Source organism: Falco cherrug, chromosome 8 (genome assembly GCF_023634085.1).
Source record: "Falco cherrug isolate bFalChe1 chromosome 8, bFalChe1.pri, whole genome shotgun sequence".
Lineage (NCBI taxonomy): Eukaryota > Metazoa > Chordata > Aves > Falconiformes > Falconidae > Falco > Falco cherrug.
Window position 1 is genome coordinate 26,630,226 of NC_073704.1, and position 72,089 is coordinate 26,702,314.

Below are 72,089 nucleotides of genomic sequence, written 5' to 3' on the forward strand. Positions count from 1 at the left end.
TACTGGCTTTTTACCATGGGGTTTTAGATTTTATTACACTGCTGAGAAAATACACATCAGCTATACTTCACCACCTCTCAGCCAGCTGACAACTATACACCCAACATGGACTCTTAAGAAGGCACACATGCTTCTGTTCCTCCCACTTATCTCCAGTCTCCTAACAAAGGTGCAAAATTAGGAGAGCATCTTTTGAGCTTCCCTCCATAGTCAGCTGAGGAAGGTTCATCACAGCTAAGACCTGAAGCACTCTCTGAGGGACCTTGCCTTTACAGTGCAGCCAGCAGCACAAGGGCAGTGATTGCCACCTTGTACTCGGCACTGGTGAGGCTGCACCTCAAATACTGTGTTCAGTTTTGGGCCCCTCACTACAAGAGGGACATAGAGGTGCTGGAGTGTGTCCAGAGAAGGACAACAAAGCTGGTGAAGGGTCTGGAGCACAAGTCCTATGAGGAGCATCTGAGGGAAGTGGGGTTGTTTAGCCTGGAGAAAAGGAGTCTTGGAGGAAACCTTATTGCTCTCTACAGCTACCTGTAAGGAGGTTGTAGCAAGGTGTGTGTCAGTCTCTTCTCCCAAGTAACAAGTGATAGGACAAGAAGAAACAACCTCAAGTTGCACCAGGAGAGGTTTAGGTTGGATATTAGGAAAAAATGATTCACTGAAAGGGTTGTCAAGCATTGGAACAGGCTGCCCAGGGATGTAGTTGAGTCACCATCCCTGGAGGCATTTAAAAGACGAGTATATTTAGTGCTTAGGGATATGGTTTTGTGGTGCACCTGACAGTGTTAGGTTAATGGTTGGACTCAATGATCTTAAAGGTCCTTTCCAACCTGAATGATTCTATGATTCTGTCCGTAGACTACAGAGCAGGGTTTTGAGTGCTCAAAATTAGGTGGGATATGTCTGAATATTGAAGCAGAAGTCTGGAACAGAATGGAGAGCTCAGGCTCAAGAGGTTTACTTGAATTTTAAGGTCTGTAATCCAGCAGCAGACCATTTAAGAGCCTTATCCTGCAGTAAGGGTGTCTTATCCTGGGTGTGTAATCCCTACTGGTTTGCACTGCTCTGCTGGACTGTCTGGAGGGATTATATCAGTTCATAGGGTGAAGACCTTACAGAGAATGGAAGTTATCATTAGGCAACGGTCAGAGTGAAAACACTGTGAGTGCTCCAGATCTCAAGGCAGTAATTTATGAAATCTCAGGAGAAAGACTACCAAGACTACTTTGTTTTTGATATGTCCATGTTAAGCTAATCAAGCATTGCCTTCTCACTGTATACTATGAAAACAAGAAAGGTGGATCTGAGGAGGAAAAGTGATGAGTGACTGGTCCCTTCTAAGCCTAGAACTTAGAAACCCAGACTGAAGTTCTTGTGCTATTACAATTTTCACATGCAATGGTGGACAGCCTCCTTAGAAGTAGATCCACATATTTTTAGATAAATCAGCCATCAAGTGGAACTTGTGTCATCCTGGGCTCCTCTTAGAAGCAGGTGGTCTCAAGGAGAATAAAAAACTAGATCCCCAATGAACTGCCTTAAGGTTCCTATTAGAAATGCCAAAACCAGGAGTGATCTTAAATCGTGCCTCCTGCTCTGAGTATAAAGAAAATACCAGGATTCCCAGCTTTCCTTTCTTTCCTGGATATAAGCAGATGTGCCGCTTTTAACTCAAATTGAAACCAGCCTCTGCAGAAATATTGCTATTTTGTTAAAATGGTAGAATTGGAGGAGAATCCGTATACACTTGAAAAAAAAAAAATCACTGACCTGAGACAGAATATTTTATTTCTGAATTGGCCCAAAACATTCTGAGTTAGATGAGTTCAATAATGAATTACTTTCCAGTAACAGTGCGGAGTTACAGTTCAGGACATTTTCTCAGTACATGGGACACTCTTTGTTACCCTATAATGCAGTGCAGATGTTTCTCTTTTTTGCCTAGTGCAAGGATGATTACCTGTACGGGTTTTTGGAGTAATTAGACAAGAAATAACTCACACAATTTAGAATGGAGACTGCAAAGAGCAAACTTCCAAACTACATATCCCAGAAGGCTGTAACACGGGGGAAAGCACAGTTTGAACACTGAAGTGACTTGAAACAGAGCATTTTGGGGTCATTTTAACATCCACAAGAAAACATTTTGATTTCAGGGATGTTGAAATGTTTTGTTTTGTTTGAAAATGTCAGGCAAAATGCTTTGACTTTGCCAGAAAATAAAGTTTGTTTGGGTTTTTCTTTACCCAAATTTCCACCCAGAGAATAAGTTTTGACATTTCAGCTCTTTGTTCCAATGTGGGATAAAAACAAACATTGAAATGTCAGGATTTGCTGCAGGATGAGAATTCTGAATTTTGCCTAATTTTTAGTGTAATGCCTTGGTTCCAGCATTTACATTTTGCTTTGAAGTATGGGCAGATGTTCAGATGGTGGGAGGAATTTTGTAAGAGAGGATCATATGTTCAAAAGAGCATAGAAACCTGCATGTTCCAGTCCCTGTGATGTTTTAGATCATTACAAGACTGAAATTAACAGGTAATCGATGTAAATAAACTCAAAGAAGGTGATAGCACAATACAACATAGAAGTTCTTGTCTTTGACTTAGTTTTCCCTCCTTCTGTAAGCAGGTTAGCTTAATTAATGAAAATCAGGAACAACTGGAAACCCTTGTCTTGAAGTCATTGGGAGTGTTGCCTGAGTGAGGTCTGGTGAAGGGGAAAAAAAGCCCAAATCAACCTTGGACAGCTTGGCCCAATGCAAGATTTGGAGACATTTCAGCAAGTATGGCAAATGTGGTCACATGCCCTTTTGTCTGTAAGCAATTAAGCAATATAAATCTGGATTACTATCACGATTCACTCTGTACAAACGTCCTTAGAGGGATTTGGTGCTGCAGGCATTGACCAATACATTGGCGGGAATGAGTTACAAGAGAATTATGTGTGGATATTGCTTTATGGGGAATGGGCACAACAACAATAGGATTTATGGTTTTACTGTCTTCACGGATTTCTTAAAAAGCCACCTTTTATATGACCAAACACAGACTTCAAACTAAAAAAATAAAGAAATACATGAGCTGGACATTGTTTTCAGTTAACTCTGGATAATTCAAGCGTTCCAATGGCAAAACCCCAACATCTGCTTTGGAACCTTTCTTACACATGAACACCCAAAGGTGGTAGCATGTCCCAGCTCCGAAGGCCAGGCTATGTTTAGGTGCAGAAAAGCACAGGGTTGATGAATGCAAGAGCATCCTTCTTCAGTCAGCCCAGAACCCTACCTACAAGAATCCTAAGGTAAACATCTAGTTTAGGACTCCAGGAAATGTAGCATGTACAGAGAAACTCTTCCCTGTCTCCTCCAGACATCCAGCTGTTAGCAGGGGGAAGCTCTGATCAGGTCATCACACTTGGAAGCCACCAGTGGACATGTCATTCATGAATTATCCCCACCCTGTTTGGCCACAGGGACAGAACTCTCTGGATCAGCAGGTTCATGGCCCAGGGCCCTCGAGAGTTGTTGACTTTTTATTGAACAAGAAGTGGTAGCTCTCACCTTCTGTTCTAAATTTATTGTGTTACTGGGTTAACAGATCTGAAAAGATCTGAGCAATCTAATCTAGAAATTTCTAATATGTACAGTCAAAAGTGTTCAAACTAGCACAGACATTACAAGGTGGTTCTGAAAGATGGACTGAGGTATTTTCAACATCCCAGATGGATTTGGTTTTTTTAAACTCTTCAACAGAGAAGTCCCAAAGGAGATAATTTTAAGTGCACAGGGAACATGCAGTTCTTTGAGTAATTTGTGGAGGGTGTATTTCACAGTGCAATGAAGTTGACAGACAAGGTATGAGTGCTAAAAGCCATGTGAAGGCTGCTAGAATTACACTCTTATTATTTATTTCCCAATATCTCTGAGATATGGGATAAAGTGGGTTCAATGTTGTACATTCACATTAGGAAAAACAAATTTTTTTCAAAAAAAAGAATTTTGTCTTCTTGTAATGCATACGATTTTTGCAACCAGACACTGATTTCCTGAAGGAATAGATGATTGATCCCAGCTGGGCATGGAAAAATGCCAGCATTCCTTCACCTCCACAGTACTGTGCTTTGCCCCCAGCAGATACCCATGGCTTGGACTGATATATCACTCTGGCTTTAAGGTGTTCTTGTAAAGAAAGTCATCAAGACAGTTTTCTAGCTAAAAGAGAGTGAGCCCACTTGCACTCAAGGACCAAGATGAAGATGAGGGGGACTTCCAGAAACAAAGAAACCTGCCTTTCCACTCCCTGCCTTGTCCAGCTAACATTCTAAAACCAGTCCCTTTACTACAGCAATTTAACCGTATGGGGAATGGACCACCATTTCATAAATGCCATTGCATTTCTCAGGCGTGGCTTGACAAGCCAACTCACTGTCAGGAAACCGTCTCCAAGTGTTCATTATTTTGCATTAATGCCACTCTCACTCTGGGACAAAATCACAATGTTCTCAGGCCTCGCAACCCCTGAAGAGAGAAACTGGTGCCCATTCTACTCTGGGTCCCACTCCTGCTCTGAACCCTGGGCTGTCTCACAGATACCTCCAGCCTGCCTGCAGAGTGCCTCCACAGGCATGATGAGTCCTGTTCTATCCAGATGGAAGATTTGACCATGCTGAGTTCTACCTGCCTGGAAGGATGCTCTCCAGCTATGCAAGAGGCCATGGTCAAAGGTTTAGCATGTGGGCAGGAGGCAAGCACAGTCTTGAGGCCAGCATTAACAGACAGTAAAGACTTATCAAGAAAATCAAGTAGAAAACTCAGACAATGCCTCTGAAGATATTGAGTTAGGACTCAAGCTAGTTGGGCATCTCAGTGCCAAAAATAATGTGTTACAGAGCCTGGACAGTCCCTTCCCATTAACCTAAGAGAAACTGTCTGTGAAACACAGCTGAGCCAATGCCTTGCATATAAAGAGAAAATCATTTATACAAGATGTCAATCCTTTGACTAACAGCGAAATTTACTTTCCCCCTTCCCTCTGGAACAGAAACGACTTCCAAAGATGCAAAATTGTTTTTAAGGATTTGCATATCTCAAAGGCAACAATTAGAAGTCTGGATTAGACTTTACCTTTCTCTTTCCATAAGAGGTGGCAAAGCTGACTTTGAAGGATTTTGCTGTTTGCTCTTCTGGACATCTTCTAGCACCCATTGCTTCAACTTGGCACAACCTTGTTTAACACCCATCACAACACTGCATCTCCCAATGAGCCTCGTATAGCTCCTGTGAGACTAAACTGCAAGCTGTAGGTATCATCACAGCAAGCCTGTTGCTATGATGACTGAGGATCCATGGCATTGAGATGGCTGGATTCCAAGCTGATGTTGGAAGCTGGTGAAGAGCAATCAACCCATTTTCCATTAAAAAGTAAACACTGGACAATCTTACATCAACAGAACTAACCACCACAAGGGGAAAGAAAACAACAAAAGGAATAAAAATAATAATTAAAAAAATCTACTCCATTCCCACTGCTTTTTCTTCAACTAGAATGACTGAATATTCCCAGCTTCCTCACAAGGGAAATGATTTTATATGCTAATGTTGGAGGAGAGGTCTGGAGACTGCCTCAGTGAATGGAGTCATAAAGGTAGCATGGAAAAAAAAAGGAAAACAGTGGTGAAAGAATAGTGATAATAAAACATACCTTGAAAATAGAAACAGAGAACTAGTGAAAGGTATTAGCAGCAGAAATGCAACATGACTAACCAGAAAGGTATAAAGGGAAACTGTTGTCCCTTTTTTTTGCCTTATGTCACCCACTAGGCTGTCTTCATGAAGCAGAGAGGAACAGCGGACAAGGTACTGTATTCAGACTCCACTGATGAAGGTCCTACTCCTGACTTTACTACTTACTGTGTAGCCCCAGGCAAGTTCCTCCCCTTTCCTGGGAGGCATCTTTCCTCCTACTTTTTGCCTGTCTTCTCTACTGTAACTGTGACCTCTGAGGCAGGGAAGGAGACAACATTCCTTGGTTGAGAATATCCTGGGAGTGGCTCACTTCAACAGAAGTCCTCTGAGCAGCCAGAATGTTTGCTGGTGGAAACACTCCTGTCTCCCCAACCTCATCAGCATCTTGCCAGAAAGCAGCTGAGCTCTTGGCAACTCTGCATGCTCAAGGCATCCTCAGTGCCACCAGGAAACTGCTCTGAAGTGGGGGATTTCCCTGAATGACAGGGATTCCACACATTTTCCTGGGATCCAAGACAGTAGGCTGGAATTGCCAGAATCCAGGGCACTTGGCTGGTTTGTGTTTTTTTTCCTGTTCTTTTCTTTTGGTCTTGTTTTTCCACTTCAGAAAACAGTCAAAGCTCTTTTCATTTCTCCTATCCCTCTCCCCTCTAAAAAGAAATAAGGAAAATCGATCAGTAGACTCCAGTGCATGGGAAATCATGCCTGCCCTTTTCTTACAAAATTAGAAAACTACTTATTTTCTTATTGTTCAGGAAGTCATTCCTGCTCAGGGCTGTGGGTTAGGATGCTTATGTGCCTCCTTAAGCTTTAAAACATGAACATAAGAACAGCAACATCAAGGTCAGATCACAAGTCCAGTTGTACTGGCATCCATGACCAGCAGATGTCAAGGGACATCAAAGACACTGCAGACATGTTGTGAACCTTCCTCAGAACACCATTACTGCCTCCAGTCGTCTGTAGCTTCTGGTGAGTCAGAGTTGGTATTTCAGAAAAAGTATTTTCTTTCTAAAATCTCTCTAGTCATGTTTTGAACCCAGTTAAACAACCTGTGGCAGTGATGATGGCTTAGCCATGCTGATAGTGAAGAAATACCCATTTTCATTAGTACTGAACAACCTATTTTCACTGGCATTGACTTTGAAGGCTGAGTTTAGGATTCTAGACTCCACTTATCATCTATGGAGATACACCCTCAGGCAGCAATTCATCTCATCTTGGACTACAGGTCTCAGACACAGCTGAAAGGCTGAAGGCACCGATTTCTCTCCCCGCCTTTCACCTCCTCCCTCTCCCCTGTAAAGGCAGCCTAGGGTGAGTAGCTCAGCTTTCAAAAACTAGATTTTAGACATTCAGGCTGATGTAATGCCTACTACTTTTCCCTACAAGTATCCAGTATCTGTGACAGCTTTACCAGCCATCACAGGACAAGAGGGAACAAAACAGACCAAGAATGCACCAGATTTTCACAACTGCTTTGTTACTCTGCTGGCTGACAACAACAGGTATCTGTGGAAAACAGGAGGTGTAATGAATGTTGTCTCAAGTTCAGCTGCAAGATGCAGCTCAGGAAATCCCTGAACTACCACGTGTGGCAGCTGGGAGGAGATCCCAAGGGACAGATCACTCAGACAGACTTTGTTTCTTACTCTCTTTTTCTTTCCACTCTCTGAGACAGGATACAGGATCATGGATTGTAGGTCTGACTCTGTGACAGTTACCTTTTTATTTCTTCTCATAGTTCACCTAGGAACTAGTGGGATACAAATAAACATTAATAATGACAGGTATGGAGAAGCAGAAATATTCACCAAGGCAAGAGGTGTTCCATTCAAGTCCTTATTATCAGACACTGAGGACAGAGAATTGCATAGAAGCAAGGGTCTTAAACCCCACTTCAGCATTTAAATCACTTTATCATCTTATGTTCACCACAAGGAGGGAAACGGAGACTTTTTCCCGTCTCCATTCTCAGCCACCACAAATCCTACATCCCTCAGGTCAATAAGGATTGCACCCTGTATTTCACCATGCTAGGACTGGGGTGCTAGTCAGAACAGCACAGAGGAATCTGCACAGTGCAGGCATATCCAACAGAAGTGGATACACACATTTGCATCTTATGAATAACCAGCTTGAGTCAAAGAGATTCAGCCATAAATGCAACATAATACATTGCTTTCCTCCCTCTTGCCTGCTTTACTCTAGCTGTGTTCTCTTAGGAGTACATTTTTTTGCAGAGCCAAGCAGTTACTGACACAGGAGGAAAGCTCTGAACATTCAACAAAGGTAACATAGATGAGCAATATTAAAAAGGTTTAATGATATAGATTCATGACACAGAAGACCTATTTTCTGCATTAAAATTCTGGTAAATTAAGTTTTTACAACAATTCTCTCTAGCCAGGTTTTGGAACTTTCACAGCCAGAAACAAGAGGATTATGAACCAGGGTCCAAAATCAAGTGGAAGTGCTATCTCTGAATGATCTTTCCTTTCTCCCCAGCAGCTGCTTGAACTTCCACTGCACCACTTTAGAAAGACTTATTGCTTGAGATAGCCCTCAGATTCTCCCTTTTTGACCCTTCCATCATCTCCATTGCTAACAAAGTCTTCACCTCGTAAGCACATAGAACTTAATTTGATTTTCCCCTTGTGGGATTTACATCTTTGATGTAATCCTGTTAATATCAAAGGCGTTATGGCAAGGACTCATCTGGGATCTTGTGTACAGCAATTGTGTTCCAGACTGCAGGAACTCACATTCCTCCACCACACCCAAATCTGCACTGGATTATCAATACTCTGATAAGCAACTCAATGGTATTTAGACTGGTTAGGGAATTTCTCCACTCCTTATTTTCTTCCTCTGTTTTCCATGGGCTACTTTACTTCCACTTTGATTTTTCACTTTTTGGGGCATGACATTCCTGACAATTCCTAGATCTCCGGATTCTTGCCTCCTCCTCCCATTGCTGCTAACACACAACTCTGTCTGGAGCCAGATTTAATTACACCACAAGAAAGATGAACCACAGTGAAGTTACATCAAGGGTGTGACTTCAAGCCACAAGAGCCAGGAAACAGAAGGCTGGGGGAAAAAAAAGAAAAAAAGAAAAAAAAAAAAAAAAAGAAAGATTAAGAACAAACTTTGTCCTAACCCTGTGGTGTCCCACCTCTAGCACAGCTATGATGTTCAAGCACAGTTTACACTATAGGGAGTTGATGAAGAAAAAGCTTGGAAGAAGGAAGAGCCCAGAGAGGATCTGTCGAAATGCTTTGGCCCTGTAGCTTTATTGCGTGTGTGTTTGATGCTGTGCCAAGCTTTATGACACTTACATCAAGGTTGTTCCCTGCAGTGATGCACCATCGAAGCTAAATCACCTACCCATAATGGAATTTAGAATGATTTCACTGTGCCTTGGTTGAGAACATGTTATCATTAACTTCCCTTTTTTATTACCCCAAATGCCTTTCCAGCTCACAGCGTACTGTGCTTCAGGAACTTTTTTGCTGCCATGATTGTACGTCATTGTGTAAGCTCAGCAGTGAATACAATGGAGACCTGGTCTACCCCAAGGCCTCCAGGCACTGATGTCATAGAAATAATAAAGCATAATCATAAGGAAGAAAATGGCATGTAGCTCTGCTGTGTGGAGTATGGAAATTGATATGGGTGACTGACACTGATGCAATTCACTCTTACTGAATGGAAGCAAAGGGCCCAGAAAAGGACTTCTGCATAGCATCAGCAGAGTTATGTCAGCTTCAATATGACCTTTCTCTAGTTGGAGGATCCATCCTAGCTATTTTAATACAATGGAGTCTGAGGCTGTGCTTTCTGAGGTTTGGGGCCTGTTTTTTTCTTCCATTGGTTACTTGCAAAAAATGCTTTATTTTACTAAAAGGAAAACAAATAGAGGACACAGTGTGTCTGAGAACTTGGATGCTGGGTAACAGACTGGCAGGGCAGGGATCTGTTCCTAGATCTATTTCTCACCTCTTTGTCCCCCAGCTTCCCCCTTCATGAACAAAAATTGGGTAGAAAAGTTTACAAGCTCTGCACCTCTGTGGGGAATTCTGAGCTTTAAAGGATGTAGCTGGTTTGGAATAGTAAATACTCAAGTGCTCAGTTAGAAATTGTGCTGTGCAAAATGCAAAGGGCTAGTTAACTTTCTATTGATTTTTAATGGAGCTTTTTGGTTTGGTTCTCAGATTGAATTGGATCTCTGTGTCTGTAAATTATCCCACTGAGAGTTAAAACATGTAGTCATTGATCATGTCTCATTTCATGTAGGTTAGAATGTTTCTCCCACCTGGGAAAGTGCTGTTAACCCAAACCGCAGGCTTGCAGTTTTCTGGGACAAGAAGTTCTGTAGCTGGAAGGACATTTTGGCGGGGGGTTCAGTGTTGTGATTGGGTAAGCTCAAAACCGGAGATAGGGAATTTCTTTCTGTAATGAACTCTTTAGTGGAGTTTCCTGGTTAATTGCATCCCAGGTGAGTTAAATGGCAGGCTGATTAAAAACAGAGGGGAACAGGGAGGTGAGGCCAGGCAACTAGGGCATCTATAAAAGCAGGCAGAGTTAGACAGCAAGCTTTCTTTTCAGTCGGGCTCATCTGGCAGCTGGCTGGAGTTAGCAGGAGATGAGAAAGACTTTGTTAGTGGTGTATACCACCTACTTTTTAGACACAGCTCAGTGGGGAACTTTCTTTGTTGGGTATGGGAGGGGTTTGGCTTTTGCTAGTCCTCACTTTGCAGATGGAGTCAAGCTCTTCAAAGAACAAAGTTAGTCTTCATATTATCTACCCTTCGGCATTTCTGCATGACTCATTGGTGTACTTAGTTGAATAGAGAACAGTTATCGAGTCAACCACAGGATTTTGCAAACCACCTTAGCATCGTTGTAGGTATCTGAAACACACCTACTCTTTCTGCAGGTATAAGGGAAGAAAATGCTAGAAATAGGTAAGTGATCTCCTGTGGCTTTACTTACTGTCCTGTGCAGTGAATCAAGGGAAAACCATTGAAGCTGATCAATATGCTACTTTATGCCTCCTCTTGTATTTTGAATGACAGACACTGGAAAAAGATGGCAATATGATCTGATCTAGAGGATCTGCTTGTGAGGAGAAACTGACAAAAAGTGGGAAATTGAATGTGCTGCTTGTTCCTTGAGTCTGTAGACAGATGTACACACAAGCAGCTTTTACAGCAATCAGGAGTAAGTGATGAGTTTTCTACCATTACAATTTTTTTGCCAAGCACAACAAGCTTTTGAGAAAGCATGAATCTTTCAGCAAGTAACAGAAACATTTACAGTTAGGACTATGCATCAGGGAAAAATGAGATATTATGGAAGACATGACCCTTGAGACTAATCACACTGAGAATCAAGGAAGCTAGTTTCTTTTTCTGCTTCTTTCCCTGACCTCCTGGAGGACTCTGCAGAAGACTTTTCCTTTCTGAACTTGTTTCCCATTTGCTTGGAACTCTCAGCAGGAGGACCTCTGTGTGTACAGCACCCCCAACCACTAGCCTTCTCATTTTCACTGTAGTCTCTAAAAGCCCCCCAAAATTAGACAGTCTTCACATTCTCCCTTCTCCTTGAGGCTGGAAATCAGTGTCTCTCTTGGACGAGCTGATGGTGTCTTCCTCTGAAGCACCTATTCCATCTACTGTCCCTGTTGTCTCCCTCAGTGCAGGCAAGACTAAGGCTATCCTCAGAGAAAGTAAAAGCCTTTCCTCCAGAAAAAAGGTCACAGACCTGGGAAAATCGCATGGTTTCAAGAAGAGGAGGGGTCCCTAAAGACTGCTCCAGGAGAGTACCTGAAACACAGCGTGAGCTGCCTGCTGTGTTCCAGCTGGAGGAGGAAGGCAGCAGGTCACTGAGAATGTCCACTCCTTGAGCCTCCTGGTGCCACCACCCATGAACCCATCTCCCTCTCTCTGCACACCTTGCATCTATCAATAGGGCCAGCTTGTCAGATCCAAAGCTTGATCTGTTAGGCACTAAGTTATCTAGGTTTCTGTGGAACTCTGTAAACCACCAGATTATCATCTACTCTTTCTGTCTTGGCTATGGAGCTGTCTTCATGCAGAGAATTTGTCTGTGCTGAGGAGAAATTCTAAAAGCAACAGTGGGCATAAAACACAACAAAAGTGTTTTAAAAGTTGTGGTGCCAGATCCTGGGCTGTGTCTGTAACAGGGATTAAGTGTGTGTTTGAGCCCATGGACTTATTGATTGTGCACACTGTTTGCCCAGAAGAAGGCACAAGCCAAGGTATGAAGTGGTCTTGAGGAGAAAGTTCAAATGCGAGCTCATGTGCTCCTATCATGAGTAGTCTAAGCAAAGCTGTGCATGCTACAGCTCTGCATGGCAGCAGATGGGCAGAGCACCTGGTGCAGCCTGCAAGGGGCATGGAGGAGTCAGGATCAAGTGCCCTGATGATGATGTAGCAATACAGAGACGGCAGAACAGACCTGTGTTTGGGGGCTGAATCTCCTGCTGCTTCTGGAAACAATGCCTCAGCAAAGGCAACTGGGAGAGACTGCATAAATTAGGCATTGGGCTGGTTTCCCTTCCCATACTACACATTTTTGGTGGCCTTAAAATACCTTTAGAAAGTGCAGGATAATGGTATGGAGTCAAGAGTATTTTTCTACTGCTGGAAATGTTGCTGTTCCTGCACTGAGCTGCCCTCATTCTCCACTTTCTTCTCCCCTCTGAGATGGAAATGTACAAGTAAGAGTATGTATTATTTGCAGTCTTGCATACAGGCCAGATCTTCTCATGGTTGAATTACCAGCCAGCCACTCAGCCTGTCTCAAAGAAATGCTCTCTCTTGTGAAACTTTCCAAGCTGGTTTAATCCACCTTGGGTGGCAAACTCCATGTGTTCTTCCCCTGCTGGCACACACTTTGCATTCACCAGAGCCTAAATTAGCTCTGGGTAATTCCAGCAATGCCTCGGTCTGTGGAACGGATTCTCCAGCTGAATGCATTGTGCTGCATGCTCCCCCTCTACCTGGGCAGTCTCTCAGTTCATGGGCTGGGGAGCAAAGGGCCAAGAAGGAAAGGGGGAGCAAGCCAGTTCTTTGGAAATACTAGCATACCCTCTCTCTCCAAGGCAGGAGACTCAGTGGTTTGCACTGTAGATGCCTCAACTGCTGTATCATAGGAGGCCATCACAGCTGGGGATTCCTGGCAGGATCAAACAGATCTGTGCTCTTTCCTTCTGTGCAAGGGTGTCTTTTTTTTTTTTCCTATGTTCTACCCTATCTCCAAAGTGTCACCTACACTTATAGGTCTCTTCTGGGATGGTTTGCAGTTGTATTCTTCTTTCCATCTATAGGGTCAGGGATACTCTTATGACAGGGTTCACCAGAGGGTGCTATTACACATAGCCTTTTACATTTTTCCTAGCCTGGAAGGAGAGTGTAGTCTTTTAGGGGGACACTGAAATTCTGCCAGTTTTAAGATGCCAGTTCCTCTTCTGAGTGGGAAGCTGCAAAAAGTAGCAGCTTTCTCCTCTTCTTCCTCTCTATTTGTTTGTGTGTGTGTGTGTCATTTTGGGGTTTTTGTTTGTTTGGGGATTTTGTTTTGCTATAACTGTCCAACAGGAATCGATTCTTGTTGCAGTTTTCCTCCTCACACTCAAATTCTTAATGTTTTGGGGGGAGTTTACTGACTGTCTCTGTTCCAGGACTGTTGTAAAGAGCAAAATTAATTGGTTTTGCACTCCTAAGCTGCATGCCATGAGCTGGGTTTCTCCTGTGGTAGAAAACATCTGCATTTGCTATGGCTCCATAGAAAGTGGGATGCTCTATTTTCCCTTCACCACCACCATGAAGACCTCTGCAGTTTTGCTTCAGCCCAGAGGACCAGGTTCATTCCTAGTCAGCTGAGAGAGTTAGTGACAGGTTGAAAAAACTGTCCTTGCTGCAGCATGGGGACAAGCTGCCTGAAGCAGGACAGGCTTTGCCTTCCCTGAGAAGAGGAAGACGGTGGCAAGGATGAGGCTGAGAGACTGCTGCTCCAGTCAGGCAGGGCAATTTGACAAGCACAGAAAGAAGCATGTTGCAAACAGCTCTCAGGCTTGCAACAGAGACCTGTTTGTTTCCCCTGCTTAATTTGGGAACCATGCATCCAAGCACAGTTGGTATGTCTCCATGCGTAAGCCTATACTGCAGCCTATTGATTTCCTTCACCCTTGGCAAGAATATCACAGCGGATTTTGGCTTTGCCTGTAATCTCTTGAGCGGATGAGACTAGAAATTCAAATGAGAGCTTAACTCACTGCTTGTCTGCGCTGCCCGCATGATGGCTGCTCCTTTGGCTCTGGTCTGGAGCAAGTCAGCTGTCTGTTCGGGCAAGAAAACATGGGTACAGGGCAAGAATGACTGGTTCCCATCTGCGCTCTGCATCTACAGACAGCATGGATTCAACTGGTTCCAGGGACTTGGCTCTGCAAACCAGATCCGGAACATAAGCACATCTCCCAGAGGCCGCATAGGTACAGGCTCTGTTATTTTTGATATATATCTGGTTTTAATCTTGAAGCAAGCCCCTGGATGCAGCCACCTGGCTCCCCAACTGTACTGTGTGTTGCCTAGCAATATGAACAGAAGATACTGGATCCATTTCTTCCCCTCTCTGTGCAAGAACCAACCAGAGAAAAGATGAGTTTATGGTGAGGAACTAACCATAAATTCTTGGAATGGCCTTTTTATCACCATATGGCTTTAGTGGGAGCAGTGGCCACCCTTGCAGTAGAAGGTTTGGTGCTGCAGTCTATGGCTTCTGCAAAGAGCTATTTTTTGATTACACAAACTTCATTTGCAATGTGGTTTCCTCTAAGCTTTTTAACTTGGAAGTGCTGTCAGTCATCTTGGATTTTCCTGCCCTGACTGAAACTAACCACAACAAATGAAATAACAGGCAAATATATATTTGCATAGAGGTAAGAAATCTTCTCCAAGTCACAGATATGAAGTCACCAGTAAATTCCATTCCATGATTAATATCCTAACCAAAAGAGATTTTTCCAAATAATTGCTTCATAACTTGATAGTCCACAGAAGCCATTGCCCTGAGCCGTCAGTAACAGAAGGCAAGCAGTAATCATAGCAGTGGTGGGATGTTTATCAGCTTCTCTGTGATTTTATTTATCTCATAGAAGAATAATGATTAAAATAAAGGCAAGACTTGCAATAATAATACCAGCTGACACATACGTTTCTAGCTTATTCTAACTGGGAAGTGATGCCTTTTTTTAGTATTGCCATACAGTGCCTTCTGTACTTGGAATTGCCTCCAAATAATAGGCCTGAATTAACCCTTCCTGTACTGATGGATTTCAAATATCTTTCTGTTCATGTCAAGACCTTACAAGAAATGTCAAGCTTCTCAGCTACTGCACAGAGCTTAAGGTCTCTGAAACAGTTGTCAGGATGTCTGTTTGATTTCAGTGGATGAAGAGCTAGTGCTCCAGCACTCAATGCATGGGGCCTGAATCACCACTGCTGGAGTGAGATGGGGAAGGAGGAAGTTTGCCTCTTTCATGTGAGTCACCTTACGGTGCTGTCAGGCTCTGAAATGAAACCATGACAATCACATGCCTCCAGGAAATGGACTGGAAAAGGCTGCTGTCAGTGAGATTCATTAAATCCCCATTCTCCTACACAGTCTGACCTTTTAAATATTTGTAGGAAGTCAGGGAATTTTATTCCTGAAGGGGTTACAGTGGCTTATTTTAACAGTATTGAAATAAGAACCATTGTCTATAACCTCTTAAGGCATTTGAAAGGTTTCATTCAGTGGTACTTAGTAAATGCTGCACAGACAACAGAACATGCCTCAGAAAGGGAAAAAAAATCTTAATTTGTTCCACTGATAACCATATGGGATAGGGAGCAATACAAAACCTGGATACTCCAACCACTTTTGGAGAGATGAAGTTTCTAGTTCTCCTTGACATGTGTCAATGATTAAATTTGCTGCCTTTAAGAACTGTGTTAATGGAGACCCTAAAGCTGGTATCAGATCTAATACATTCTGTTTTAAGAAATCAGAACAATCTTCATGGATTTGTCACACACAAGTTGGGATCAACCAACCTAATTGCCCTTTGTGATGAAATGACTATGTGAGCAAGAGGAGTGCAGTGGATGTAATATACCTTGATTTGTTAAGGCTTTGGAGACAGTCTGTCAGAGTATTCCTGTTATGAAGCTTAAGAATTATGGGCTAGATGATCAAGCTGTTAGGTAAAAGAATTTTCTGGAGTGCTGAGTTCAGAGAGTAACATCCAATAGCTTGGAGTCCACCAATGGTGGCTGGTAGCTAGAGGAGCACCACCGGGATCTGTACTGTGGTCAATATTTTCATCAATGACCTGGAAGGTGACACAGAGTGAATGCCTGTTATATGTGCAGGTGACGCTAAATTAGAGGGAATGGTTGATGTTTCAAATAATAGAACTTTTCAGTAAGATGTAGAAAATTGAGGGCTGAACTGACAGGAACTTTACAAAACTCAGGAAGGACAAGTACCCATAAAGCAGAATAAGCCCATGCTTTGGTACTACTGGGGAAGCGATGGGCTGAGCAGCAGCCTTCCCCAGAAGGACTTGGGAGTTATGGTGGATGCCAGGCTGATGTGCCAGCAGTGCACTGCAAATAAGGCAAATTGCCTCCTGAGCTGCATTAGAAGGTAACTGGCCAGAAGCTTGAAGGAGGCTGGGGGAAAAGATGCATTGTAGCAAGGCTACAAGAGCTTGGTCTTCACTGTTTTCTGCCTCAGCCCACCTTGGATGCTCAGCCCTCTATCAACTGATACCAGCATCACTCTGGCTTTATTCACGTAGGGATATAAGGCAGTAAGATCAAAGCTACCTTGAGCACCATTCTGTAGGTTCCAGTTACACCTATGGCTGAAGTAGAGACATATTTACGTCTTGATTTGCTTCTGGGAGTTCCTTCCTCTTCCTCTCTCATTCCTCCCCCGCACCTCAGAGCTTGCAGTCAACCTCAGTTAAATGCCAGAAGACACCAGAAATGTGAGACAGCTGCTCAAAGAAATGACCTGAGAAGAAAGAGCCAGGTGATGCATCCCAGGAAATGGATCCTGTCCTAAGAGGAAAATGCATTCATCATTCAGATAACTTCTGCCACAGAAAAGCCATCTGGATAAACAAGGGCAGAGTTACACAACCATTGTGCAGATCCTCATCCCTTTCTGGCCAGTTGTAGAAAGGCAGATGTGTAACACAAAGCTTCATCGGTGGGCAGAGAGAATAGGAGACCATGGGGGAAGAAAGCACAGACTGGGATTTCTGAGGCTAGCAGCAAAGAGAGTGAGCACTGGGCTTCCTTCATCAGATCCCTTACATCACACATGAGACTTGTAACTGGAAGTCGGTCAGAGCAAGGATTATGTGACCAGGAGACATAAGACCAAGAGAAATGGGGAAGCAGGATTCTTAAGAAGTCCACCTGCGGACTCCCATTTTCTCCAACTTCTCCACTGCTAAACAAGCCAAGGCTAGGTATCACTGAAGGACTCACCATCTTCCTACAGCTCAACCCTGCTGCTGCTCAGCTAAAAGCTGCTTTTAACCTGCTGGAGTCATTGGCTGACCACCCTGCATCACCTGTCCTTATGCAGCAGCCCTGTGTCCCCACATCTCTCCTGGCTGCCTCTTACCCTGCTGCCCAGACCTTCAGCATGAGCTGAGGGATTTCCAGATCTCTCCTCATGTCTTGTCTCTCCCACGAGGAAGGAAGCAGTATGGGGTGTTCATCGGCTCTAGGAGGCAAAGGAAGAGTCTACTGGGAGAGTGGGAAACTGAAGTTCAGTAGAAATAATTGCAGCATTGCGATGATTTTCTACAAAGCCAGCATGGAGGAGGAATAAATTTGCACAGAAGATTCACAGGCTGACTAGAGCCTGCAGTCTGTGCAGTATTCCCTTTTATAGCCCAAAATAATAGGAGAAACCTTAACCAAAGAAAGGCACATATCACCTCCCTCCAGTGGAGGAGCAGATGTTTGAGGAAAAGCCATGTTCAGGGCTGATTTTTCAATTTGGAAAGGGTCAACACGGAAATCTGACTGACAGCCTCAAAAAGTAGATGAATCCTATACACCCCAAAGGCCAAGTAAGACCTGAGTACTGCATGGATATCACTGCCCCTTGCTCAAGAGGGAAGACTATGGGACAGGCTGAGAAGTCACAGCAAGCTGTGTGAATTCATAGGTTGGGCTAAATCCCTCATAAATAGTGGAATATTGTCTGACAGGCCACCATGAGAACAGGCTTGGAAGCTAGCTAGAATATGACAAATCTATTGAACAGCTGAGATAACAAGAACACACGCAGAAGAGTTAAGAGCAGAAGGAAATGGGTGTACAGTATGTGCCATAAATTACAAAAGGAGAGTAAGCAGGGTGTGCATGGGAGAATGAGTGCCATGAGCAAAGGTCAGGACCAAACAGTAAAATGAAAAGGTACATGTGTGATGCAGCAGAAGCTGTAACTTAACGAGCTTATGGGAAAATCCACAAGGAGATGAGAAAGGAAATATTTTTTTATTTACTTTCCTCCCCCCCCCCCGCCAAATACTGTGGGTCATTAGCTGGGACAAGCTCTGTGGATAACAGAACAGACTCTCCAGAGACCAAGTTCTTACATCCCTGCTCTGAGGCTGCCAGTTAAGGCTGAGGCGTCTCTGAGGGCCACAGCATCTATTGAAATCAGTGTTCCTTGTAGAACAGGCCTGGAACACCTGGCTGCAGTGCCTGCTTCTGTGAGAGACAGGCTGGGGTGGTTACCACAGAAATGAAGGCAGCAGGGTACAAGGGAGATAAGATGCTGGAACTGACCAGAGTGATCCATCTATTCCCTTCCAGCATAAAGGGATATGCTATAGCTAATCCCACACTTTCTGTTTCCTCCCACTTTCCTCTAAAAAGCTGGGCATTTCTGAAAAGCGATTTACGTTCCTGCTCTTTCCTTATCTATGTTCACACTGCAAAAGCCCAGGGTCTGACTCAGGGACGCTGGTCCCATTTCAGCACCATCGCTGCAGGTTCCTCCCACTCTGCCCAGGGGAAGAGCTGTGCAGTATTTAGAGCAGTAACTTACACTGCAGAAGGTATGGGATTCAGCCTGTATTTTTATTGTTCAAATCCTTCGTGTCCTGTGACATGGTTCCTCGTTCATAAACAGTGAAAAATACCGCTTCCTTGTTCTGAAAAAGATGGAGAACAAACACTATGAGATGCTCTGATACAGCCGTGGAAACCATGGAGTACCGCAGCTGTGAAATGTTGCCATGTTCGTGTGTAAAATATATTCATACAGTGTTACTTGCACAAGGAATGTGAGAATCAGTCTTCCAACAGTTGAGTTGTTTCTTAAATCTCAGGATTCTTGTATTCCCTAACTGAAGATCTGGCCTTTAAACATACGTATCAATAAGCCAGAGGTATGTTCCCAGCCTTTCTGGCACAGGAGGGAAAGTTATGAACAATGACTGAATGTGACTGTTCCTCAAACTGGAAAGCAAATAAGAAACTTCAATTATTCCTCCCACCCCTAAACCCCTCACCCTGCAACTGAGTGTTTTGGTGGCTTTTGTACTCTGTGAGGTTTGTGCTTTTCCAAAGTTTTTCTCTGAAGCATGAGCTCAGTTGCAGAACTGCAGGGAAGGACAAACCAGCATGTTTTCATCAGGCAGTGTGGCAGTCTGAACTCCTGGATGAATCTAGCCCCCTCCCCTCCCCCCTGCCACCCTGCTAGACATATTTAAATCTCCAAAGATCTTCCTTTCAGATACCAGGGCTTCCCATTGTGCCGGCTTTTATTGGATTTCAGGTGCCATTCAGTCAACCCCCTTAGCTGCTTGAATTCTTGAAATGCTAGGATCATATTTCACCTGATCTGGCACTGAACCATGCTCGCTATCTCACCCCAAAATTAATTAAACCATAAATTTTCAGAATAAACATGCAGCATCCACTATCACTGAAACAGTCTGAGCTTTGTTGAGCAAACTGCTGCAAGAACAAAGCTTCCTCTTTCTCTTTCTACCCACTCTGCCTTCTCTTCTCTTGATGTGTATCAGCAAATACAGTAAATACAGTACCCTCCCTCCCTGTTACGGAGAGATAATTCTTGTTCTGCTGTTGTCACCATTTCATAGACCCAGAAGAAACTGCAACAGCTCACAGGGTGAGATCTTACAGGACAGCATTAACTCTACTAAGGTGAAGAGGAGTTATTCTCCAAAATTAATACAAGCATTTTCTTTTTTGTGGACAGCCTGGAAAATGCTACTTTAATTTGACCTTTACCTCAGTTTCCCATCTGCATAGTGAGTTTTTCTGTCTGACACTGGCGCTGGGCAGTTAAAATCCCTTAATGAAGGAGAGATGATTAGCTAATGCACCCAAGGAGATCATATAGGTATGCACAAAATTCTTAGTGATAATCTTGTATCTGTCTCAGAATAAATAGTCTCTCCTTCTAAATCCTCTCTATCCCATAACCATGAAACTTAGGCGATGCTAACTATGTTTAAAGCTTGAAAGATAACACCTGCCATTCCAAAACAGCCCCTAATTAAAACTACTGAACAGAAAATAACTAAAACAGGGTTTTCAGTTTCCTGCTCTGGACCGGTAAGCATGTCTGGAGGCCGCAGAATCTCTTCGATCTGAAGAAAGCCTCACCCCTGAAACTTGTTTAATTTTCTTTTCCAGGTAGCCTGGTCATCCCACGTAGAAAGCACTACCTCTGCCGACAATTTAGGACCAAGAACTCCACCAACATGATTCAGAGGAGACCTTTACCCTTATCCTCGTCTTCAAATCCTGTCAAAGCCCACAAAGAAAACTGGATGGCTGCTTGGATGGGAGACCTACAGAGCACTGCCTGGTTGCTATAGGCAGTGTAACCAAAGGTGGCATTTTTATTTCTTGAATCAACTGTCAGCCAACACCCTTGCCTGGTATTAAGGTTGCTGTGGGTTGATAGATATAAATCTGAGCTCCTGACCAGCTCTGGTCTTTAGAAATTCTCTTGTACATTTGATTGCCGCTCTGGTGCAAATGCCAGTGTCCTGGCTGTATTCCAGCTCTGCTGATTTACACTTTTCTGACTTAGATTCTCTCCTGTTTCAGACTGTGCTCTTCTTCAGCTCTTAAGCTTCTGTCTAGTGTGGATGAACATTGTTTCTCCCTAGCCAAAATAAAGTGATTCTTACATTTATTCTAGGGTGTTTTTGATTAACAGTGCCACAGAAAGGTGAATCTGCTGTTTGTTCTTGCTGGGGCCTCACATCTTTAATCCCAGGCGAAATCTGACCTCCTGGGCTACAGGATCTTGACCATGGCCTGAGATCCCTAGGGTATGGGGCCTCAGTTGTACACTTGCTGCTGCCAGGATGCTCCAGTCAGCCAAAGGGCTCAAGTGTAGAGCCAGGTGTCAAGATCAAAGTGTCGTCTGGTGCGGTACATTATCATGATCTGGCGTGGTTCTGCTCAGTCCTGAGGTTTGCATGCAGAGCCCCCAGCTCTGCTAGCAAACTAGGAATGCGATGCCTTTGTGAAAAACACAAGAGCAAGCTCTTCTTTAGCATTTCTGTTTCTGTTCTCGAGCTGGGATCTAAAAAATAAGACCAGAGGGAAGGGAATACAGAAGAGTTTTTACACCAGTTGTTCTTTAAAATTTGGAATAGGTTATTCATGACAGGTCTGAGTTTTCCTTGCAAGTTCCTACAGTTGTTGTCTACTGCCTATTTTTTATCTGTTGCCATGGACAGACTGGTGAATAACTGCACACTGCAAAACCAGAGAGCAGGCCCTTGGTTCCTAAGGAATTAATCAGCCCTAATTTAGACAAGAGCATTTCCCTTCATTTCAATCTTTCCCTCCCCACAGCATCTCCTGCCAGGATGTCCCACTGCCTGCTGGAATTAATGTGGCTGAAATATCCCTCAGGATTCTCCTTGAGGTCGTGAACTCAGCCTCTGGATCCTCTTTGGTTCTCCCTTCTAGCCCCTGAAATCGGATGTTGCCAAATGAATTTTGCTTCCCCATCCCATTCTTCATATTTTCCAAAGTCACTTCTCACTGGCAAGGAAAGACTTGGAGAGGAGAGAGAGACAGCGGGAAGAGTCCAGGCCTGGACTGCCTCTTTCCCACTGTGATTTCAGACTCCCCTTCTCACCCTGAGATCGTTTTGTCAGTGCAGTATGATGTGCTACATCCCAACCTGTTGGCACTTCCCAGGCCAGTGTGTTGAGTTGTCCTCAGGTTTTTGGGATTTTCCTTGTCCTTCATGAGGAAATCTTTTCCTTGTCCTTCATGAGGAAATCTTTTCTTCTTTTTTTTTTTTTTCCTTTTTTTTTTTTTTGACTGAAAGACCAAGGAACTCTTCCTCTTTGTTTTATTTTTCCTTTTCCTCTTTTTTGCTCAACTGAACCTACCTTGCCCTTTCCCCACTTCTGTCCTGTTCTTATCCCAAACTCAGAGCAGTCTTCCAAGGAGGTACACCCTAGACCAAACTGCGCTGCATTTCTCTGCTTTCTGCTTTCTCAGGAAAATGGCTCTCAAGAGAATATCTTTTGACTCAATTTCTCCTCAGTGAAATCCACTCCAGATCTTGTAGATCTGGAACTAGCTGGCAAGCATGTCTTTTTTTCTCTCCTCATTCATGGTACTTTTTATTGCTTGCTTCCTTTCCATATCATACTGTGCCCAATGAGCTTTGTAAGGCAGGTCAACAGCTCATTGTCAGAAAAACACCTGGCTTACTGACACTTTCCAGATTTGTGCTGTGAATCAGGTTATGCCTAGACTAACTGAAGTCTTCCTTGGGGTCCTCCAACTCCCGTTTGCTTTGCCTTGTGCATTGTTTTACCCAGGCAGAAAATACAATACATCCAGGACATCTGGTCCTTATGCATCCACCCTGCATCCCACTGTAGCCCTTTCTACATGCAGACCTTAACCTCCTTCAATGGTGTCCAGCAGAGCTGAAGGGTCTTAGGCATCTTTTACCAGATGTGGCCTTAATATGACTCTTCTACCCTCAAATTGCTGAAATGCCTGATCACTCGCAGGGCTGGCAATGGGTAATTTGACAGGTTGTTTTTAACAGTGTAGGATGAACAGCTGATCTTAAGACAGCCTGTTTGCAAGAAATTAAAGTGTTACTACATTTTGCATTTCCCTAGCGACATAGGGAAAATTATAGAGTTTCTCTGCTGATTCATCTGCTTTTACAGTTTTGGGTGTTATGTTTATTTTCCCAAAGTGTTTTTTTCTTTCCCAGACTATCCCAGGTCCCAAGGTCGGAGCTGATGTCTGCACTCCGAGTGCATCCTGTTTGTCATAGAATCGTTTAATTGCCATTTAAGAGAACTTATGCAACTGACCTTTAACATGGCAGTCTCCCTGCTGCACTTAATTCTGATGCTGACATATGAAAAGAAAGAAAAAAACTTCCTTTTGGCTAATGGGAAAGTCTTCCCACAGGGAAGATGAAAAAGGCAGGTGGGGTGAGGGAGCTGATGGAGTTCAGAGTGGTCGGTGGTTACACAAAGGGTTTGGTTTGGATGTTGCTTGCTTCCAGGGGAAACTACAGTACTAATTAACTGCAGTGAGGGGGAGGAATTTTTTTTAAAATGGGGAAAATGAATGATGTTACAAGCAAATTTATTTTATTGCTAGATCACTGCAGAGCAGTTCCATAAATCCCTTTCTCTAACCTCAGAAGATCTTCTGTCCAAAAACAGTGTTAGAATTTGGGAGGAACAAGGGGATTTGGGATGGGGGAAGAACTGAATTGCTCTTGTCTGTCTGTTTCTGTTCCTTTCGGCCCATGATTTTGATGAATTATCACCTGGCGATGTCTGACAGTTTCTGGCAGTGGATTGACTAGGTTGCCAATCCAGACCCAGAGTTACAGGATCTGCAACCTCTTCCTGACCGATTGGCCACAGTCTTAAAAACTAGAGAATAGCTGATATGGAATAACAAATACAATATATAAAACTCTCCAAATAAACAATGGAATAGATGGCATGAGGAGAGTCCTGAATATCTGACATTCATGATCTTCCTTGTGAATTGACTGTGAAATTAATCTCATAAATAGCAGACTGGCCCTGAGGCAAATATCGGTATATAAAATCTCACACAGAATCAAATCGTAGCTCAAGATTTTCAGCAGTGATCCAGTAATATTCCATTTTACTGCACCTTTTGTGTGTCAGAGGCACAGGAGCTGCTGAAGTCCCTGCCCCGAGGACTTTGTAGCTTCATTTCTGTTCCCTGAAGTTTTGAGATACTGACTATAAATGGGTGTGATAGAGAGTAAATAGGGGTAAATGGAGTTCAGCTACTCTTCCTATGTATCTAAGGCAGGGAGGTAACTCACTGGGCAGAGAAGAACCCACCACCTTTCTTTCTTTCTGTACATCTACCGAATCATATGAAGTAAAACACACTGATACCAGTGTCCCTTGCCATGACCTGGATCCCACATAAGCACCTAGGTTAATTTTCCCTAAAACTGATCTCTTCTCAGGCCCCTTTTGTTTGCAACACAGAGGCCTTACTGCTATATAGGTAAGGGCATGTAGAGTTTGAGAGGAGAGAAGCACATCTCTTCTTAATCAAAAAAAATCCAGATTTTCTGCTGAGAGTGCTGAAGACAGGGATATACGCAGTGATATTTAGTTCATTTGTGATTTGGCTTCTTAGTCCCTGAGGGCAGGAGGCATGGTCCATTTATCACTGGTCACAAACAAACAATGTGTATTTTTAGCTTCTCCTTTCAGAAGATAAAAAACAGTTTAAGTTAGCATGACATGACTTAGGTGGGGACCCTTTTATGTTATTTTATTTGTTTAGATAATTGGGTCACAGGAAAGCACTCCTGTGAGAACCACTCTCATTCCCAGAGATCCAGAGAGGTGAAGAGGAGGGAGAGAGTTGAGATTAATGCTAAAATAAAACATCCTGTGCAAAACAGCCATTGTCTATGTAACACTAATCAAGGTAATTTAGAAGGATGGCGGAAAACTTAAGCCTTAAGTCTGCCCTTTTTCATCACATGCCCATACCTTAAAATTCATCATCGCAGAACCTAGCTTCATCTTTGTCACATAGCAGAGCATGTATGACTCAATATGGTGTGCCCCACACTTGTTACATCTGGAGTTCATATAACACTTCCCCACCATGCATTTGTGCACTGTCCAAATGGTAAACATTTTACAGCTACTATTCTGATTTAAATTTTTTTATTGTGTTTATTTTTACTTTTTCCAAATTTCAGCTTTTTATTTGGTTCTCACAAATGTTTTGATAAAATCTCTTTGAATCTGTAATCTAATTACATGTACTGTGTTTCCATGCACAGTTTGAGGTTTTTGAGCTAGCAACTTTACATGCTTGCAGCCAAGGAGAATTTCATCACAGAAAACTCACCAGTCATTTGGTAATTATACCTGATTTAATTAGGAATCAATTCACTTATTGAAAAAAATCCCTCTTCTATTGTTTTTGAACCTGGTGGTGGTATCTCTTTGTGCGTGGCAGCAACCTCAAATCATTAGCCTGGTGCCAAGTAAAGACTCTTAAATGTCCATCATCCTAAACGTCTGACTGGATGGACAGAGAGGATGTTTTGGCAGTGATTTTTGTCTTGACATATTGCAAAAATGGCTTCTGAAAATCAATGTGGAGGTAAATGTTCTTGGGTTTTAGCAATACTCCCCAACAGCATGTCCAGAACAAGCCTGTGGGTTCACTAAATAGCACTTACGCGATACGCTCAAGACTGTACCATGAAATGCAGTCCCTCTTCTGTGCTCCACATACTGCAGTGTTGAAGGATCGGGCACGTGATCCAGTTAGCAACTCTGTGGCAGCACATGAGAATGTTTATGGATTTGTATTGTTCTTCTGTTTTGGAAAAATGCCAGTTGAGAAAGGCCACCTCCTACTTCCCCATCCTTCAGAATGTATAATGCGAGAGGTTTCAGTGAAGAGTCCATTCAGCTCCTGGACAGCCATCACATCTAACCCAGCAGCACACGGAGGCTCTTCCTGATATCAGAGCTCAGCTTCAGAAAGTTCTTGTCCTTCCGCTGCTTGTGTCATGGGCATGGGACAAACAGCTCCGTACTTCTCTCCCAGCTGTTCAAAGTTATCCTTCCCAGCTTCTTTCCTCTCCGCCTCCTCATCCACGTTCTGTTGCCACACATCTGGCTTTGAGCATGGAGCCACTTCTTGGATCTGATCCCTAGCAGCTGTCTGCTGCCAGTGCTTTCCCACAGAGGATAGGGATGGGATCCAAAAGGCAAGGGGAAATGGAGAACAAGCTGGGAAAGTCCACAGCAGGTGGAGGTTAAGACAGAACCGAATCTCCACAGGAGCAATGTCCTTTTCCCTTCTCTCCAGTCAGCTCTGTGAGTGTCTGCCTCTTCAGCATGTTTCGCCCATCCACTTCTCTGTTATTTCTGAAAATGTAGATTACCTCCTCCATCTCCTTTGCCTCCAAATGAGCTCTTTTCTGGATGCAGACTTCCACAGCAGGTTGTTACCAGTGTGGATCACTGGGAACACACCCCAGTGGACACAGCAGAAAAGGCACATAGGTGCAAAATGACACATCCTGCTCAAACCATTAGAATAGAAACATTTATTTAATTTTCCCAGTGGCAGATGCCAACTAGATGCAGCTGGAGAATTCAGTCCATGTAGCTCCTCCTCCTTGTCTAAGCAGGAATATTTCAAGGGTTGTGAAGTGACAACAGCAGTGAATGAGGGCTGAAAATGGGGGAAATAAAGCCTGGAAATTTACTCTCTGTGTCATGCGGTAACAACAGAAGGTCACATTCAGTCCCCAGGGTTGTCAGATGAAACCTCTCAATGTGATTAAGGAACTGGGGTTGCCTTCAAAAACATCCCATGTCAAAGGTTTGTCTTCATGCTGGAGTAAGAGGGAAAGGCAAGAGAGAAGTAGATTTGACCAAAACCCACCTGAAAACTTGGAAGCATTTCTGATGCCTTCCACAGCTTTAGCTTTGGTCTTCTCTCTGCCCTTTTGTGGGTTTGGCCTCATGATATATCCCAGAGCCAGAAAGCTGTGAGCAGAGACAGATTAGCATCTTGTTTTCAGAAGCCTAAGACCGGGATATATGGATCTGTTTATTTTGCAGATGCCAATAGCTAACACATCCATTGTGTTCAACATACACAGTGCTCTGAAGCTGCTGCTAAAAGAGGACAGACATTTTAGCTGGCTTATTATCAGCGTACATGCACTGTAGATGGATCCTTGGCTTTTAGTTCACCCTTGCTCTCAGTTTTATTTCAGCACGTTGTCCTATTAATGATCAAGCACTCTTTGAGCTGCATTTTATTAAGTTGCCTGGAGGACCTCTGGCATCAGCAAAGTAAATATACTTGTGGTGATATTATTATTATTAGATTCATGCTAATAAAAGGATAACAATCCAGCAAAAGGCCTTTAATCAGTCTGTGCTGTGTAGGCAAAACCAAAGCTTTTTATTGGGATTTTTTTCCTCTAGCCACGTATGGTCCTGTCCACATGAGTGGAGAAAAAACAAAAAAGACCATCAGTTGAGTGATTAATTTACAAGGCTTTGTATCTTTGATGAAATTTACTCTTTTTCTGTGCTACATAATTGGTTTGGAATTTCCTTCCCTTTACTCAGAATTTCACAGAAAGATCCACTAACATCCAGTAATAAAGATTTTGCTGCACTAGTAACTTGCAGACTTACCCACTGAAGAAAGATCCCAGCTCTTGGTTAGTGCAAGCTGAAGAAGATGGTCTGGTGGATCAAAGTAAAACCAAGGCCAGCCAGAAACCAACATCACGTTGAAAACACCTGTGGGTAGCGACAAAGGAAATTCCCCAGGGTAATTACTGAATCTACTCACTGCTTTGTTTGTCTGGAAAAATACAGCAAATGCTTCCCTACTTCATCAGGACACTGCGAGGATAACTTCCAGTAAAAAGTAGAAGCTCAGCACTCCTAGAAGGGTGGTGACACATGAACTCCTCCGTAGACTAGAACAGCTTCACTCACTCCATATTTCCTTCTAGCTCATCTGTGTCTCAGGGGATTCAGATGTAACCATTTCCTCTGCAAAAGCATCTCAATTGTGTAGCTGTGAAACAGAGCCACAAGGAGGAACTTCAGCACCTACAGCATGCACACAGTCATGTTCCTCCTTTCAGTCATCACCAGACTGGGTCTGCAGCTCCTGTTCTGGTACAGTCACAGCACTCTCCAGGACTTGTGCATATTTGCCTCTTTTTGGTATCTATCACACCTCACCTTTGCTGTGATTCTGCTCAGGACCACTCTGTACTGATAATTAAGGTCCCCACTTTTCCTAGCTCTTTCACTCTGGGAAACTGATCCTGTGTTTCAGACACACCATCAGACATACACCCCCCTCCTTCTATAAATCCAGCCCCCCGGGTTTGTTTCCTCTCACACCATCCCCATTTTCATTCTGTCTTTTTGGTTTTTTTTTTTTGAGTTTGTTCACATGGCTATTTACTGGGGAAGCTGACAGCTTCCACTGCTCACCTGAAGAGAATTAATTTCAATCTCACATTGATTTTCAGTCTCATGCCTCGATTTTGTAACTAAAAAAAAAAAAAAAAAATTATCTATGATTCTGAGCTCAGTATTCCCTACAACTGTCCTGAACTTGAAAAAAAAATGCTTTAATATCTCTCTACAAATTATTGTCTTTAATAGCTATAAATCTGTTTTAAACCTGCAGGATGTGCTGGCATGGAGTTAAATGGATTGTGTTTCTCCACAGACTGTCTTATTGCATGGCAGTCCCAAGACACAGGGGTGGCACAGCTGTGGGCACGTGTCTGCCCTGGTTCTCTGTGTGCTGTCTGCATCCTCCTATCTCTGCCCTGAAATAGCTCCCCAGTGGCCTCTTGGCTAGCCCAAGGAGGGAGTGGAGTGTTCTTGTGTTGCACCCCTCTTTGGGTCCAGTGGATGCTCTGCAAGGAGTCCTGAAACCTCTGGACTGTGGATGCGACTGGTTCAAGCCTTCAGCTCAGAAGTTAAAGAACTCGTGCAGGGGTTTGGTATAAAACATGATGTATCATAGAGGATGGTGTGAATGCAGTGCAATGTATAACTTGAGGTGAACAAGATCCCTCAGATCTGAGGAGCCTGTGTAAGAGCCTTCTTGAAGGACATCATCAAGGTCACAGTGATTGTGTTTATGCTAAGGTGCAGGAGAGATCCTGAGTTCAAATATGCAGTCTGTCCACATTACTTGTCTGCATGAAGGCCTTAGAGCTAATTGTGGTGCAATCTAGCTGATACTCCCAGTATAGCAGCATGAACACCCTCAACTTATCCCCTACAGAAATCTGGAGGTACAGCCAAATTATCTGGCAAGAAACTAGACAGTAATAACAGTTACTCTGAAGACAACCAGTCATCGCTACCCCAGAACCTAGGGGGAAGTGAATTCTCACTGTGCAGCTGATCTAATCCCTGCCCTAGATCTGATCAATGCAAAGTCATTCCTCTCCCTAGGTCAGACCGTGATGACTCTTATGCACCCTGACAGGCCATGAGCCCTGGAAAGCTGCATTAGCATCCACATGTACAAAACCACAAAATTAGAGCAGGCGTGCAAGAGCTGGAAGAGCTGAATGGATCTTAGTTTGGTCTCTTTGGGAAAAAACTCCAAAGCAAACTCAAGAATGTATGGTTCCTAGGGAATGGCATAAGCAACATCATCTGAGTGATGAAGAGACTGGAATGATTATTCATAATTTCCGCCCTTTGGAAATCCTTCGCTGTATATCTGTGTGAAAAAAGAGTTTAAGAGTGGAAGGAGCTTGCAAGACTATTTGCCAATTATGCATTTTCTTTTCCCTTCCCTTCCCTTCCCTTCCCTTCCCTTCCCTTCCCTTCCCTTCCCTTCCCTTCCCTTCCCTTCCCTTCCCTTCCCTTCCCTTCCCTTCCCTTCCCTTCCCTTCCCTTCCCTTCCCTTCCCTTCCCTTCCCTTCCCTTCCCTTCCCTTCCCTTCCCCTACCCTACCCTACCCTACCCTACCCTACCCTACCCTCCCCTCTCCCTTCCTTTCTTAGCATATGATGTATACCATTGAACTGGGAGATGAGAAAAGGAGGGTAAAGAAGTCCACCATATTTTTTTAAATGTATGTTAGCGAAATGGTGAGTCTGGGTGAGCAATTTATACACAAGCTGAAGAAGAAAGAGAAGTTGCCCATCCACTCTCTCCACCTCAGCCCCCATCTTCACATTTTTTGAGCTGGGAGTTTTCTGAGATGTCCTTCAATAGCCTCTCCCCTAATCTTTCAGAAAGCCAGAGATATTCTAGAATTGCTGCTTTAAACTGACTTTGTTTTTAAATTACATTTTGAAAGTATTTTATTCCTATTTCCTTGGAATATTGGTGTATTCTACAGGCAGGGAAAAAAAAAAAAGACAAGAAAATGAAGTTATTTTCTAATTGTTCTATTCCCTCTCATGGGCTACAAAGCCTCACTCAGTAATTCCCACTTTTATGCTTGTAATTTTGTGGTTGAACCAGCATGCAAATTTTAAGACAACTCCCTGCCTTGATTTCACCAAGTGTTTAGTGAATCTCTTGCAGCAGTTAATTATCCTTATGCTGAAAGTCAGAGACTTGCTGCTCATTTTCTAGTTTGCCTTCTGACTTTACCTTGCAACCACTGGGTCTCCTGCCTTTGCTGACTAGGTCAGAAAACTCTCCCCCACTAAACATATTCTCCCACTGTGTGTTTTAAGGTTGCTGTAGGGTTTGGAGCTTATTAGGCGTGTTCCAAAGATACCAAATGGGGCTGTGCCTTACATAATGTTTTTGCTACCTAGAGGGAGAGGAGAGAGAAAATGAGCAAAGAAAATGCCTAAAAAAGTGATGCATAATAAGTCCTTCACTTAACTATGGGTGTTGATTTTTCTTAGCCATGCTCTGCCTTGCTCAAGAGGGCTTGGGATGAGGGAGAGGACATCTCACAATCAAAATCTGAGCCCAGACTTCAGAAGCACTTTGCCTCATCTCCAGCGAGTGAGGAGTTAAGCTCAGCTCTGTGTCTCCACTACACATTAAAGACTCAATCTGTCTACCTAATTTAGAAGCTGGGATAGTTCCCACCACCTGAGTTTATTCCCTGGAACTGAGGTAACTTGGAACACTGAGTCAAGTCTCAAGGTAAGCCTGGAGTGCCTAAATGCTTTGTAATGTAGGAGCAGCACTTGGAATAAGAAGTTGGTAAAATACTGCTTGCTGGCTGTTGCTGCCTCCCTCTGCAGCTCCAATTAGATGTGATGAAAGGAAGAGGGGGGAGTGTTTAAATGGGGTGGAGGGCAGGCAGAAATGTTATGACCTTTGTCTGCTTCTCCTGCACCACAAGTTTATCATAGACTGAGCAGCACCTTTTCTTTCCACGTGTGAACTCCTTGCTGCACTTTGACTTGGCTGTCATTGCTTCATCCCAGCTAAACATCAGCAATGTGCCCCTCTTTGGAGAGTGTTAAATAGAGACTTCTTAGTAGGTCAGCATGAGCCCCTTGGGGAAAAAAAGGCATGTACTGTCAAGTGTCTGAGAAAGACTTGGGATAAGTCAGTTCACCTAAATGTATACATACATATATCTCCTTTCTTCCCAAACAGCACATCTTTTAGGTGGCACTAGTAAGTCAGCAGCTGGGCTGCCAGATGTGTAAGAAAATTCAAGGAAATGGCAGCTGTATGCAGGCTGACCTGTATGTAGGTTGCATCGGGTCCAGTTAGCTGGGAACGAGTGGCGTAACTCAGGTCACAGGAGAAGATGAGCAGGAGACTGAGGGATATTACAGATGAGGTGAGATATGCATTGGCAAAGCTGCTTGGTTTCCTGCAACGGGACTGAACAGTGGTGAAACTGTCCATGGACATGATAGTCAACTCTAGGCCAGGAGATGAAAAAGTGGTCATTGCACAGCTGGAGGGGAGCCTGCTTTCACCATTCCCAAGTGCCAGATCCTCTCCTCGCTGTGCAGAGGCAGAGCTCCACATCCAACAGACAGGGACAAGAGCAGCTCCGGGGAAGCTCAGAGCAGTGATTTCCCCCCTGGCGCCCTGGTCTCTCCTGGATCAGGGCCACACCACCTTGTTGTAGTGGTGGGCCTAGGTCTGTTTTGACTCCAGCCTGTTGCTGCTACCGTGATCTGAAGCCTTAATGACCATTTCCTATTGAACTCAAAGTTTCCCAATTAAGCCAGACAGCAGGTAAACAAGAGGAAAAAAGCTTTAACAGAGAGCCTTGTCAAAGCTCTGCTGGATCATCCAGCGAGTACTGGAGAACTTGGCAGGAGAAGAATCACAGGGTTGGATCAGGGCTATTCATTTTTTGCTAACTACTGCTGACATTTCTCACACAGATGCACAGCATTCAAAGGTTTTGCCAGAGATTCCTCTACGCAGGTTCACATCTCACTCTTTGACTGTTCATTGACACAAACCTTGAAAGGGAACAAAAATTAATTTAACTGCTCCCAGGTGGAGGGGTGGGGAGAGAAAAGAAAATAATAATATTAAAAACATAACTGCAACCCACAGGATCGACAGGAGCTGTGGAATAGGGAAGGGTGTGCTTGAGCAAATGCTAGGATGTCATTTGGCCAGACGCTTCTACCTCCGAGGTCACCCAAGTGTTTTGACTGAATAATAAAATGTTGTGCGTCTTATCCTGAAACCTGGGAGGACTGAGAAACATCAGGGGTGGAGGAGTAACAGAAAGGGAGGGAAAAAGGGGGTTGTGGGAGAACAACTCAGTCCTTATTGCTCTAAACCCTGTGGAGCCTGATCACACAAATATTTGCAGATCCTGGTAGAAGCATGTGTAAGACAGAGTATGTGATCATCTTAAAACCAGTCTCACATTTATTTTTCTGTAATTGCTGGATGTTGCAGCCTGTTCTCCCAGCTCCTGCAGGAGAGAGAAACAAGAAACCAGAATAATGAGTGTTGTACTCTATGTGCCCCAAAATTTTGCTTCCAGCTTCTCAGCTTGGAAGAGAAGATGGTCTAGGGAAGGAGAAAGAATTGTCAGGGGAAAAAAATCCCACTAAGGACATTGTTCTTTCCCTGTGCGATTACAAAAAAACCATTCAGAAAGAGACATGAATTCTACTACTGGTATCTCAAAGGGAAAGAATTAGGTCTACACTCTTCCAAAATATTATTTCCCTTAAAAACCAAACCACCCCCACTGCAAATAAAAACCTCTTCCAACAAATACCCTGTGTGAGGAGAAGGTGGAATTGGGGTGCACTTGTGTGCCACCAGCTCTCTGCCTCATAAGGACAGGCAGCAGTTCCTAAGCTATAAAACAGAGAAATTCATCTTCCCCTTGCCAGGATAAATATCCCAGTTTCAGAGACTTTTTTTTTTAACTCTCTGGTCCTACAGTGTCTCCTAAATAGTGAAACCCTGAAGTATCATATACACTTTGCCTCTCTCATCAAGAAGGAAAAAGCTGTTTTATTAAACTTGGACTGTTTAATGCCAAAATGAAGCATGCTAACCATAGATAGCAATTGAACAAAAGCCTATAGGGGGATCAGAGGTTAAACCCAGGCTGCAACGTGGAATAGTACTCCAGTGGCTTCAGCCTTACTGCAGATCTGTCCTGTCAGCTGCCTCCTGCAACTGTCTCTAGCTCACAAACAGAAAAAAAAAGGTGGATATACTGTTCACAGCTCCTATAGTACAAACAGAGCAGTAAGGACATGCGATGCCACAGAAAACTTGGGGAGAAAAATTGTTAGCAGTACAATGTGTCCTTAGTGCTACACAATGGTGTTTAATACAGAAAAGAGGGACAGTGTTTGTAAGGAAAAAGAGAAGGAGGTAGGTAGGGGGCTTGGTATATCAGCAAACCTTGTTGTAAATGAAAGCAAGCCAGGACAACAAAGTTAAGCAGTTTACTTTTGTGGCAAAGAGGGAAGGAGTGAGTGAGGGCTTTTTCCTCTCTCACTGTAATAGGGGCTTTCTTTATAAATACAGTCTCTAAAATATATTATTATTTACAACATTTATCTTTTGATATCCTTAATTATATTTCTTTCTGTGTTTACGTGAATCATGCAATCAAGAGCAGAACTATCGAGCAGTTCCCCAAATGGCAATACATTTGTTGTTACCACGACTGCATTATATCCAGATCAGGTCAGTAAAGGGAGCTGTACCGAGGTCTGTGTCAGTAGATACTGATGATTAGCACAGGCCAGCTGCTGACTGTGAGATCTGTTGCTGTCTGTGTGTGGGTCACTGCCCGAGGTATGATATCTCATCTGAGACTGAAATCTGAACTGATGGACTCGAATCAAGCTCCAGGGGGAGGCTTTGTAGGTGTGATCGAAATCTCTTCAAGTTTCTAGAAAGTTTCCAAAGGTGAATGGAGTTAGGCAGCAGAATTGTTTATGTAGGTATAATGGGCGTAATGAAAGTGAAGAATTTTGTTCAAGTGAAAAAAACTAATGTTGCTTCTGCTTGTAAGAAGTGCAGGCTCCCAGAGTAAGCCTTGTGACTTTGAACCAGACCCCATTGCCTTCAGATTGTCCCATTTCCCTGAGAAATGGATACAGAGCTGGGCAATTTCTTCTGTTCTTTGTGTCTCTTTGAAAAATGTCCATAATCCCACCGTGACTCCAAAGGGAAGACTTCTGAATTTCAAAGAAATTGTGCATTACTCTAGTGGTGATTTCTCTGGTTGGAGAATAGGAGTACTGACCAACTTTCTGTTACAGCTGTGTAGACTGTAGGTGTTCAGCTGTTGTCAGGGTAAAAATCAGGTTGCTACTCACTGCAGTATACCCAGTGTTAGTGTGAAGGCTTGGGGTGCTTGTGTCCACAGTTGGCTCCAGAGGCTGGGGACCTAGCTTTAGTAGTAATCAACAGCTATACGGTACCAGGTAGTAGGGATATTGTACAAGAGGAAGGATAAATATTCCTTGTTGCTTCTACTCAAAATGATCACCAGAAGCAACAGATACTCAAGAGGAACTTGGGGATCATCCCACAGATTTCAAATAAGCCTGAGGCTGAGGTTTGATCCTTATGCAAGTAAACACTATTAACTATGGCAAATCTTTTGGAAATCATAACATTTCAAGAGAAATTATATTCTCTGTGATGCATAGGACCAGCTTTTCTCCTGGTCTTCCACAGGAAACAGTGGCATAAAATGGAATGTTCAAATCAGAGAGCAGTGGGCAATTTTAAGAGGCAGGATAGTAACATGAGTAACACAGTGCCAAGTCTGAGTAAGAAACAGCAACCACTTCCCCAGAAGGTGGTTGTCTTCACTTGGTAGTCTAAGAAAGTTGGAATCTTTAGAAGTAGTAATGGCTTTAATATTTGTATTACAAGTGTTTAATCATTTTATGAAATGTTTTGCAAGGAGCCACCTTACCCAGGTGCTCTTGGGTAATTATTTGCTCTTAATGGTTCCTCTTGTGAAATAGAACAGAAGGAGCAAAGAATCCCTTGCCTTCACGTTCTTCCTCAACATGTCAGCTTCCCATTTCCACTGGCTCCTTGTCCTGCTAAAGAAACTGAGGCTTGCCTGAACTATGTTCAGTTAGACATCAGAATTAGATGCTTGGTTTGGAAGAGAAGCTGTCACTTCCTGCACCCCTATAAAGACCAAACACAATCTGAGGGCGTCCTTAAGGACTTTTACAAAATAATATTGCTGTTAGTTTAAGCTCCAGGCCACTACAGTGTACTCCCCTATCTTTCTCTCTGTGCTTCTCTCTGGAGTCTGGTTGATCCACCACATGCATTTTTTGCACAGCCTGAACTTGCTTGCTCGAGGTCAAACACTGATGCTTTTATTTCTGCCTCAGCCCTCCTGACTGAAGAAAGAATAAATATTTGCTTAAAATTAAGCCTATTTCGGTCTGGAACTTCAGCAACAAAACAGTTTGGACACTCCGCAAAAGAGGAAAGGATCCAGCATGCCTTGCCTCCGCCTCCCCCCCCCCCCCCCCCAACCACCACCCTGGGATTCCAGAAAGACTTGAAGTATTTTGCACAATGTTTGAAAATAAATATTGCTCATCCTTGAGCCGATAGTTTGGAGCCCAGACGGGCTAAGGATTTATAACGGAAAGAGTGATGCAAGCTTAACGCTATGTGAGCCATGTGTTGTTACCATCCAACAACCAGCTCCCATATGGTCTCCTTGCATGAACGGTCATTTTCTTCCAAAATATTCCAAGGAATCAAGACACTGTGTTGATTAACCCCTTCCTGAAGAGTTTCAACCCCAACAGTGGTCATTATTGTGCCTAGAAGGACTACTCAGTAACAGATAATGTTTTATTATTGTTATTCTTTAGATGCCGCCTTCTCAGAAAGGGCTTCCTTTTTCCTCTAGTGCAAAGACATTTCTTTGAGATCAAGCAAAGACTGGAAAAAAGATCTGGGGAAGGAAATTATGGGATACTATTATTAATTTGGAGGAGGGGGAAGACAGAAAAGTCATCCATCACTCCCAGCCCTCTCTAAAGAGAGCTATCATGGCTTGCCCACAGGCCTAATAATCTTCATCATTTTGAATGGGAAACATCCCACAAGGAAAAGTCAGGGAAGCTGGAGGTATTGAACAAGCTGATCTACAAAGATAATTTGTTCCATGCTTATGCACTTTTGACTTACTCAATGGTTTGACTCATGAGAGCAGAATAATGCCAAGGTGTTATGGACTGGAAGTGCAGCTCCCTGCAGATAGGGACTTGGCTGGGGCTTGAGCAATTACCTAAGAGGAGCAGCCTGCAGTTGAACATGAAGTTTCCCGTGGAACCGTGCTCCAATGATCAGCTCCATCTGAAGCTCTCCCTGCCTGCAGCCTCACCCCAGCTGGTAGCACATGAGGCCATATGGGTACATGTGAAGCACAGCGAGAAAGAGAGAACAGGGTGAGAAACTCCCCAGTGTAATCCTCCCCTCTCCACTCCATCCCACTCCACCTTGAGCTCAGCCAGTGGTTTTCCCACAGCAAAGCTGACTGTGAAGGCTGGGGAAAGGGAAGGGAAGGGGAGGGGAAGGGTTGGGACCCTGGTTTCAGGGAGCAGAGTCGCAAGTGGAGCTCTGTGTCATGCACAGCCAGGCACATGACCATGCCAATGTACCAATTATCCTTTATATATAGCTGTGAGCAGATGTTCAGCCAGCGAGTGGCTGTGTCAGTTGAAGCCATTATAGCTCGCAGATGCTTGGCGCAGATCTCTAGCCAAAGATTACCTCTCCCACAGCTTTGCTGGCAGTCAGCTCTGCTTCAAGTAAAAGTCATCTGTATTAGCTTATACCACCTGGATCAGCTGCCTAAGCAGTGCTGGCTGACTCTGCACAGGAGCAGATTAGGGAGTGCTCACATGATCCTTCTGTTTGGTAGAGACCAGGGGCCAGACATCTTCCAGGTAGCACAACGAGATCTGGAGGAAAATGTCTTGCCTTGCTCTGACCTACATGTGTGCACGGAAAGACATGTGCTTGTTTTGCATGCTCAAAAAGAAGGTTGTGTGATAAGAAGCTAGAACATGTAGTCAGGAGCTTTTGTTCAGCCACCAAGTTTCTAATGATTTCAGGGCTCCTGTAACCTTCTCTCTTTCCTCTTTAGTCTGGATGATAATTCTTGTGCAGGAATTTCCCTTTTACTATGGCTTGTGCAGTATGTAACACAATGGAAGAGCACCTGTAAATCTATGATGAGCAGAAAAAAAGTGAGCAGGCACTTTTGCAGGGAGGTCATTTGGAGCAAGCCTTTATCCTGTATGTGTATAACACATATGACAGCTGGTCCAAACCTTATCCAGTTCCTTTAACTGCTTCTATAGTACACCAGAAAAGAGTAGTTTGATCATATTTCCCCATTTCTTTTCTGTGCCTCATACATCCAGTATTACATTCACAGGCATGTAAAGAAACAGTAGACCAATGATGTGAACACATGGCTTTTCTCTTGCTATGCTGGCACATATACTGTAAGATACACACAGATGTGGGGAAACATATGCTGATTTAAATAAACCTTGCAAAGCACCAGAGCACACAGAGACCCTCCCCCAAAAATGAAACAGGCAACTCAGGCAAACTGCAAGCTGGGAGGGATCTTGTGTTTTCTCTCCCTTTTTGGTTTTTGTCCTGTTGAGCCTCTAGCAAAGTTGGTATCACTTGCCCCCTGGCTGGACTCAGATAACAGCAATGCAACCCCTGATTCCCAGCCTCACCAATACCATTTTTGCTTTTGTTAAGCCTGGAATCCGAATTTAATTAGCACAGAAATTAAAATAAAAATAAACCTTGAGACAACTGAACTCTGGGTCACAGAAGCAGAGATGTGATTGACAGCTGAGAAGGAAAGGGAGGTAAATGATGCGATTAGCTTCCTTCTGATTCATCCATTCACCTATGGGGTGTTGATTTGTGAAAAATCAAATATGATAACAGTATGGATGCTGGGGCCAAAGCAAAATATAAACTTGCACACACAAAGAAGAGAGATCCTATCTGTACTGATGAATTCCCTGGGAGAGAGCTTGGGAGCCTTAGCCAAGCCTCACAAAGCACTGAGCTCCTGACATGCATCCAAGAGACGTGAGTATATTGACTTGCCCAGCGCTATGTTTGCAAGCTGGAGCTCTTCTGTGAGATATTAGCTGCTACCTCAGCACCTTGAGGAAACCTCGAGTGACTCAAGCTGTCCTTGAAGATGAATATATGTGTAGAATAATTGTTCCACTTCAACACATGAAACAGTATTTTTTCAAGGCATGTGACAGAGAAAGAATTGGGGTGCTAAGAAAGGAGGGAAGAAAATTGCTTTTAATGGATCTAACACACCTTCAGTTACATGTCTTCTCTCCCAGTCTGGAACTGTGTATCCAGTGTCCCAGTCACAGGTCTGCCTGACCCACAGGCTAAAGGAACAGGACAGACCATTGCATCAAATACAAACTAATGGTTTTCTTACCATGAGCGCTGCCCACTGGCTTACACACATTTCCCTGCTGTCACTGCTGTGTGAATATGGGGCTGCACGGGGCACCCTTGTGTGCACACAAATTCCCTTCTGCTCAGTGTGTCTTCCATAAATGCTTTTCCACACTACAGCAAGCAACTCAACACACAGATTCTGGTGCAAATCTGTGACTTCAGGTGATCCTTGCTCCTGAAGGCTCTCCTGTTGCTGGAAATTAAAAAAAAAAAAGATAAATAATCCAGGATTGCTATGAGGTCACCCCCTAAAGGTTGTAAGGTTAACATCAGAATTGTTCTCATGGGGAACCTTTCTATTCAGTTAGTCTCCAAAAGGGAGGAGGGCTGGGATTTGCAGTCCAGCAAAGTCTTCTGATTTTAGCCACAGGAAGACACAAAGCAATCAGTAGCAGAGCAGCTTTCCCCTGATATACTTCCCAGGCACCTGTGTCCATTGTACTATTTGAGAATGAGCCCCTTGGAGGAGAAAAAGTGTCCGGGTTGTGGGCACATGCTGTCTGTTTTGAGCCACCCAACAGTAGAGCTGCATGTGTAAAAGTTCCCCAACTTGTTTCCAATCTGATTGGCCCTGAGCGTATTTGAGTAGTTAACAAATCCAGCACGTTGTGGCTGAAATGGGTAAGGGAACATGCAATGGGAGAAGTTGTTGGCAGGAGAGGTGTGACAAGTACAAGGGGAAGTGATTTCTCCCATCAGTACAGCTGCTGGCAGAGGGCACATCTGTCTGCACCATTAATCTCTACTGGGATTGTCAGTGGGGTGCTGTGGGGAAGAAGCAGTTCACTCCTCTGAAAGCCAGCAGATTATCTGCTGTGGCTTCTGGCACTATATAAGTCATGGTTTTTAGCCTGAAATGCTCTCAGAGAGCATATTTACCTCTCCTTCTGAAGGAGAGAACAGAAAAGAATTTGATAACTTATGGTTGAACTGGGGACAAGTTTTCAAGATAGTCTTGGCTTCACAGAGTCTCAGATTTTGGCCCTGGAGGGCCATCTACCCTCCAGGAACTGGATTTAAAGTAGATTTCATCACACATAAAGCAGCCCCCCCACCTCTAACCCTCCTAGTGACAACTGCAGGGGAGATGATCCTGTTTGTGCCATGGCACGTAGCATTGACGTGACTGTCCCAGCTGCCAGCTCAGAAGGAGAGCTGGGTTTGTGGTGAGGATGGGCACCTGCTGACTTTCTGCACGAGTGCTGAAGCCCAGCCCTAGGGGGACAGGCCAATGCCCACCTCTGCAGTTGCTCTTCTGAAAATGAAATGAAGCTGTTGGAGCTATCAGCCTAGTCCCTTTCATGAGCAATAAATGCACAGTGGAAGCAGCAGAAACAAAGCTCTTCTAAATCTGCTTTACTTTTCAACCCAAAAAAAAGAGAAAAAATAAAGAAAAAGGAGGCTTAGCTTTAAAAGGATTTCTTCTGAACCTTCATTGTAATGGTAGGAAAATGCTCTGAAAACATGCTTCCTAGAGATACAGAGCTTGAAGGCCACAGAAAGGCTGCAGACCTCACCTCAAACAATAGCCAGTTCTACAATCAGTCGAGCAGTCGTTCACATTGGCTGTGGCCACAAGATCCTCACAGTACAACATCTTTAGGAATTTGCCTCAAATCACCCTCCTTGCCTCTGTACAAGAAAGAAGACTGAAGTACTGAACACATACTGGAACTGTACACAGCTGGGGGGTTTTTGCGTATAGCAAATCGGTTACCAGACCTGGAGCAGAACACAGGTTTCCCGAAGTCCAGGTCACTGCATAACTCACAGCCTCTCCCTCCACCTGATGCGAGTGCAGAAGTCACCCAGTTGTGAACATGCAGTGCTGTGGCCAAGCCACTTCTGCTCCAAAGGAATAATGGGGTTTTACACCATCAGGCACATGAATTCAGCCATGCTACTCTTAGACCCAGCAGCCTGTCCCCCCTAGAGCCTGTTGCTCCGTGAAATTACTGCCTTAATTAGGACTTGTTCAGAGATCTCTGGCTTGCCTTTCTGTTGCTGGGTGGAGAACATGTCATGAGCTAGGGCTCTTCTTGGGTTTGAATTTTTCCCATCTTTCTTTCCAGCAAAATTGCAACAATGCCTGTTTCATGTTGTTCCATGGGGCTTCCCTTTGCAAAGAAAACTCATCATCCTTGCTAATATAATCACTCAGCGATGCCATGTCAAAATGTGAGTAAATTAATAACCGCAGTCTTTTCAACACATCTCTCTGTGCAAACAGATGTTTAGAAAGAATGTAATATGTTGCAGGGAAAAAAAGACATCAAATGATAAATGTCTAAGCCATTGGGGCCTGGAGCCTTATGCTATGTGTATGGCCACTGCAGCCAATGGGGAGAAATGGAGATAAACTTTCTTCCTGAAAATTTAAATTCTAAGTTGTCAGCATCATTAATTCTCAGATCCTGGCCAACTTCCATGTCACTGCCACCTCGCCACCCCTCCTACTAGTGATGTCCCTTTCAGTTTGTGGATTATTTTATGGGTTTTCCAATGAAGGCACATGAGATGGTTGTCTTATGGCAAAGATGAACTGTTTTATTGCAGTCATCATTCATGCCCCTCTTAGGATTAATCCACAGAACCAGGGCTGGAAATCACGGACCTGTACTTGCAGCACTGCACTTCAGAGCTCGTGCATAGCCTCAGTGTTCATTGTGAAATAGGCATTATGATCCACTCCAGAGGAAGGAATGGAATGCTTCCATAGTGGCGTCCTACCTTTTGGGTGTGAGTGACTTAAGTTGAAAGCCCCATAGAGAGAAAGAGGAAATGAACTACAATCCAATTCATCTAATGCAGCTACTTCTGCAGCCTCCATGTCTGGAGTATCTGAGCATTTCAGAATGTTTGTAAGATATTTCTCCTCTTAGTATGCATTGCTGTTAATTTCCCATTTTACAGAGGACAGTTGAAGTGTAACTCTCACACATCAGTGTTTCTTCCTACCCTAATTTTAAATGTCTGCAAGGGAGATACTACAGGCTAAACTAGTTATCCAAGCTTGTTTGCAAGGAATGGAGAGAAGTCATTATCGGAAGGTGATTCCTCTGTTTAAATTTATAGTGTTTAACCAGTTCCAAAATATTTCCCTGGAGATGCCTTCATTGGCCTTGTCATGATTTTTTACACCTTCTTGTTAATGCATCTTCCTGTTCAAGGAGCTGATATTTGTCAAATGGGATGTGAGGCTCCTCTGCTATAACATTTGCTGCTGCTAGTAGGAAAACAAAATGGTACTTTGTCCAGGACATAAGTATCCTTTGGGATGCCTGACACTCTAGGTGTATAAGTTAATGGTGACGATAATTACTAATGAACTCAAGGAAGTTATAAAAAAGAAAGTTAAGACAAAAGGATGTTTGTTTATTCCCAGCTGGGCTTCCACAGGGTCAAAGTATCACACCCATGAATCCCTGGTGTATTCATATGTCTCTGTTAGTGTAGAAGAAAGATAAGGTGGTGCCAACATTTCCATTATGCTGCTTCGTTTGCAAAGTTTTGAAAGTCAGCCATAAATAAAAGTACTCTGGAAGACACTTTGGCAGATGGCATCCTGACTCGTGAGTGAATCTGTTGATTTTGCTTTCCATTTACATTTTTTTACATTCTTTTTCTTAAAAAGAAGACAAGAAAATTACTCCAGATAAACACAAGACCCAAACCATTATGACACAAAAGCTACAAGACCACTTAGAAGGAAAGAAAAATAATGATGTGCAAATATCTGAAGATCATCCAAGAAGAAAGATCAGTCATTCAGGGAGGTCCAGGGTGGAGGGGGGCTAACGCAAGATGTAGAGAATTAAGAGCACTGGGTTAAGGCTGAGCAAAGGAAAAATTAGCTTGAGGAAAACTTTCCTACGAGTGGACTAGTCTCCCAAGGCAGGAGATGGAAACCTGATTGTTGAGTCACACAGTTCTGGACTGGCCCTGTTTCTGAAGAGCTGTTGTGGTGAGCTATCCTACATGGGCAGGGAGAAGCCTGTGTACCTTGGAGATTTCAGTTCCCCACTTGGATGACTCACTTCAAAGTGCAGGATGAATTTTAAGTTGGTGGGTTAACTGCCTGAGCAATGCTTGCCAGGACACGTGTCTCTGCTATGAGAGGAAGATTTTGTTGCTTAGATAGTGCTAAAGTTTCACCTGCTCCACAAGCATACCAGAAATCATCAGTTGTTAAGACATCTCTACCCACCAGCATGGAAGAAATACAGAAAAAATGATCTTCCCTCCTTCCAACCCTGGCAGCTGATGAATGTTTATGGTGCAGAAGAGGCTGTTTGAGGCCATAAAATACATGGGAATGGTTCAGTGCCTGGGAAGGTCGAGAGTGCAACTTTTAACAGTCCTATACAGCATTGTAAGAAACCCAAAAACCATTTTCAAAAGCTTCTCCATTCAGCAGACCGAGTCACGTCTATAGATCTCGCTTTCTTTCTCCCTGCAGTTGCCTTATGTATTGCTCAGGAGAGGAGTCTTCTCTGCTTACTCAGCCCAGGTAAACCCTATCTTTTCATTGACTCTTAAGTTACTAGCTCTTGTAGCTGCTCTTGACTATTTAATCCAAGCCTGGTCCTGCTCCTGGCCTATGAGTTTTTCTAGGTGCAAGGCAGAGTTGTCTTTTCTTTGAAGGCTCTGCTGTAATTCAGCCAGTATAAAAACTGATCCCAGTATAGGACCTTCACTTTCTCCCTCCCTTTTCATTAACAGCTTCTTGGAAGGCATCTCTCCAGCTGCTCGCTTCCTCCTACTGGTGCTGGCAACTGGTGGAAACAATTGCTCATGTTTGCACTGAGTGGACATACTTATTAATTCCAGCACTAAACACAGAAAGGGCAAATTCTTCAGGAAATGGGGATAGATTCCTATTACACATCTCAGTTATACTTCCATACAAGAATGACACTTTGAGGTTTGAATGGGATCAGCATCCATGTACACTGGAGCATGCCCCAATATACTCCAGGGCTTAGGACCCTGGTATGGTACTAAGCACCTTATTAGGTCAGTGGGAATCTTCACAGAAGCTGCTATAGGTATCGAAGACAGGTGAGCCAGGGCATATGTCATGATGATGGCCATTGTAGTGCAGGTTGGAAGGCTGGGGTCTCAAACACTCTAAACCTTGAAGAGAAACCAAAGTGGTAGTTTGGGTTATTCCACATGGAGGACTGAGTTCAAGGGTCACATGGCTCAGAGAGGTTGATTCAGACCTCTGAGATCTGGCTCAAACTTGGCCTGTTTGTTTCCATGAGGAAAGCATCTGTATGCCTTTTTGCAAATCTCCCAGCAACAATGATATAAATAAAACCCTGGGCTACAGGGCTGTCCTGACAACTTGTCCTGCCCTTTCCTACAATGGGGGGTTTATTCCATGTAAAACTACTTATACCAACATGGAAACATCTTTTCTTTTCTTTTTTTTTTTTTTTTTTTTGCTTTTTTTTTTCTTTTTTAATCTTGGCAAGGAAGCAGGAAAAGCTCTACCAAGCTAATGATTAATGCAAGGAATCACATCCTCACATATTGAACAAATAAATATAAGCTAATATAAATAGAAAAATACTCTTGGAATTTGTCAGTCAGTGGTCTTATTATCTTGAGCTCCAAAGCCAAAATTGCAGACTATGGTTTACAGATGCTTTTCCCTCTCCTCCTCCTTTTCCTTTTTCTTTCTTTCTCTCTCTCTTTTTTTTTTTTTTTTTCCCCAAGGCAGCTCAAAGGGGCTTGTGGCTCCCTTACTAGGAATTGTTCCTCTGACAGAAAATTCGCTCCCCTTTTCAAATGAGTTTGGCAAATGTTAGTGAAAAGGTTGCTAGTAAATATTCTTTGAAAACATTTATAGGTTTCTGAGGGTGCATGAAAATTGTTTGGGCTGCAGTTCACAGAACATCTACCCCACCAGAGACCTGGGAAATTCTTCACCACATTTTTTGCCCCAGCTCCTACTTTGTTCCCAGGATTCTTGAGACATCACTTTCTCTTGAAAAGTCCCACATATGAAAAAAGAAAGGGAAAGAAAAAAACAGGGTAAAATGAATCCATATTTTTATCCTTTTCTCATCTCATTACCTGAGTTTAAAGGAAAGTACAACCAGTCTTCCTAGACATTTAGGTGCTCAGCTGTTAGGGTCAGGGGGACGAGGGGTTTTGTCTGGGATCATTAATGATTGTCGTATAATGAATAATAACATACTATAGCTTGTTAGTTTTGGGGGTATTTTATTTGTAGCCCCCAAGTCAGATACTTTGTCTGAAGTATCTTTTTCCTAGCTTTCAAATGACACCAGTTTTAGGCTAGTTTGGGACTACTCTGAGTCTTCACTGAGACACTGTCAGAAGAGTCATGGGATAAATGGGCATATTTGTCAGTACATAGCTGTTCCCTGGGTCAGGCCGTCAGTTCTGGATCAGTACTATAGAGGTTCCTGCAGCAGCTATCAGTAGTGAAAAGACTGAATTTTCAAGTGCCAGCTCTATAGTTTTTCTTCTTTACTCCATGGGCATTAGGAAGGGAAAAGCTGGTGAACCTGTTCCTACTTTAGGTTTCACGAGGCTGAATTTGTGTGCCAAAACCTGTGTTTTTCATTATTGGAAAATTTTCCTCTAGATAATATTCATTCTCCCAGAATTACTCATTAAAGAAAAAAATCCCACAAACTACTGATTGTTCAGCAGAGAAATATTATCCAAGAGCTCCTTTATATTAGATGTTTTCATTGTGTTGTTCTCCCCACTCTGCTGCTTTGACTCTGTGGGTTGCACTTTGGTAAAAGGACCTTTGGTTTTAAGTCCCTCCAGGATCTCATGTGAAATGAGCATGATAGGTGTTAGTTCCCTCCTTACTGGGCCAGTTGTCAGGGTCGCAGAAAACTGCCAGTACAGTTGGCAATCTCCTGCTGGAGATCTCAGCTGGGAGGCCATGTGAACCAAAGGCCAAAGCTGAAAAAAAAAAAATAAAAAATTGAGCCAGTTTCAAGGTTCAAAGGGGAAGGAAAACAAAAAAATCTTTACTAATTCCCAACATTTCTGCCGACTCAGCATCCAAACAACTAGAAATTTCTCCTTGACGGGGAGAAATGTGTCTAAACATAAAGCCTGAACCTGGCCATACTTCTGTATTGTAAGAAAGTCTGTAACCAGACCTCCACTCTACAGCTGGCCCTGAGCCAGTACTCACAAAGCAGAATGAAACCCCTGTTTGATTGTTTAATGCAGCCCGGGAACTAGAGCACAGATGGACACAGCCATGGTTTTGGATGGGAATATCAGGGGCCAAAGAGTACAGCCCACACTGGGCAATAACACCAAGGGGCAGTGAACAACATTCCAGGGTCATAATTATTTCTGCTCAGGGAAAACCCAAGGGTCTACTTCAGCCGAGGACCCACCTTTCTGCGCTTCATAGCTGAATCAGGGTCTTCAAGTGAGACCCAAGTCTTCCCAAATTCTGATGTGAATGTTGTGGATTCAGCAGAACAGTGCTCAGACTGTGAGCTCCGGGAGATTTCCATGTCAGTAGTTTTGCTAATTTGGTCCTTTTTCTACACTTCCCTCAGAGCCCTCTCCCATAAGTACTCCATCTGCTCTAAGAGCCTGGCTGCTGGAGTTGGCCACATAATCAATTTACCATCCCCAAGCTTGGCTGACTTTGATAAAGAGGATTTAGGGGGTTAATATGAGTCTTCATATTTCTGAGGGGACACTATACTTAGGAAACTTTCTGCGTTGCACTTCAACACGGATTAGTTGTTCTGCTTCCCATAAAACCTTATGTCTGCCAGCTTGCCTAGGATTAGAACTAAAATGGAGTGTGTAGATCCCATTGCCACAAATAGAGCTTCTGCAATAGGGCTGCTTTGCTTGGGATGTGAGCCAAAGTTTTGCTTGATTTTTCAGCCCATCACAGTTGCAGTGTGTGTGTATATATATATGTATATGTATATATGTATGTACATATATATATATGTGCACAGATATGTGCTTATGCATGTGATACTTCACACCCATGGCCACCCTGAATGCACACAAGCAAACTTTTCATGCTGTCCTTGGAAACTTCATATGCCAGGACAGAGCAACGCTACTACTAGCAATGTTTTGGCACTCAAATTAAATTAGGACTTTTGTCCTCAGTGTGACAGACTTGGTACTTTTCACTCTCAAAGGACACATTTCTGTGTGATATGGCTTTGTGTGACCTTCACAAGGAAAGATCACCTGGAGACCTTCTTGAAAAGGGAGATTTTTTTCATTTTATGGTTTCAAATGATACCTGTAGCACTGTGCAACTGTGCTGTCTGCTTTCCCTGAGGGGACGGTCTTTCTTGGGAATACAGAAGGAAAATGTCAGACGAGTCAGCTTGTTACTCGAAGCCTGTTGTCTCATCTTCTGGCTTGTTTGTAGACCTTGATTAAATCTTGAAAGGGGCACAGCTGTTCCTGGTACTAACTGCCAACCTCCTCTTTAAATGAGCAACATTAATTCTGCGTTGGTTATGTTACCGCTCATGAAAGATGGTGAATGGGCTGCTTGCCAACAGAGGTCCACAAACATGACGACTGGTGGTGCAAACACTCTGCAGCATGTCTTGAAGAAGCCAGTCTGTGAGGGAGAAGAGCCCTCAGGGCCTTGAGGTGCTGCTGGTCATGTGCTGACTGTGATCTGGCTAACTTAGCTGGAAAATGGTCCTGAGGGACTCAGCATCAAAAGCAGGAGAAGGAGGACCAGTGGAGAGAAGTTCAAAACTGCCATTTCTGATACTCCCTGAGCCTGGTGAATGCTCTGAATGGCTGCACAGGCTGCACAGACATGTAGGTGCTGCTGAGAAGCAGAATTACTCCCCAACTCTCTGAATTCCCACTATTCCCAAGAGGACTGAGATGAGATCTCCACTCTTCTGCTCCTGTAGCCTTGGAAGGAAGTGGAGACAACACATGTGATAAAGCATCCAAAGCAGAAACCTTGACAGCTGCTGTGATCACAGGCAGAGGCAGACTGTCTTCTTTCCCAGCCCAATCTCACCTTCTCTTGCAAACTATGGTAGTCAAAAAGACCTGCTATTGCAAAATCCCAGGCATAGGTGGAAAGGCATGAAGATAGATTGTTTCTCCTTTACAGTTTCATGGTAGTGACACCTAAATGCCCCAGCCCAATCTCAGAAGGCTTGGGTATACCTATGGAAGGTATCATGTAGATAGGTTGGAGCAAAACCAATTTGCCTGACACTAAAGGTTTTTGAATTTGAGAGGCTATTCCATGCATCTGTATTAAATCTGCCCACTTCTTGCTGTGTGGGTCATCCTTGTGCCAAGTTTTCCTTGTAAATCAGGAGCAAAAAATATACTCCAGGCTTGGTGCCATGCAGTGAAAACACATGTCTTGTCTGTACATAATTGTACAGAAACTGGAGCCTTTTATTTTCCATGAGAACAGGCCCCTGACAATCAAATCCTGTCTTTCTGAAATACTTATCTGGCATCTCGTCACACAGTTTCTGAGGATTTCATATGTCTGATTTTACCTTCCCCAAACTCCTGCAAGGTTGGGAGGCACTGTTGGTTTTTTGCACTGATGAATTCTTCCCAGTAAGTATACTTACTTATTAATTTCCTCCAAAAATACTCACTAATTTCAACTAACATAATTCATGTTGAATTTCTTATGTAAAAAAGTAAATCGGTCTGACATCTCAAAAAATTATTCCTCTTTTTGTTTTGAAACATTACACAGATGTATCTATATTTAACTTTTCTTAAATAGAGATAATAGTTTTCACTTCTCCCCACCTTTTTCCAAAGCATGAAAATTCAACAAAAAGGCTTATTTTGGACTGGATGGAGTATTTATATTTGACCTCCCAATAAAACAAACTGCTTTTTGTTGTTGATGCTTTACTGGAAACATTTCAGATGAATCCCAGTCTATGTATTTTTAATGTAGATTTTTAAGCTTTGCTTAGAAAGCAAAACATTTTTTTCCCATTATCACCTATTAGATCAATGAGAGTTGTGGCATAGGTGATTTACATTCCTTACCTAATGTCAGAAAGGGCACTGGTGACAGAGAGCTGCATGGAGATCTCCCAGTCCTAGGGTATTGCAGGAAAGTGCATGAACCAGGACTCACCCTTCTCTTCAAAGCCTCTCCAATTATCTCCTCACTCTGCAAACCAAGTGAAATTCTTTTCAGAACTCACCCAATGAACTGGACTGTAAGAACTGGTGCCAAGGATTTTTCATGTTTTGAGATATTCTTTCTTTCTCTCTTTCTTTCTTTTTTTCTTTTCTTTTTTTTTTTTTTTTTTTTTTTCCCCTGGGAAATTAACTTTCACAAGAGTTAGGACATGCTTTCCCTCTCTCCTCCCTTCTCTGCATATTTTCTGTTTCTGCTTTTTTTCACTGTAAATCTGGAAGATTTCTGATTTGAAAAGCATATTTTCTCTTCTGTTAGGAATGGGTAGAGGTCTGGCAAGCTTGGTCTTGCCATCTGCCCTGTCAGTGAAAGCTCTTGTGCTTCCGACTTAACCATGGACATGACCTTCTGCCACACTCTCCTTCCTTTAGCCTGAGATTTGGGGGCTGTTACTGCACATAAAGCAGACAGGCCTGGCTCCAGCTCTGTCAGGACCAGATCTACAGAGGTGAAACTCACGGAAGTCGGGATCCTAAGTACTCTCCGTGTGCCTAAATACCTTGCTGTGCCTGGACCCAATGCAGCTGCTGATGGTGGGAGACCCTGCCTCCATGTTGTAGCTGTTCTGTTAAGCATCCTGAGCAGCCCCCTGCTGAATTTTCCCACCCTGCAGAGGGAAATTAAATTCTTTGTCAGAGCTGGGAAATCCCCAGAATGGCCTTAAACCACATTCTTCAAAACACAGTCAACACTTTGCAGTGTGCTCTGTTCATGCCCGCACGTGCACATGCACACAGCAGCTTGCTGCTCAGTCCTCCCTGGGGACAGCCATAAGAGTTTATTTTACAGTAACTCTCATAAGGTGCCTAAAGAACGGCTCCCAGAGCCCCTCTCAGGTTTTGGATCCTCCTTCTAGGCTAATGCCAGCACCCTTCGAAAGCAACAAGAGATACGCATTTCCTTGGTCAAAACCGTTCCCTCTGTGTCATCTTCCACCCTCTTTACTCACTGCAGCCCTGGGCTGGATACACTAAGTAGGCTGGGAGGGCCAGGCAAATGACTCACCTCCTCTCCCACATGTTCGAGGGAAGATTTGTAAGCTTTTGCCAGAAAGCAATGGTTTCAAAGTGGTCTGCCCTCTTGACATGATGGGCCACCTCCACCAGGTACTCCAGGGGTCTGGATGACAGGGAGGCTTGTGAAAATTCACAGGTGACCATGGCACCTTGGGAGTGTGGGGCTGAGCCTCAAGATGACCTGGTGCCAGCCCCCTCAGGTGGGCTCCCCAGCTTGCTTCCTGCTCACAGGAAGGGCTGAAGGCTGCCCTGCACCTCTGTCAGACACAGGGTATAACCATAGATAGCATGGGGCTGGCTTACCAGCCCTCCTGCCGCATTCCCCGTCCCTCTCCTGGTGGGATAGCATGGAGGCTGTGCCATTGGAGCAGCTGGGGGGACATAGGTAGGGGCTGCACTGCACCAGTCACCGTAGCCCCTCCTCATTGCCCCAAGAAGGTGCAAACACAAAGAGGTAGGTGCTGATCGCAATCAGTGCTGCTCGCTTGCTGGAGCTGTGAGCTTCCAGCTGCTGTGAGGGAGATGTCCGAGGAGCACTAAACCACCTGGCTGGGCTAAGAAACAGGTGGGATCCATGTGGCCCTTCGAGCCACGTAACAGTGCTTTGAAGTTTTCTGCACAAATACAGGAACCAGGACCCTGTGCACCACTGGTTCTGACCAACAAAAATATTTCAGGTGCTCTGACAGGTTCAATAAGAAGCTCAGGCTCCACAAAATACCATCGCCTGTGAATTCTGACTTTCTCTAATTTGGTACAGGCTTTCCCTGCACCAGCCACTTTGCAGCAGATCTACTCTGGTTTTGCTCTAGTTGCATGCCCTTAAAAAAAGGATTTGGGGAGGCAGCTGTTTAGATGGGACCGATCTGAGGAGGGACAGTGGAGAGGGGAGAGGGACAGTGTTTCAGCAGAGACTGACGTTAAGCTTCCCCGGTGAAAGGAAGGCTGGGAAGTGATGCTGTGTGCATCCTTGAGGTGGATGAAAGTGCTTTCCCAGCTGTGGTCACCTGGATGTTGCCTAAAGATACAGTTGAGGTGAGAGCCAAAGTTTAATGAGAAGAGCTCACAGGCTGCCAGCTGGGTCTTGAACTATTACCATGGTCACATGGAGTTTACAGGACAAAGCAAGAGATGCACATTTGCTGTAAATGACTGAGAACAGGAAATTAGTTGAAGGGGGGGTGGGGGAAGGGTGCAGGGGTTGTGTGTACGGAGAATTTGCAGAAAACTGGCAGCCAGTTGAGGTACCAAAACCTCGAAGAGAAAGGTGTTGAACCTGGTTTTGCCCTGGTGTGAACAGGTAGGACCACGCTTCCTTCTCCAGCCTGGAGCAGGAGAGAAAAGACATGTGATGGTGCCTACAAGGCTAATGTTGGGAGCATTTAGGCTTCAAAACTCTCTGCAGGGGCAGGTGGAAGCACTCGGCACCCTGCCCAAGCCTGAAGGAAGGCTATTCTGTAACTCACCAAGTATTGCACGAAATGCCCTTGTTGCTGGGATGAGGACACAGGAGCTCCGAGCAGAGCCTGTTGCCCAAAGGCATGCAGTGAGTAGATGCCCAATGAGAATTGCCCATTTTTGTGAATCCCCCCTGCCAAAAAGCCGTGTTTTAAGAGGGAGGTTGTGGTCTCCAACCCTGTGCCTGCTGCTGCCTAATTCACATCACTGAAGATGCTTGTACTGTTCTGTCCCAGTTTGTCCTCTTCCCTCTGGAGACATGTTCACCTGCGGTTGTGGAGAAATTCTAGTCTTGTCCTCCATGGGGATTTCTCCTGTGTCTGCAGTAAAGTTTCAAGGATTCACTTGCCCTCTAGCCCAAGGGTTTGGACACCTGCCTGCAGTACTAAGAGGCACTGGCTGGGATTTCCCCAGCAGCCCGCAGGAGTCAGGTGCCCAGACTGCCTGCAAGGGAGGAGTGCCTCAGTTCCTCAGGCTCCCTTCAGATTCTCCAGTAAGAAGCCAAAGGCTGGCCAGGCCAGGTGTCCTGCTGGCTCCAGTACCCTCAAATCCAACCCCGTGTTGCCTGAGGGGATGCAGAAGCCGTTGTTGTTGCCAGCAGCCAGCTGAAAACTGCTGATGTCCCCAGCCTGTCTGCAGATGTGCCTTCCTCTTACTCCTGGACCTCTCCAGACTGGTTGAGTTTGTCAGGTTTTGGTGTGGTTTATACAGATTCTTGGGGAAAGTTTCTCACACCAACTTGCCCCTAAGTTCCCATACAAAAAAAAAAAAAAAAAAAAAAAAAAAAAGTAATAATCCTGGCATTACACTTGCCAGAAAATTCTAGCTAAAGTAAAAGCCAGTAGCTGCTGCTTTTTTTTGTTGTTGTTGTTGCTTTTTTTTTAAAGTGGTTGTTTTAATTTTAAAAAGATAAATAAATTCAAAGGCACCAGTCCAGGCACTGGTTTTAATTTCTGGGAGGAGAAAAAAACATCTGAAATCACTACCAGTTTTCTTTTTTTCCTGAGACTTGTTACTTAAAGTGACCAAAAATGATTGCATTCTTTGACAGTGAGCAGAACAATATCCTCCAGACATTTGGGACAGGAACATTTCTGGACCATCCTGAACCAAGATACCTGCTTGCAGCTGTGAATTTGGTGCTGAGAAATATCTGGGTTGATTATACCTTTGCCACCCAACCACCCCACCACGGTCTTTTTATTTTGACATGAGCTTTACTGTGAAAGTAGGTAGGAATGCGTTCTGAACTGACTCTTCAGAGTCAGTCTTCAAGCTTTGAGGGAGAAGAGACTCATAAAGAAACCAAAGAAACTTTGGGTGCATCTCTAAAGTTAAATGGCAGAAACTGCTGACACATATGGAAGACTTTACACCCAAAAGGTTTGGCCCAGAATGTTTTCTTTTTTCTGTTTAATTGTTATTTTTCTATTTCACCATTTTTAAGTAGCTTGCAACTGATACAACTCTGCCAGTAAGTGAGTGCAGACTGAGTCACTGTTTTATATAGATCTGACCATAAAATCATGGAACTGACTTTTGAAATTTCTTGCCAAAGAGGCGGAAAGTTCAAGGGAGGGTAGGAGCTGGTGGAGGAAAGGGCAGAGGACTCTCCAGTCTTCCTGGCCCCTTTACTGAGAATTTTTGCTAAGAGCTTGATTTTTAGAAGATTGACTGAATGGTTGATCTTATGGAGGTGGTATGAGGACTGCTCCTAACTGGGCTGTAACAAATGGAGGTTTACAATGGCCACACTGAATACAGCATCAGAGTGAAAGCTTCAGTTGGTTTTGCACCGTCTGATATGAGTTTGCCCTGTTTGGGAGAGAGAGGGTTGACTCTTGCGGGTGTACAACCAAATGACTGTCCTTTGCCTGCTTATTGTGCTCCGGTTCCAAACACAACCACCGAATGTGCTGTGCCATCTCTAATGATGAGCAAATATCTAGCTGCTCTTTAAATCGGGACTCCCACACATGTTCTTCCCCAGCAAGGGATTTCCTATAATTTCACAGCAAGGAATGAAGCAGAGGCATTCCTGGGCTTTGCAGCTCTGGCCACCTGCAGCTCTTGGGCTCCACCCCAAGTTGCCTCAGTGAGGAGAGGACCCCACTAAGGAGCATGGCATTTCAACCAAGTCTGGCCCCAAAGCAGAACATGTTCAGCTCTCAGAGTCAAAATTAGGTCCATTTCACAGGAAGACTTGTTGAATTGCAGTACAGCATATGTTTGGCTGGCCAGGTTGAACTCCATGGAGGTAAAAAGTGAGGCAGAAATTCCAGTAATTCTGGCCAGACAGCTTTGATAAGGACATATCTTTGCAGGAGTTGCACTGTTACAATAGCTTCCAGATGTGGTTTTTTTTCTTGAGCTTTGCAAGGCATGTTTATCTCTGCAAGAAAAGTTTTAGCAGGCTGGCAGTGCACCTGGGCAGGACTCTATCTTGCCCTTCTTTTTTCCCCCTGAATTATTTTGCAGGGTTAGGTGGGGGTGTTGCAGGTAGGACTCAACAAACTCGGAACAAGATCTAATCTTCACTGGCAATACAGCTTTTGATTTGTTGAGGACTGAAGCACCCTTTCCAATCTTTTGTATTAAAGAAAAAGAGCCATAAAACTGCTGGGGAAATCCCATGAAGATGAGGTCTCTGCCGAGACTCTAATCTGGGTAAAAGGGCTGTAGGGACAATTTGGTAAGCTGAAAGCTGGTGTTTTTTTGAGCTGCCTGGCTGATTGCACCTGCAAGGAGACAGGGACTGCTCACTACTGCTGCCAAAAAGCTGCTCAAAGGCTGTGAAGGCAATACACCCTGCTGACTGCCCACTGCTGAAGGGGTCTAGTCCCAGCTGGGAGGGGACACTCGCTTGCTGCCTTAGGTGGGCAGCATCTGGGTCTGCAGTATGTGATGTGTGCTCTGAGGACAGGGAAAGGTGCAGGCTTGCATGCCACTAGTCCCTGATGGACTTCAGGAGAAGGCAGGTGGGAATGCATATAGCTGAGCTGCCCTGAAAACCACAGCCTTCAGAGATGGGCTTGATGCATGCTGTGTGCCTTTCCCTATCCTGCTGCGTCTCCCGCTCCTGCTTGCTTGCAAAGTCCTTCACAAGACAGAGGAGGTGGAAATAGTTCTGAAACGAAACTCATCTCCCTGTCCTGAACAGAAAGGGAAGCTTTGCTTGCATGTTACCAAAGTAACCAAGAAAGCAACCTCCTGACACTGCTGTGTGAGTCCTCAGCTGGTTTTATAGCCTTTTGGCAAGGTCCTTCCCACCAAATGATATTACCAGAGCCCGTGAGCAGAGCTGCTCTAATGAGGAAAACTCCTGCTTTCTGCAACTGCTAATGTAATAACTGGCAATTTTATGGGTAAATCAGAAGACAAAAAAACAAGAGGAGAGAGGGAGAAGAAGAAAACGTCTCTATTTTAAGATGCAGCCAAAGGAATCTGCAGAAATCTACTGCTGCCAATTATTTTAACAGCTCCAACCTGTTTCCCCAGCAGAAGGAAAAAAATAAAAATACCCCCTCCAGCCCCTCCCTCCCTTCCCTTTGGGAAGAGAGGGGTTTGGATTAGCTCTTCAGAGTGAAAACAAACACATCAGGGCTTTTATAGAGCCAAGCTGTTCCTGTGTCTTGAGAGCAGAGCAAGAAAAGATCTAACAGGTGCTGTGTGATTTTATATGGCAGCGTCACAGGAGGCGCTGGTTCTCACTCATGAAAGGAGGCTTTCTTTGCCCTTCAGCTGGTGCTCTCCTCTACCCCCAGAGCCGATGTCTTTAGTTTAACAACCTATGGTGATTATTTAAGCTGCAAGCAGCACCAGAAGGCTAAGCTTGTGTCTGTCACGTTCCTTCCCCACTGCCAAAGGTGGGTCCTGGGGTGAGGGACTCCCTTGATGACTGATGGGACTCCCGCTCCACTCCATGCCCCACCATGGGCGCTCCTGGGAGAGCTGGGTACAGCTAGAGTCAGGGCTAGAGAATTGGCTTTCCCAAACAACCCGACCTTATCAACACCCGAAGCTGAGGTCCACATGGAGGTAATCCTACAAAACAGACTGATGAGTGCAGCCCAGTCCTTCTCAACTGCGTGTCCCAGCAGCGAGTTGTATTGCCTGTCATTGTGCAGCAAGAGCCATGCATCCTACAGTAACAAACGGCTCCGAAACACCCATGAGCTCTGAGCAACCTTGGGACAACAAGCCTTCCTCCACTGTAGATGGGGAAGGCCCTGGATAGGGAGGGGCCAACCAGCAGCAAAGTGAACAAGTTTTCAAAATCCAGTGACATACAAATGTAAGCACTGACAACATTTCCAGGGAGTCCCCAGACTGCCCTGCCTTGCAATTTGCTAAGCAAGGGGCTACAGAGGCCTCCATATCCTTTAGAAAAAGATGTAGCATGTGATGGCATTCCCATGACACACAGCTACAAAGCAGGGGTAATGCAATGGGGATGAAGGAGGTCAAATCACAACTATTTTAGAGGGTCTGCTGGGACAAATGTTTGAGTTGAGCCACATTTGGGGCTGGCCTTTTATTGTCTTCTTGCTTTTGACATAAAAATAACCTCCAAATTAGCCCCAGCTGTTAGCAGGTTTCATCATTAAAATTTTGTTTGGTATCTGAGAGGAAGGAAATAAGAACAATATTACATTTTTTCTTTTTTCTCCCTCTCCCTCACACCCCCCACACATACACACACATGATGTCTAGACCTGGGTTTCTCCATTGGCACTCATGTACTACTGTCAGATAAAACAGCAGACACCATTTGACAAAGATTTCTATTTCTTTTAGGAACCATCCCCTTCCCCCTTGACATGCATTCTCGTGCACACAAACAAAGGAACAAATGCACTAAAGGAAAATTCAAGCTATAAACAAACCTTCAAAGTTTTAGCTGCATTTTCACTTGTCTGGAAATGTGGCAATACCACGCAAGGCTGGCTGTTGTACAGATCCTCTAAGCAGACTAATAGACTGCAGATTGGCAGCAGGGAACATACACAAGCCACTCAGCTATGCATCCAGATAAAATACAGAAGCCCTTTAGCACCTGGCTTTCTAGCAGCTCCAGTATCCCTTTCAGCTGCACTATACTTGGGAGGTTAGAGGAGCCCTCAACAGAGGTAGGAGCATGCCTTTCTGGTTAAACTGGTAATTTGCAATGTTTGGCTTTTCCCTTGTACCATTTGACACCATGGAGGGAAAATAGGGAGGCATAGACTATGCTCTGCTGCACCTTTGTTCCCTGCTGAAAGAAGGTGCAAGTTTTGAGGGCCATCTCAAATGTTGCAAGAGGAAACAGGAGGTGCTGTGGGGCTGATAGGGACATCCAAGGCTCAGAACAATTCAGATGGGGACTTTCTGCATGTTTTTGGAATGGATATTAATGTTATAAATGGCTCTGGTCTTGTTAGGCTGGGTTGCCACTCAGTCTAGTTCTCTGCAATGGGGCCCAACTGGTTTTGTTGCTAACTAAACATCAGGGTGCGTATTTTCTGGCAGTATTAAAGCAAATTCCATGGAAGTGATGGATCCATCTTGCCATGCATGACAGTGGATTTTGCTTGGGGTCTTGTGACAATTTCATTGTTGATTGTTTTTATTAAAACAGAAAGGTTTTGTGGAAATGTATTGATTTCAGAGAAAAGCATCTCTCACCTGCAGTGGGAGATGTGATCAAAAGAGGGAATAGGTGCCCATTTGAAGTGGGGAGGTTCAGCCTCAGATTCTGGCTGTGTTTTTCTGGTTTTCTAGGGCAAACCAGGGTCATTTCACCTTGGTGCTCTTAAACATTGTCCCTGTTCACTGACAGCTCCTGTTAGGCAGCTCTGCCCCCTCAGCTGAGCAAGACCACATAAAGAGCAGACTCAGCTGAAGAGGTAAAAGTCTGTGGCACAGGGATAGGATGAGTTTTAGAGGCCAGAGACTGCTAAAGCAGCTGGTTACTTCCTTAGAGACAGCACAGTGGTGCCCCTGCTCCAGGGAGTCTCACCCCTGTTGCCAAATGGAGGTTGTGCTGGGTGGTCACTCCACTATTCTGTCCTGGCATGCAAGCAATTAGACATTTTACTCACTCAGTTCCATGATCCAATAAATTTCCAGGCATGCTAAATTTAAATGTGAGTAGGAACTGGCTTAGGAGCCATCTGAACCTGTGTTTTCCACAATGCAGATTGGTGCTCTGCTCTCCAGGAGGAAGGTGGGGAATTTGGTGAGGGGTAGAAGGTGGAGGGGGCACTTGCTGTCTCTTGACAGTGTTTAAAATGTCCCAGGCTTCTTTCCACATTACAGCAAAACCTTGTTTCTGAAACCTCAGCACTTTTTTGTGAAATGACATTCTTGGTCTGCAGCCAGCCCAAAAAGACAGTCTCTGAGGTTATCAGTTCAACTTCAGCCCAGGAATGATCAAGGAAAGGGGGGGAGAAAAAATAATTACTGCTTGACAGCTGGATTTGACTCTGTGCGGAATGGGTTGGTGGGCTAAGGCCAACTGGAACAAAGTAAGATGCTTTTTTTGGTTGTTTTTTTTCTTCCCGACTGATAGTAGTTGGCAGAAACCAAGTGCTGAGAAAAGCGCAAAAGAACTTTTATAAACCCAGAAAATTTGATTTAAAATAGACATCTATCCCCAGGTACAAGTCCCACACTACCCCTGATACACCCCGTTGGTACTGAATGGAAATATTTAACCGTTAATGTAGTAGGCAGACAAAGAAGTGAGGACTAGATGAGACAGTTGGGTCACTGAAGCCTAGTTCCCCGTTATTCCTAGGCACTACTGCATATTATCACTTTCACAGCTGGATCTTAGTTGCAGGAGCAATAGGTTCTCAAATATCACAGCAATGCTCCCATGACAGTACCAAAACAACAAAACCCTGTGGAAGGACGTTTGATTTTTTTTCCCTAACCCTACATACAGCTATTTGGAGGAAGCTAGAGTTTTCCCTAACATTCCAGTTTGAACTTGACTAGCTTCCAATTTGAATCAAGCTTCTTCAGGCAGAACATTTGAAAGGGTAAAAAACAAGGTGTATTTCACTTTTTCTCCCCACTTTTCTCCAAGTTTCAGATAAGATGAGCCATCTCTCCCAGGACAATCTTCAGCAATATGACCCATAGTGTATATATAAAAGGAGAGCATAAAATCGGGTGATACATAAGGTAGTATTTCCCCACGATACCCTCTCAGCAATCACTTGTTTAGGAACCTTTCAAGCTGGAGGTTGGATTGATTACCAATAGATCTGTTCTTCCAAAATTTATCTGATTTTTAATCCACTCCTGCCTTTGATTTCCAATGTAAACTGTGACAATTCCCACAGCATTAATTTTAAACACCTGTTTCCAGAAACCCAGAAAATTGGAAAAAAAATTAAAAAATAAATTGCTTTGGTGGTGCCCAGTGCTTATAAACAATTAGATATTTGCATATCCAGTGGTCTACCTTGTCCCCCAACCCCCAAGAGCTTAGATCAACCCAAGCTGTGTACTGGGATCCAGGAGAGCCAATGTTCAATTTTAGGATCCAGGATTTAGCAGTTCTTTGCATCTCATGAAGAGCAGAAGCAGCTGCAAAGCTGAGCTTCAGATGTGAATTTGCAAACTTTCTGAGACTTATGCCACTGGGATTTAAGTGGAACTCACAGCCTACTTCAGGTTTGCAATGCTGCTTTTCTCCCATTGCTGGCTCTGTCCCTGCCTGCTTCTGTAACTCTTGCACTTGAGCATGTGCGTATAACAAGGGATGTAGTAAGAGCAGAATGGTTTATAGACCCATACACATTCATATTTTCCCCCTATATAAAAAAAAAAAAAAGGGTCTGATAAGAGATGTTAGCCTCCTGCTGAACTCCAAAGCATTTTGTAAAATGAGGTCGAAATCTCCAAGTCTTAGGTGGATGCTAGATCGCCAGGAAGATCTGGGAGACCTGAGGGAGGTAGTATCCAGCTGCTTTAAACATATCAGGAGAACTGTTTGATCTTTATTTGTTTTTAGACTCTCCTTTACCACCTTCTGGTGGAGTTCACTGATCCTGATATAAAGGCTATGCCACTGAGCCTGATAAAAATGGGTCAATAGGCTGCAACTCTGGGAAACATCTATGCTCTGAACTGTCATCTTTTGCATATTTTTTTCAACCTTTTCTGGCATCTGGGTGGGATGTGAATGAGTCCTGGACAAGGCAGCAGACCCATCCAACAGTTCATGTCAGACAGCTTGAAGTGACAAGCTACTATTGAAAAACAGCATATGGAAGATCTTGATGTGTGGAGATTTATGGAGTTGCCTCTGAAACAAAGTAAGAAACACATCCTCCTCATCCACCTCCACCTTTCAACAGTTTCTCTCTTGCGTGGTCTGAAGGTTTGATCCAGACAGGAGAGAAGTTCTTGGGGTGTGAATTAATTAGGAGAGACTCAGCCCCTGCAGCACCCTCAGCACAAGCAAGGATATGCTCACTGTCTCTTCCTAAATCTGGGTATAAGATGAATGATCCATCTCATGGGGCAACTTCGAGACACTTGTTGTTTCCATGGGAAGTGCTTCACTTGCTTCGTTCTTCCCTAGGCCTCCAATGAAAAGCAAAGTACTTAATAAAGTGTAATAATTAAAGACAAAGAAGTATGAGACAGGTGTAGAAAAGGGTGGGGTTTGAAGGTATTCAATATAAATCACATGGGGCTAACTTTCCTGACCTTCCAAGCCGTTCAGACATGCAGAGCCCCAGGCCATGCAGAATTTAGATCAGAAAGCTGGAGACTGGGGAGCATCAATGATGGTGAAACTGGTGAGACAGAACCAGAGCTCCACAGGGATCCATCAGTCCTTGGACAAGCAAGACCATGGACCCAGAGAGCTGAGGTCTTGTGGGCCAGGACTGACAGTTCGTTTCCTTTATTGGTTAGAGGATCTGATTACCCCATAGGACCTGCACCAGTACAGCCGCATCATGGAAACGTTGGCTCCTGTGCAGTGGTTGCTCGGGTATGTGTGTCCAGGTAAGAAAAGTTTCCCTCTCCTCTTCTCTTTCCCCACACACCCATTTCAGAGTCCTGATCAGATGGAGTTTAGCTTCCATCTTCCACTTAGGTACCAGGAGTCATCCTGTTCAATTTCTCCAGTAGTTTATTTTCTTTAAAAAAGCACACATGTATCAACAAGACCAAGCATATGTTTTCTGTCTTTTCAGAGCTCCAGTTGCAAAAAAGACACCTGAGCCTCTAACTTTCTCCACTTTTTTTTTTTTTTTTTGAGCACTGGTATGTAGTGCTTTTACTTTTGCTGTAGATCTAACTACAGCTCTAACTCTCTAAGGATTCTAATGTTCAAGGAGACAAGCAGGCATTTCAGTGGTAGTGTTTTCTTTTCTGCTCTCGTATTTTGCCAGTTCCTTTTGGGAGGGTGAGTATTGACTTTTTGTTGATTTAAAAATCAAACTTACTCAGGTTGAAATTGTCTCTTATGTTTGCAAAAAGAAAGGAAGCATTTGCATCCTGCTGTGAAAGAAGAAGACAATTCACATATACATGTCTGACTGCTCAATAATCTGAACATTTGGTCTTTTTTTTTTTTTTTGGAAATATGTTTTTGTATTACCCAAAAACATCCCTGCCTCATACTTTTCCTCCTTAAGAGGCTTTGAGTGTTTTCAGCTTCATCTGTGTTTATTCTTGTAGCCTGAACCAAGCCCTTTCCCCTCATTACCCATAGTGATTAAGGTTACATTTCAGCTGATTTGCACCCCAGGAGGTGCCACTGAATAATCCTGAGCTCTTTTAAAGAGCAGCCACCGCCTCCATGCAGCACAAGTGGGATTTGAAGCTTGTAGGTCTTTGTGGGTGTTTTTAGTTTGTAAAAAAGAAATCTGGAACAATTATAGGAAAACAAATGATGCTAAAGAACAATTCCACCTGTCTGGCTTAACTGTGTTGTAAGTCTTTAAACTTCTATTTCTTCCATGTGTTTATTTTCTTTCCCCACCCCCTCATTAAGTTGCTGCTAGTCAGAATTAACCCCACCTGTCTGCAGGGGATGAATAAATTTCCAGTGCACTCACTCAGCACTCCACACTTTCCACTGAAAAAGCCCTTGAGACTTAGTGACAGAACAGTCAACAATGCTATTAAAGCATATAAAATGTCTGTAAAACATCTTCCTCCCAGGAGCTGACAGGGTGGGTTCTCTTCTTCTTGCTCCATTTGAGTCTGTGTTGTGGTACCACATTAGCTTGGGGAAGTGGGTGTCCTCATACACTTGAAACTGAATTTTTAACCTCTTTGGGCTCTGGTATATCTGGGGTGGGGGGGTGGTGTAGGGGGGAGAGAGAGAGAGAGAGAGAGACCAACCAACCATGGGTAGGGCCAATACTCAGCACAACTGGGAAGTCAGTTTGTTTCTTAGTGTTAAGATTTTGGTGATCATAGTTAACCAATTTGTCAGTACTTTGTGATATTTAACATATTTTCTTGCACATTAACTGCCTTTTATGGGTGGGAAAACTATAGGCAGCTATGGCTGCTGTTGGAGGCAAGATCCTTTCTTGGATGGGCCTTTGATCTTTCAGTAATCCTGATGGTGGCAGCTTGCAGTATGTAGCAGTGGCAGGTGAGATCAGACAAGGCTGTAGACACTAAGTGAGCACTGCAATGCTTGGATGGGTCTGTCTGGTGGGACTGCAGCCTCCTCCTTTCTCCCCTGTATGATCAAGGCAGTAGTCCTTTCCTAGTGTCACAGTTCCAACGGTTGCTGTTGCTGCAGCCACAAGGAGAGAGGGGAACTAATTCTGGGTGCTGCAGAATGGAAAGCAAAATAAGCACTGGACAATGGAGCCACTTTATTAAGAGGAAAGCTGTAGATGATAGCGAAACCTGAGCATGGCAAGAGATACTGGTGTACACTGGTGTATCTCTCTTGATTTCTGATATAACTTGCATCAGGAGAGGGCCAGGGCAAAGACTGGGGAGAGAGGGAAGGAAGGAGCAGGCATGATTGAGTCCATATTCATGGCTGAAAGTCAGAAGTAGAAGCCAGGGCTCCTGATCATGACAGCCCCCCCACTGCCTTCCCTTGAATTATTGCCTTGATTAGCGTGATGTCTTGCCCCCAGCAACCATGTGGCATTGAGTCTATGGAGGAAAATATATGAGTGTTGAGAATAATTGGTTCTTTGATATTAGATTGCACAAAGGTCAAAGTGTACTGGGTAGAGCAAGACAGCTGAAAAGTCACATTCCCTGCAGGCGCTGTGGTACTGACCTCTTGTGCCTGCAAAAACTGGGAATCACAGATAATCTGCTGTGAAGCCATGGCTGCTTGCGCTTGGAGACTGCGAGATCTCAGTGCAAACACTGTGGTTTCTCAGCCAGCAACACTGGAGCTCTTTGTACTGCCAGGTCAGGCTGTGTACAGGGGAAGTTAGATAAGGTTTTCATGTTATGTGATCTATCTTGGTACATTATTCTAACAAATTAGACACTAGAAAGATGCTCTGCTGTCCATCTGTCTGTTTATGCACCACCCTGAGGACATGTCTCTCTTCCCCTGAACTCTGGCAGCTCTGATTTACTTGGGACAAACCTGGTATCTGTGAACGATCTTGTTTGTGTTTGTGGGCTCTGTGGAAACCCTGTGGTTCCATGACCCTCGCTCATGTCTCTATCAGCTGTGACAGAATTTTTTAAAATGCTGAAGACCTTTTCAAGCTGCTGACTCCAAGCCTCTCAACATGGAGCTTCACCAACATGAAGGGATTTGCATCCACAATTGCTCTCTTTTAGTAGCACCTCTCATCCTCAGAAGGGCTCAAGTCTTCAAGACAGGGCTGCTTTTCTGGACAGTCCTACAGGGAAAGTGACAGTAGGAAAACAATGAGAATTCAGATTGCTGCCCAGAAGACTCTAAATTTACTTGGAAAGTGGGCAGCAGAGGTGTGCAGAATCCATCCAGAAGGAGGTGGTGCTATATACAGTACCTGACATACTGCAGCCAATAGCTAATAAAAAGCAACTGAGGTACTTTCTAATAAAAGGACCTGTTGACAAAAGCCTTACTGTGGGCTATAGGCAGATTCTGCTTTACTTTGCTGCATCTCAGCAAGCCCCACATTGATACATTGGGTAAGTCAGTCATTTAGCTTCTTAGTGTATTTGCCCCATTTGTGCCATGATGATGGTGAAGTTGCACCTCTCCTGCACCAAAGTGACAAGGGGAGTTAATGTTCAGGCACTCAGATCCTACAAAGCAATGGCTAAAATGCAGCCAGGTTTTCTAGTGGGAGATAGAGCCTCTCCAGTACCCTTCTTTGGGGCAGACCTGTTATGTCCCAAAGCCTCCATACAATTATTGCAGCACTTTCCTTCACAGACAGGCTCAGAGATCATGGATTTACAGCGCTGTTTCACAATGCTTATCTGTTGGCCCTGGCTCATTGGCCTCAGTTTTAAGATGTTAACCTGCAGTGAAAGTCAGATAGGATCTCAAAGCAGGGGGGAGATTAAGGAATGCATTGACAATTCTTATTCTATCCTATCCTCATTCTTTTATCATGCTCTCTCTCTTGTGAATCAATGTTTAGATATATTGGAGAACAAGTAACCTTTATGGTGAAGTGGGTTAAAACCAACGTCTGCGGTGAGAAAGTGTCCTTATTTCCTTCCTCCTTTCCTTGACTCTCCTTTTGCCCTGCTGGAGTATTGACATTCCACCTCTTCTTGAGGTGCTGCAGGTATTTTTTTGTAGTGTGTTAACTGAAGCTTAAATTTTCCAAATAACTGTTTAGGGAAAAGGCTGGGGTTTGAAAGGAAAATATTTTTCACTAAAAGAGAAATCCTTGGCCTGGCTGCAGCTAGCAAAAGGGCTCAGGCTGTCACTCCCCATCTCCCAGTCACCACAGGGTGTTATGAGGAAGTATCAAGGATATGACTTTCTGTCAGTAGTTATTTCTTTAGAAAAAAATAACATGCAGAGGAAAGCAAAGTCATGTTGGCTGCTCAGCAGCTTCCCAAGTCAATGCCACGCAGAGCCCCAGGGAACACTGCTTTGCAAGGTTTGCTTCCCAAGACCATCAGTTGGTTGATGGCTGAATGAGAAGCCTGGACACTAAGAGCCATTTCCTCCCACTGCAGTGATTTCACTTCAGGTCTGCTGGCCACCAGCACATTACAGTCAAGACCGTGCAAAACTTCTCCCGGTGTAGTGTGAAATTTGCTCCAGAAGAGCAGAAACATCTGGTTAGAGCCAGGAAGTGGTTGCTGGCTGGGTTTGGCAACAAGGGAACATGTAGTTAATACACTCTTACCTCATCAGTAGATGTCACTGCAGCAAAAGACAGAGTCCATTGGAAGGTTTCAGAGGGGAATAGAGAGGGGTCATTCAGCCAACCAACCAGATGCAGAGGCAGTTCAGTGCTTCCTGACTACAGCCAGAGACCAGCTATGGATCTGGGTTTATGAATTGCTTGTAATAAGGCTATAGGAAATGAGAGATTAAGGAAATGAGTCATTAAGTGATTACAAAGACATGTGGAGCACACACAGTTGTGGCCGCCAGTAACAGAGCATTGAGCAACCGTAAATTTCTTCTATGGGGGTTTTGGGAACGTTCCTGCTGAACTTGTATGCAGTAGTGAGTTACGGTTCAGTGGATGTAGTTGAAATGAACCGGTAGCAAGTTTCAGCCACTCTTAGCACAAAACCCTCAAAAGGGTTTTCTACAACTCAAAATCACCCTTTTGATGCCAGGCCTGGTGACCAATCCCAGAAGAAATATTGCAACAATTAAGAAAAAAGTCGCCCTCTGACGCAGTAGGATTTAGGTCTGAGCTTCAGTACAGATGTAGAAGCTTTCACGAAGACTCAGTAAAAACCTCTTCGTCAGGGCCGACAGTGTAGGCCTGTGCTAGAACCAGCTTCTGACTCAGTTTCCACATCACTGCCAGCAGAGTCCCTTGCAGTCCCTCCTGCAAGGTGTTTCTTCAGTGTGCTGGGACAGGCATTCAGCAATGTCACACAGGGAAGTGTGAATAACCAGGTCGTGGGTCTGCAGAGAGCGGGGTAGGGAGGGGAGCACCATGGCTGCACTTGTTCAGCAGGTGCACTACCCTCAGCTGGTGAGCAGATGCTCTCTGGTGTGCCTGGAGGCCTTTGTTCACACCACGGTGAACCTGCTTCCGTTCCCAGCCCCTTGGACAGCAACCTTTCTGGAGAGGCAGCCCCCCTTCCCTCCTCCCCTGCAAAGCCAGCACTGAGGATCCCTAAATGAGCTCTGCTGATTTTAAGAGTCCAGAGCTTCGGAGGCAACATAGGAAGCAGGATTCAAAAGCTGTCACTCCAGGCAGCTGGAATAAGTCACAGAACCCATGGAAACGGACCCTCCGTGTGGTTTGGCATCAAAAAACCTCTCTTTAGTCCTGTAGTCTGGGAAGCACGGTCAGGAAAAAAAAGACCTGAAACACAGGGCAGGTCAGCCCTGCTGTCTGCTATTAAACCCAGACTCTCCTGCTCTGCATAAGCTTCTTGCAGTTTTTTGCTAAGGCACCCTGCTCCAGCGCATGTTACCCAGCAGGTCCAAGCCCCTTCTGGAAACATGTTGCCAAGCAGTCAAATACTATGGAAAGAAGAAATGATGCAGTTAGGTATCTCTGATGCTATTCTAATGGTTTTACTAAGAATATACATGAAGCCCTGGTGGCTCAGGTGCAGAATAAAATTAAGCAATATGAGACAGGTTCTTTGAGTACTTTCTGAGACTCTCTCCACACCATCTTGCCTCCAAAGTGTATTGGTTCTCTACCAGCACCCCTGCAGGCTGCAAGAGCTGGCTTTCAAACTGCCTCTAATGATCTGTGCCTTGTTTACTGCTGGTTCTCTCTTCCATATATCTGACTCCCCAGCCTACCTCCTAGTCAGGAGCACAGCAATAGATGTAGAGGAAAAAAAGTGGTGGTCCATCCCTCTACCTATTAAAAGGCTGTCCTGTAATAAGGCCTCTTAAAATAGGCATCCTGTTTTTAAAAAATAAAGGCGTCATTTTCATTCCCCTTCTCACAGTTTTATTTCATATTTACATTCAGCTTCCTCAGATCTTTGCTGATCTTCCTTGGGTGTATACTATATTGTTTCACACTTAAGTTAGTCACACCTGAGCAAAGATTGCCTGCAGAGCTTTTAGTCACAGTTTAGTTTTACCTGCTCCCCCAAACTAACAACTTAGTCTCCACATAAAGAGTGCAAACAAAACCTGTTTCTAATTCAATTTTGCTCCCTCTGTTTCCCTTCTATCATGGAGCTAGCTGTCTTAGGAGGCTGAGACACTTCAAGATTCTCTGTAAGGGTCTGGTAGATGGGAGAGGATGGAGAATAGAATCTGCCATCACACTACTGCAGCAGAAGCAGTAATGCAACCATCAGTGCGTACATAAGAGACCCGGTATATGAGAATTCCTGACCCTATGACTTTAAATCTGACTAGATAAGAGCGCCAAAGAGTGGGAGGTGAAACAGAAGCCCAGAGAGTTGAAAAGATTTGTCATAGCAGATCTGGGACTGGTGCCCAGGCCTTCTAAGCACAGCTGGGTGATGATATTATGGTTATTATTATTATTATTGATAATAATAATAATAGCTAATGTGCCAAAAGCTGGTGTTAGGGTAGGACTAAAGGAGATCACCAAACTAAGCAGAGGGTGGTGAATGTTTTTGGCCAAGGACCATATCAGTGTTGACATCTTTCAAAATCTCTCAGGCATTTTAAAAACAGAACTTTTAGAGAGGTTTTGAAATGATACTTTACAACTAAAAATAGGCATTGCATTTAAAAGCAACAAAAGAAAAAACCCTAACTCTCTAAATGATCTAAGTAACTAATAATTGTAAAAAGCATTTCAGTGTCAGTCTAATTAAACATTTCATTCAGATCCAAAATAATCCTTTTCATCCAAAAACTCAAAAGATTATTATATTGGTTGAGCCTTTTTTCCCCTTCTGATTTTCCATTTTGGTGACCAGACCAAAATATATATCACTCACCAAGCTCCGCTCATAAATTCTAAGGAAAAAATGTGTCCCATGGACTACATTAAACTTTATTATGTAGACTTTTCAACAACGAAAATCTCTCTCCCAGGCATTTTAACTACATCACCACAGTAAATATCCTACCATGCTACAGCTTCTACTACAATATTTCTTTGTTGCAGAGATAACTGTGACCAAGCCCTTGCTAACGTAATTCATGAGAGGGAGCAGCATGATTGAAAAAATACTCATGCTTCAGGGCTGACCTCTAAACCTATCATAAGTCACAAGTGTCAAAATTGAGCAAGGTTATACAGGGGAGGTTATGAAATTTCATCACTTATACAGATGTTGGATTTTCTATGCCATAATGACATCAGGCGACTTACTTGATTGTGTATGTCCTGATGAAAAGAACAAACTGACTTTATTTTGACTTTTGTCATTTTTAGATGATGCTCACTATTTCTGCAGTAGTTTATTTTCTGTACTGTCTTTAGAGAAATTCCTCTTTGTTTGGTTTGTTAGTATTGCTTGGTATGAGACAATGCATCAACACCTTTCGTTCTGAGCAAATCCAGCCAAGAGGAGTATCAGGAAGATATTTCCTCCCTAATGAAATGGAGAGAGCAGTGGAAGTAGCTCTTTCACAGCACAATGTTTACAAAAGCTCAAAAAAGAAAGTAGAAAAAGCACGTGCCTAAAGCCAACAGTGAAAGAAAATTCAAGCAGAAGCAAAGTAACTGATCTGACAAGAACCCTATCCAGACATTGATCATCTACTGTTCTTGCAGAAAACGCCAAGTGATCTTAAATGATCAGGAGCAACTGGAGCTGTGGTTACGTCTCATCGCAAAAGCTCCCTCAGCGCTCTCTGCTGAACCTCCCCTCCTGTCATGGAAATACTTTCTGTTCTTACAAAGACATCAAGATCCACAGTCAGGACAGCTTAACACCCTGTTGTGTCCGATGTTGTCTGAGAGAAAAGTAGTCCCCACTAGTGTCTAAGCCTCTTCTGTTGCTCCTTCCTTGCCCTCCAAAAAATCATTGTACTTAAACCCCTAGATCTTCAGAGAGGAGAGGTAGGTATGAATGTTTTGATATATCCAAACCCAGGTTAGAAGAAGATGCCTGGACAGCCCTAACAGAGTTAGAGAACTCTTGTGTTTTCCTGGAGCCACCTAATTGCTTCCAGGGGTTTCTCAGAAATATTTGGAGTTTCCCAGAGTGGCCTTTGAGAAGCTGCATTGTGACTCTGTGAGGAGCTCATTAATTCTGCCCTGCATGAAATCATGTTGTCCAGAGAGTGATAACATGCTGAAGTGATAAATCAGTTTGGCAGAGCTTTGCCTTCAGCTTGCACACAGAACAGTGTAATCCTGGGACCCCTCAGAAAAACACATGCATATATTGAAGGCAGGATTTTCTTCTTCCTTTTTTCTCTTCCCAGAGAATTAAAGTGAACATCAATAAATTTGGGTGTCAGAGCACAGAAAGGAAGAGAAAGCAATAATGCTGAAATCAGCAGCAGCAGGAGACCTACCTATGTCTCAGGAGATCTACCAGAAGAATAAAGATAGAGAGCTATATCCAGACTGGCCACAACAGATGCCCTAACATACAGGCAGCAGCTACTTTTCTCCACTGATTCCAGAGGGAGCTAGGCTCTGACAGTCCATCACTGTAACTTGCTAAATACGATCCCAAACTGACTGATGACAAAGCTGCCTGCAATATTTGCCATCTGAGAGCAGCAGCATGGCATGTATGAGAGAAGATGGATGGTCAATCCTACAGTATTTTGATCTTGAGGTGCCAATAGACCTCTGAAGATGAGTATCCTCTGCAGCGTGTACAGTTCCCATCAGGACAGTGGGACTGCAGTAGGGTGACGGGGGAAGGGAATCGGGGTTCACCAGCTTAAGTGGAATAATGCACCACACAAAACACTTGATTTCCCATCTCCTGTCTGCTTTTCTGGAGCAAAATATTCAGGCTCAGTAGAGAAGTAATAAGGTGAAATTTGATGTGTTTGTACAGGAGATGAAATCTGATATTCAGATGTCCTCTTCTGGCTTTACAAATCTGTCAAAGATTTCTGTGCACAAGGTTGACATTCTAGAAAATGGCAGAAGTATTCTCTGCTCTACACGAAGATATGTCATGCAGGAGTCAGTAGACAATGTGCTAGACCTCATTCTTCACCCCTGGCGCTGCATAGAGCATGGGACCTCATGTCTCATCTCCATCTCTATTGTTCTAGTCCATCCTTCTCTCGCTAAGCATTGGTATGTTTTCAAATTTTGTAGACAGAAGATATCAATGACATTTCAAGATAATTCTGAAACTGTAAATAAAATTAACAAACATGGTTGGATTTGCAGCCTCTGAAGGCTTCAGTTCAAATACTTTTTTTCACTTTCTTTTTCCTATCCGTTCCAAGGCTCTACAAGGACATTCAGGTGATATTTAACACTAGGCTGTACTGAGCAGTAGTTGCTGCTACTGATGGTTATGTTCCCTTGGATTCAACAGGCATCACCTGAAATTAGGGATCACTTGTACAGATGTGGAATAGCCCTTGGCTTGGAAAAACACCAGGGTGATATCATGAGGCCCTTCAGGGACAACTGAACACACCACTCTAAGTGCAACCCATTAGTCTGGGGAATGCCTATACTCCTCAGATAGAAACAGCCCAAGCAACAGTCAGTAAAGAAGAGGTGGTGTGGGTAGGGAAAGGGAAGAAAAGCATCCTACCAGAAATTTTCAGGTTAGAAAAATAACTCCACCTCACCCTTATAATAGCTGTGTTAAAAAACAGGTTGAAAGAGACCTTGAAGGGCACATGGAATGTCCCTACCAGAAGCCAAAATCAGATCTACTCAAGAGATATTCTTAAATTTACTCGTCAATGAAGACTCCATACCGTCCTTGTGCAAATCTGTTCCAGAGTTTCCTTGTTCTTACTGCTTAGACCCTTTTTCTTTATTTCTGATCTTGAGATATTCCATCACGGGCACAGGCAAGAGGTGATCCCTCACCACACTGTAGCTGTCCTCCCAGTATTGGAAGACCCTGTTCTGTTGCAATGCAATCCAAAACAATTCCATGACATTCAGAAATTTCCTTTGAAGGTTACTAACTTCGGCACATCAAAAATAAATATAAGTAACCCCATCATGAAAATGAGTGCCTGTGTTTAGAGGCATTCCTGCAAGAGGAGACAGGGTGAGTGGCCGGTGGTGTGGAGGAACAAAGAAGCTCCTCTAACCATTGCCAGGATTACTGCAAGACCAGTCCTAGTTTGCTCCAGCAGTTTTAGAAACAATAACAACAGCCCTCCCTCTCCCAACATGCTAAATCTGATCCTTGCTAATGTGAATTAATACCAGGTTTCAGTGCAGCCACTGGAGTAATGTGATGCTCTGGAGTGCTGTAATCCTAAACAGAGCATTAGGAGAGCAGCTCGCACCACAGCTGTGGCGCCTTGCAGGTGTTTCTTCCCCAGGCAGCCCCTTCGGCAGCAAGTCTGTGACTCTGCATGAGAGGCATAGGGGAAACTCTGTCATGGTCAGACAATAGGCTTCCCTGGAAGAAACGGGCTGGTCCGGCGCTGGCGGTGTCAGGAGGGGTGGGGAGGGGGAAGTCTGAAGTGATATGGGTCTCTGTTTACTACGCACAAAAGAAGAGAGAAGCAGGTGAATGAACGAAACAGATACCTCTGTGTGACCCCCTTCCCCTGTGGACTGGGCACACATTGCCTGCGTACACATGTGCTCTTTGTTCCTGCAAATGGTGTTCCCATTGCCCCTGTCCCTGCCCCACCACTTTCCCTTATCCTCCCCCTTAAACAAGCCCTGGCTCACACATTTCATCAACAATCCCCACTATTCATTTTTCAGGGGCACCAAAGGGAAACAGAAGTCTCCTAAGTGAAGTTCTGCCTCCTTTGGGACTGCCCTGCTTTCCCTCCACCCATCCTTCACCACCCTCCTCCCCCAAGCCTTGCATCGTGCCTGTCTGCGGTCACAACTTGGTATTGGGTTACAGCAGGCCTCCAGCTGACCTGGCGGGTTCATCCTGTAAAAATACTGCTTGTGCTGTTCATCTCTCTGATTACTCCTGGCTCATAACAGGTGGAGCTGCCAGCTCAAAGGGGGAGGGCAGGATGGAAGACCTGCTTTTTAGCTGCATGCCCTCCTCCTCAGAGGGGATAAAAAGGCCCCATTTGTTCACTCCCCCAGCTTTGTCCCCAGGGTCTTGGGTTTTTCAGAAAAGTTTTGTGTAAGTGCATTTTTTTAAGTTCAATACCACTGGAGTCAATGGAAAGACACCAAGAGCACTTGCCTAGCTTAATTTCCAGCACAGCCTCTTTCTGTTTAAACGCAGGTCCTTGTCAAACTCACAGCTGACTTCTGTGATCCTCTCACCACTGCAGAAAAAGGTCAGAAATTTAATTAGTCTTACCACAAATTCAGTGCTTCCTGATTATCACTTGAGCCAGGA

At 44.0% G+C, this 72,089-nt stretch overlaps 2 long non-coding RNA genes across 3 annotated transcripts; one reads left to right on the top strand and one right to left on the bottom strand.

The window, feature by feature from the left end:
- The first annotated feature begins 19,573 nt into the window (after nt 1-19,573).
- Nucleotides 19,574-27,683, top strand: LOC129736695 (uncharacterized). 2 transcript variants are annotated; one of them, XR_008733707.1, is made up of 3 exons: nt 19,574-20,126; nt 20,515-20,714; nt 27,560-27,683. It is a non-coding gene; the product is annotated as an uncharacterized LOC129736695 (long non-coding RNA). The 2 variants fall into 2 exon arrangements; XR_008733708.1 differs by lacking the exon at nt 27,560-27,683 and having other exon boundaries at nt 20,515-21,022.
- Nucleotides 22,292-28,301, bottom strand: LOC129736694 (uncharacterized). Its single transcript, XR_008733706.1, has 3 exons — nt 27,777-28,301; nt 27,576-27,683; nt 22,292-26,912 (listed from the first exon to the last, which is right to left on the bottom strand). It is a non-coding gene; the product is annotated as an uncharacterized LOC129736694 (long non-coding RNA).
- Nucleotides 28,302-72,089: the final 43,788 nt, after the last annotated feature.